Source organism: Ipomoea nil, unplaced genomic scaffold (genome assembly GCF_001879475.1).
Source record: "Ipomoea nil cultivar Tokyo-kokei standard unplaced genomic scaffold, Asagao_1.1 scaffold2752, whole genome shotgun sequence".
Lineage (NCBI taxonomy): Eukaryota > Viridiplantae > Streptophyta > Magnoliopsida > Solanales > Convolvulaceae > Ipomoea > Ipomoea nil.
The window spans coordinates 329,446-401,534 of record NW_017619180.1 but is presented as its reverse complement, the minus strand read 5'-3'; the positions used below and the strand labels follow the sequence as shown (position 1 = coordinate 401,534).

The following is a 72,089-nucleotide window of genomic DNA, read 5'->3' as shown; positions in this document are numbered from 1 at the left end:
CGCAACGACGTATGGAAACTTGTTCCAAGACCAACACACCAAAATGTAATTGGCACTAAATGGGTCTTTAGGAACAAAGCAAACGAAGACGGCGTCATTGTTAGGAATAAAGCAAGATTAGTCGCGAAGGGGTATTCACAAGAAGAAGGATTGATTTTGATGAGACATTCGCCCCCGTCGCACGACTCGAAGCAATTCGGATATTCCTAGCATACGCAGCGCACAAGAATTTTTTGTATATCAAATGGACGTAAAGAGCGCATTTCTTAATGGCTTACTTGAAGAAGAAGTTTACGTCGAACAACCACCCGGTTTTGAGGTAAAAGACGTTGGTGATCAAGTCTACAAATTAAAGAAGGCATTGTATGGGTTAAAACAAGCTCCGCGAGCTTGGTACGACACCTTGTCAATGTTCTTAATTAGTTGTGGATTCACCAAAGGTCTAGTCGATAAAACCCTCTTTAGAATTCAAGAAAATAATCACATTTTATTAGTACAAATTTATGTTGATGATATTATCTTTGGAAGTACTGATAAATCTTTATGTGAGAAATTTTCTAAGCTCATGCAGAATAGGTTCGAGATGAGTATGATGGGAGAATTAAATTACTTTTTGGGATTGCAAGTCAAGCAACTTGAAGAAGGAATTTTCATAAATCAAGCCAAGTACACAAGAGATCTTATCAAGAAATTTGGCATAGATGGAAAATCCTCAGTCAAAATTCCCATGAGCACATCTCAAAAATTGGATAAAGATGATGAAGGAAAAGATGTCGATCAAACGATGTATCGAGGGATGATTGGATCGTTACTATACTTAACCGCGAGCAGACCAGACATATCCTACTCGGTTGGCGTATGCGCAAGATTCCAATCAAAGCCCAAAGAAAGTCATCTGATTGCAACCAAGAAGATAATCCGATATCTCAAAGGAACAATCAATGTGGGATTATGGTATCCCAAAGAAGGAGATTTTACACTAACGGGTTATTCAGATGCAGATTTTGCAGGTTGTAAAATAGACCGAAAAAGTACCTCAGGGACATGCCAGTTCTTAGGGGGAAGATTGGTCTCTTGGTTCAGCAAAAAGCAAAACTCCATAGCTACGAGCACTGCGAAGCCGAATATATTGCAGCTGGGAGTTGTTGTGCACAAATCTTGTGGATGAAGCAACAATTATTGGACTATGGGATTAAGTGCGAAAATGTTAGCATTTTATGCGATAATACAAGTGCAATCGCTATAACCCAAAATCCGGTGCTTCATTCGCGAACCAAGCATATTGATGTTCGACACCATTTTATCCGCGACCACGTCGAAAAGAAGGATTTGAAGATCGATCATATTCCCACGGAGAATCAAATTGCCGATATTCTCACAAAGCCGTTGTGTGAATCTCGTTTTGCTACTCTAAGGCATGAAATGGGAATGATCGAAATGAGCTAAGCAATTTCTAATCTCTTAATTTTTTGTTAATTTTTGATACGTACTGTGCATGTGATTTATGTGTCTTATGTTTTTAATTTTAATTGGTATGTACGTATGATATGTGTTTAATTGTGTACATGTTTTCGTATAATTTATATGTGCCTAAATGTGTTATAATTTTATCTTACGAAGTCTACGTACCTAAATTTTGCGATTTATTTGTATGTTACGTACGTGTGTTTAATTTGTCATGTTTTTGAAATATTTAATTTGTGTAATTTATTTGCCCAATTTGCTTATTTGAAATTAGTATGCAATTTAGGGGGAATTTTCTTTTATTTGGGTTAATTATGCTAAGTATGTGATTAAGGGGAATTTATATGCTTAAATGGGTTATGTTGTTAAAAAAGGCTTATTCTGATGAAGTTAAATGCCCACAAAGCTTTGGATCTCAAAAGTCAAAATTGATGGCCCAATTTGCAAAGTCAACTAATTTGGGAACTTGAAATTTTTATTCTTTGCTGATATTAGGTATCTGTCAGATCAGTTAAATTTTTATCAGATAAACTTTTCAGAAAATCAGCTTTATTGAAATATGAAATTGAATTAATATTATTTATCTGGAGCATATTTATTGGACTAACAGATTATTTTCGAGATATTTTTTATCTGATTTGCTCCAGGTTGGCGTTATTTGAAGCACAATTTTTGGCGCCATGTACTCACAAATGAAGTATAAAAATCTGAGCTGGCAAATTTAAATCATGTGGAAGGTCGAATTTGTCCCCAAGGAGATCAAGACTCTCTCTCTACCCACTAGAGGGCAAAGGAGTAATTTTACACCCTTCACCCTCATTCCTAACGGGTAGAAAGAGAAAATCAAGAAGAACTCAAATCTTCTCCTTCTTCCTCTCGCCGGCCGGAATTCAAGCACAAGGAGAAGCCAAAATTTCACCATTGCTCAAATACCCACTCTAAATTCTCTACTCCAAAATCTTCTACACACAAAAACCCATCACCCAAACCCAAAATCCTACCAAATAACCTCTCTACACAAAAACCCATCCCTTCTTACCTTATTTTCGGACCTCACTGCCGAAATACCCTTGCCAAAAAAATTTCCTAAAAATTCTTTTCTACACAAATGGATGCTCATCAAGTGGAGATGGAGTCTTTTACAACCGGAGGATCAAGAAGGTCAAGCCGTGTGCTAAGCGGGATGATCTTGATGTCAATGACTTCAACAAGCATGTGGAGAACAATCTATTGGGGTAAAAATTATCAACTCTCTCGAATCTAGTGGGTTGTTAAATTTTTGCACTTTTAGATATGTTGGTTTCTATAAGGATGAAGTGACCGAATATATATGAATGCTAGAATTGAGAATGATTCTATTATTTCCATGATCAAAGGAGTTGATGTAGAAATTAATCTCGGTGATTTTCGGAGGATGTTTCACCTTGTTGAATCAAATTTGAAAGTTGAAAACCATGTGTATGATATTAATGCCATATGGGCCGAGGTACGCGATGCAAACGCACCGCTATCTCCGAAGGTAATGGAGTTAAAAGAGACTTGAAAAAGGATTATGGATTGTTGTTGGATATTATTCATAAATGTGTTGAATCACGTTATCATTGCCGTGATAGATTGTCTAAGGAGAAATTGATGATTATGGATATTATCTTGAACAATGTTTGTGTGGATTGGGGAGCTTTATGTTTGGGAGGTTGTGTGAATCTATAAGGAAGGCCAAACCTTTAGTTGATGGATGGTTCCAACAAGAGATTGGTTACGGGTTTGCCGTTGGTGAGATTTTGAGAACCAAAAATGTAACCCTTACAAAAGCCAAACACATTACCAACCATAGCTACTTGTTTCGGCCACCAACTCAAATGAGCCTAAAAATCCCTCCTTACCCTCAAGCCTACCTAAACCCACCCGAAGAGAAAAACACCCAACCCTTTCCTAAATCTAAGACAATTTATCCGTGACGAGTAATGAAGGTTCGAATTCTCCCGCCGTGAGATCCAATGAGGAACAACATAGCCACCCAAGCTCTACACCCTTACCCACCAAAACCCGAACCACCCGAACCACCCATTCTTGAAAGTCAAGTTTTGTTGAAGTTGAGGAGAATGTTGTTGTGGATGATGAGTTGTAGTTGGAAGTGATGATGAAGTTTCTACTCTGGGGCGGATTGTGTACTCTTGGAAGAGTTTAAAAGAGCACTAGATTGGAGATCATGGAGATTGGGAACCCATAGTATGTTGGCCGAAACAATAGGGCCAAATACTTTGGAAAATGAAGAATTTGTGTTGAGTTGGTTGGCACAAGAGATCTTGCAAAGGCTACCCGACTTTCGGTTATTAAGTCTTTTTTTCTACCAAGCTTGCCAAGAAGAGAAGAACCGAAAAAGGGTGTGATGATTGAAGCCACAACCGAAGAACCTTTAGGAGAATTTGATCGAATCATATTCGCCGTGCCACGCATGTCTTTGATTGATACACGAAGAGGACCCGGAGAAGGATCCTTGTGAGAAATGATGAAGAAAGGCCCTTAGGATTTGATCCATATCCTGCGAATTTTGGAGATGCAAATATGAATGAGATTTAAGCTTTGAGTCCTATTTTCCACATCCCGAAACGGAGGTTACGGGATCCATTCTTGAGGAAGGGAATGCACCAAGTCAAGGGATTCTTTGAACTTGGATGAAACAAGAAATTTGCCAACTTTGCCTCCTTCCTATGAGTTTTATGATCAAGCAAATCCAAGGATCAAACTACTTTATCTTTGCTACAACACCGAAGAGGCCGAACCAAATTTGTTGATGCAATGATCACCACCCAACAAGATGATTTTGCACACCCTTGCCAATTTCAACCACCCGTGCAACATGAACCCTTGATAAATGTTCAAGCCTTAAGAGAAGAAATTGTTGGAGATGTTAAGGCAATTGTACAAGAGTCTTCGGGTGGATTGAGAACAAAGATGGACACAATGGATACAAAGCTTGATGACTACCACAAGGAGATGGTGGATCGTGCAACACAATTATTTAATAGGCAAGCCTATTAAAACCGAAATTGACACGGCCAAGGAAGAGTTGAAGAGAGATGTGTTGAAGTTGTTCAATGAAATGGGAAAGCATGGGTCCGATACTACGTCGCGGCTCAAACTTTTGGAGCAACAAGTACAAGGTTTACTCACGCAATCGCGTATTCACATGGACCTTCTAGAGGGAGTGCGTGAAAGGCAAGATTCTTCCACAAAGAGCTTTCAACGTTTCATGGATGCTGCCGAAAAGGGGGAAGGATTGGCACGTCATTTTGTGCCACAAGCATATGCGCAACCCCGAGCTCCAAGAGGACCATTGGTTGAGCTAATTCGGCCAACAACACCAAGAGCTCCAAGCCGTGTGAGTATGATTGATTACCTCAAGGGAACTTGTCCAAGCCAAAGTTCTATCTTTAGGAGTGTTGCCACCGCCGATTGTCAATGCCAATGCCGAAGCCAATTGCAACAAGAGTTCAAAAATTGCAAGACTTCAAACGGAGTTCGGACACCGCAAGCAAATGTGTGATGGCCGAACATTTGATGAATGCATTTTCTGGCATGAAGGAGTACTAAAAGGAAACATTTATGGCAACTACATCACCGGGCAAGTGACCGCACCGTATCAACACAAAGGCTAGAAATGATTTCAAGAAAAAGAGTTCATCAATGACAAGAAAAGGAGGTAAAAATTCGAAACAAGTTTCAATTTTTGGTGTACAAAAATATTTTAGCTAGCACTTTTTGACATATTATATATTGCTAAGCTAAAATGGGTTTTAATTGCATGATGATATTATTCGTACCATACTAAGTGTGTCTTAGTTAATTTATTTATTTTGTGTTTATGTCACAAGATTTTAAAATTGGACTTAGGAATTACATGTGAGGCATATAATTGAGAAAATAAAATTGAAAGGGGGAAGAAAAATTAAAAGATAAAAATCAATACGCAACCCCGCGTTATAGTCTCAATATACGTTTAGGATTGTCCAAAATTAAAATCTCTAAGTCACAATTTTTGTTAAACCCGTCAATTGGCTAGTCGAAATAAAATTGATTAAAAGAAATTATTTTTCAAAATTGACAAAGCCAAAATGACATGGGTATAAGTTTCGGCATCATCAAAAAGGGGGAAATTGTTAGGAATATATTGTAAATTTTGATGAGCCGAATGTATTTTTGAAAAATCAAGTAGTCCCCAATTTTATTCTATTTGAGTCAGTTTGTCTACGGAGTATGGTGCACCTATATCATGCAACCCATGTACAAGTCTGGAAAATCATATTTTGATTTTCGATGTTAAGCGGGATTATAGCTTAACATAATTATGTTGCGGAGAAGTCACCAAGAACCATGCTAGAGGAGTTGGAAGAAAACGTTTGAGCTAAGCCAAGTGATCCTTAGTTCGAATCTCAAGTGAAGCAATTTTTAAGCTTGCTTTGGAGACTAGCTTGGACCGTATGAGAGACTGACCGTATGAGAGACTAACTTATGGGAGACTAGCTCAATGTATACGAAGACCGTATGGGAGACTAGCTTGGACCGTATCGTATGAGACTAGCGTATGAGAGACTAGCTCCAAGGTATAGAGACTAGCTTGAAAAGAGACTAGCTAGAATGGAGACTAGCTAGCTGACTAGCTGGAGACTAGCTAAGGCAAATGCACAAGTCTCACAGAAGCCATGCACCATATGGAGAAACATACCAAGTATGGTGGACTAAGCTTGAAATTCGAAACAGAGCATCTCACCATGAACAACAGTGGAGTTTTTACAGAGGTTCCAGTATATTATTTACAAGGATCATGAAGGAGAAAATATCTGATATATTTTCATCTGAACATCAAGTTTTTACGGTGGAACCGGAGACGCTCGAAGAAGGCTGATTTGCGGAGAAATAATTTTATACTCAAGCAAGAATCAGCAGTTAAATTATTTGATCAACTTGACATGTCAGAGCATTTATGAAGGAGAAGAAAATCAAGCACGCCGCGCCGAACTTATTCAAATTTTGGAGGCTACAAAATTCAAGACACGGCAACGGGCAATTTATTCAAATCATCTGACAAAAAGGAGAAATGACATCTACCTACAATTGCAGATCAAGTTGACAAAATTATCAGATCAACTACAATTCAAAATGGACGATCAAGATCGAAAGTTGATCAACGGGCAAATAGCTTTCTTTGGCTATAAAATGCCAAGCAGACTTGAAGACAAAGAGATTGAATGACTTGAATCACGAACAAGAGCAGTATACAAACTCAAGAATATCCAATCAATCATCAAGTCATGTATTGAGCTATACACGATAAAATTCAAGTCTGAGTGAGAGAGAAATTTTATTTCTTTGTAATATTCTCTACTGAGTGTAGAAAGAGGGCGGAGTAACTAGAGAGAGTGAAAAACCCTGGTTGAGTGTAGCTTTGTGCGTAGCACTCGTGGTGAAGGGCAGAGTAACAAGAGGAGCTTGTGAAAACCCTTGGAGGACGTAGCTTTGTGCGTAGTTCTCGTGGTGTAGGAGTACAGCTTGGTGCGAAGTACTCGGGAAGGCGGAGTAACAAGAGGAGCTTGCGAAAAACCTTGGAGGAGTGTAGCTTTGTGCGAAGCACTCGGAGAAGTGTCGTTGGACACTTATTCACTATTGTATCTGGGTGATCGAAGAATAGTGAATTTCCTCCTTGAAGTGAAAGGAGAAGAGTGGACTAGGAGGATTACACCACCTCTGAACCACTATAAATCTCTCTCTCTATTTACTTACTGCTCATATATTTTGTGCATGCTTATTCTAACTGCGAACTAACCCGATTACGATTTATCGCGTATCTTTATCTGTCTGGGTTTGATAGTTCCCACGTTTGCATGCGAGCCAAACTTTGCGTACATTATATTTGAACCATATTAAGTGTTTCTAACGTATTGCATGTTTAGAATCTCTCTTTGAGCACCCACTATTAAGCATAACACTATACCGTACTTATTCCGCTGCACACTCTAAGTTGTTTATCTTGATGATGCTTGTTACTTAGAGTTGATATAAAAAGTGTTATTTGCCTTGTGTGTTTTCGAAGAATTTGAAAAGTTAGAGAAGTCTATTCACCCCCCCTCTAGACTTCTCGCCACCCATTCGGGACCAACAAGTGGTATCAGAGCGGTTGTCTATTTGAGTCAATTTTGACTGCTAGATAGATCTCAAAATCTTCAAGATGAAGAGAGATATGGCTCTTGCTCAAAATTTGCTTTTCTCACTTGATAAATTTGATGATTGGAAAATACGTATGCAGGTGCACTTATCTGCTTAAATGATGAAATGTGGGAAGTCATCGCAAATGGTCCTATCCAAATTATGGAAGCCAATACTGCTACTCCACGAGATCCAGATGCTCCACGATATATTCCAAAGCCAAAAATGGAGTGGACAAAGGAAGATAGAGGGCGAAATAATTTGGACAACATTGCCAAAGATATTTTGTTCAAAGCGGTCGATGACACCATATTCCCAAAGATTCGAAAGTGCACCACAGCAAAAGAAAATATGGGATACGCTCATTAATCGGTGAAGGCGATGAACAAGAAAAAGACAACAAACTAACCATTGCCATGAAGAGGTTCGAAGATTTCAAAATGCTACCGAACGAAAGCATCACCGACATGGAAGCTCGATTAGTCAAAATTCTTGGAGAAATACGGATCTGGGAAAGACCATTACCCAGAAGAAATATCGCTCAAAGTGTTACGCGGACTACCTACAAATTGGGATATGAAGGTGACCGCAATGCGCGATCATAGAGATCTAAGGACATTATCTACGGATAAACTCTTTAGTGATCTTAAGGCGTATGAAGTTCGAAATGAGACACGAGTCGAGGAAGAACGTGAAGAACGAACATCCGCATTGATGGCCGAACACCTTCAACATCAAGGTCAGTCGGCAAATAATGATTTTTTATCTGACGAACAATTTTCTCTATTTGTTAGGAAATTCAAGAAGTTCATGCGAAAGAACAAAGGATCACCACAAGGAAATTTCTTTCGAGAAAATAGAAGATCAAGAGGGAACCGGTCGAAGACAACACAAACGTGTGTTACAATTGTAGAAAACCTGGACATTTTATGGCCGAATGTCCACACCCCAAGGCGGACAAAAATTTGAATACTTCTCCACAAGTGGAATACAAATCCAAAGAGAAGAAATTCAAAAAGGGCAAACGGAAGGCTCTAATAAGCGATCCGTTAGAAGCAAGTGAATCCGAAGATTCATCTAGTGATGAAAGCGATTCCTCACAAGAAGATACGGCGCTACTGTGCTTAGTTGGAAAATCATTCGAACATAAAGAATGTTTAATGGCGCGCGAAATCGACGAAGAGGTATCTTCTAGCTCTTTTAGTTCTTTTAGTTCAGTTGACACTTCTTTCGCAGACTCAAGAATCCATTTCAAAGTCTTATGAAAGATTGTCAAAAAGTCATGGCCACTCACACTCCAAAATCAAAGAGCGGCAATAATACGTTAATTCTTGAAAAGAAGAAATGTCACAAAAATTGCTAAATGCTCTAAATGAAATGAGTAACTTGAAAGCCGAAAATGATCGACTTCAAGAAGAGTGCAAAGCTAGAGAGGTTAGAGAACATAACCTTCGGGAAGTTATTGCATCATTTACGCATTCATCCAAAATAATGGATAAAATGGTAAACATGCAAAAACCCGCAGGAGATAAAGCCGGACTAGGCTACGATCCATCATGTTCTAAAACCCCTCAAAGTTGACTAATTCTACTACTACTTTAATCAATAAAGTTCCAGTGGTAAAATTTGTAAAAGTCAACATAGCACAATGAGACAAGGAGTTGGAAACAAAATTAATGCCCAGAAAGTTGTTTACTAGGCCGAAACAACACAGTGACATTTTGGCAAGACAACAAAATTTAAAAGGCAAAAATTTGTATCTCAAGGAGAACCAACGAGTCTAGTGCACAAAACCTCATAGGAATATGGGAAGAATTCCGAGAATTGGGGCTGGGAGATTATATCCCTCAGAAGAAGATTGGTCACTTGAACATAAACCATGGACCAAGTCCAGATTTAATTTGTTTCATAAAGTCAAGCAACTATCAGCTTCCCAACCCGCACCGAATCATTATTCGAAAGTGCGTTATGATTATAATGTTTATAATGGTTACAGATCACCTATTTTTGGATCAATGGGATCTAGGTGGATTTGGATGCCAAAAATTACTAACGCAAAAGGACCAAACAAGTGTGGGTACCTAAAAATAATTAATCTGTTTTGCAGGAAATTTGGTATTTCGATAGCGGATGCTCTCGACACATGACCGGCAATAAAGCTAGTCTAGTTGAGTTCAAAAGTATCGAAGGACCAAAAGTAGTGTTCGGTGGAAACGATCGATATGGAATGACAAAAGGAACCGGCGCAATTGTGAAAAATGGTCTACGAATTGATGACGTATCTTATGTCGAAGGATTAAAATTTAACTTGTTTAGTACAAGTCAATTTTGCGACAAAGGATATCTCGTAGAATTTTACAAAGGCAAATGTCAAGTCAAGGACGAATCCACGAATGAAGTCGTACTCGCCGGATCAAGAAAGAAAAATATGTATGTTGTAGATTGGAGCACAACAAAGGAATCTGTGTGCTTGATGGCAAATAATTCGAATGAAGCATGTTGGGAATGGCACAGATGGCCAAATCATTTGAATTTCAAAGCCATCAACAAGCTTGCAAGGAATAATCTAGTCGAAGGACTACCCAACATTGTGTTCAAGAAAAATCAAATTTGTGATGCATGCCAGAAAGGAAAACAAATCAAAGCATCATTCAAAGTCAAAGCTCAAGAGTCAACATCAAGACCACTAAGTCTACTGCACATGGATTTATTTGGTCCAGTAGACCCAGTAAGTATAAGTGGTAAGAAATATACTTTGGTTGTTGTTGATGATTTTTCCAGGTACACATGGACAATATTCATCAAGAAAAAGGATGAAGTCTTATCAAAGTTGCCAGAGCTATTGAAGCTACTGCAAGTCGAAAAAGACATGAAGATTGCAACAATACGAACTGATCGAGGAACAGAGTTCGTGAACAGAGTGATTCAATCTTATTGCAATTCACAAGGAATTTTACATCAATTATCTGCCGCACGAACGCCGCAACAAAATGGTGTAGCTGAAAGAAGAAATCGAACACTCAAGGAAGCCGCACGAGTCATGATAACGGCCGCCGGACTACCAAAAAGATTTTGGGCAGAAGCTATCAACACGGCGTGTTATACTCAAAATCGAAGTCTAATCCACAAGTCCTATAACAAAACACCATATGAATTATGGAAAGGGAGAAAACCTAATCTCACCTATTTTCATACATTTGGTTGCAAATGTTTTGTACTTGTTAATGGAAAGTCTCAATTAAAGACTTTTGACGAACGTGCGAACGAAGGAATATTTTTGGGATATTCATCCACCAGCAAAGCGTACAGAATATTCAACAAATCAACAATGGTGGTAGAAGAATCAATTCATGTTGTGTTCGACGAGAATCACGACAAAAATAGCAAAAATGGTGAAGGTAATTGTGATTTGAATAACTATAATGAGTTGTTCGAAGATGATGTGTTGCAGGAAGTAGAAGAATCAAGTGACATGGGTATACACCAATTTGAGGCAATGTGCAATGAGGAACCCGAAATGTCACGCATGCCTGTTGCACCCGAAATTGCACAAGAAGAAACTCCAGTAGTTGAATCCGAAGAAGCACCCGTCAACAATATACAACAAATGGTGTCACACCAAGTGGAATCACAACAAGAAGGAAACTCTGAGAATCCAACAAATTTCCAACCAAATCGAAAATGGCTAAGAAGTCACACACATGACTTAGTCATTGGAAATCCAAGTGACGGAGTGAAAACGCGATCATCTACTAGGAATCAACAACAAGATGCAATGTTCTCATGCTTTCTATCTCAACTGGAACCAAAAGAAATTGATGAAGCTTTAGCATATCCAAGTTGGATAGATGCCATGCAAGAGGAATTAGATCAATTCAAGCGCAACGACGTATGGAAACTTGTTCCAAGACCAACACACCAAAATGTAATTGGCACTAAATGGGTCTTTAGGAACAAAGCAAACGAAGACGGCGTCATTGTTAGGAATAAAGCAAGATTAGTTGCGAAGGGGTATTCACAAGAAGAAGGCATTGATTTTGATGAGACATTCGCCCCTGTCGCACGACTCGAAGCAATTCGGATATTCCTAGCATACGCATCGCACAAGAATTTCGTGGTATATCAAATGGACGTAAAGAGCGCATTTCTTAATGGCTTACTTGAAGAAGAAGTTTACGTCGAACAACCACCCGGTTTTGAGGTAAAAGACGTTGGTGATCAAGTCTACAAATTAAAGAAGGCATTGTATGGGTTAAAACAAGCTCCGCGAGCTTGGTACGACACCTTGTCAATGTTCTTAATTAGTTGTGGATTCACTAAAGGTCTAGTCGATAAAACCCTCTTTAGAATTCAAGAAAATAATCACATTTTATTAGTACAAATTTATGTTGATGATATTATTTTTGGAAGTACTGATAAATCTTTATGTGAGAAATTTTCTAAGCTCATGCAGAATAGGTTCGAGATGAGTATGATGGGAGAATTAAATTACTTTTTGGGATTGCAAGTCAAGCAACTTGAAGAAGGAATTTTCATAAATCAAGCCAAGTACACAAGAGATCTTATCAAGAAATTTGGCATAGATGGAAAATCCTCAGTCAAAATCCCCATGAGCACATCTCAAAAATTGAATAAAGATGATGAAGGAAAAGATGTCGAGCAAACGATGTATCGAGGGATGATTGGATCGTTATTATACTTAACCGCGAGCAGACCAGACATATCCTACTCGGTTGGCGTATGCGCAAGATTCCAATCAAAGCCCAAAGAAAGTCATCTGATTGCAACCAAGAAGATAATCCGATATCTCAAAGGAACAATCAATGTGGGATTATGGTATCCCAAAGAAGGAGATTTTACACTAACGGGTTATTCAGATGCAGATTTTGCAGGTTGTAAAATAGACCGAAAAAGTACCTCAGGGACATGCCAGTTCTTAGGGGGAAGATTGGTCTCTTGGTTCAGCAAAAAGCAAAACTCCATAGCTACGAGCACTGCCGAAGCCGAATATATTGCAGCTGGGAGTTGTTGTGCACAAATCTTGTGGATGAAGCAACAATTATTGGACTATGGGATTAAGTGCGAAAATGTTAGCATTTTATGCGATAATACAAGTGCAATCGCTATAACCCAAAATCCGGTGCTTCATTCGCGAACCAAGCATATTGATGTTCGACACCATTTTATCCGCGACCACGTCGAAAAGAAGGATTTGAAGATCGATCATATTCCCACGGAGAATCAAATTGCCGATATTCTCACAAAGCCGTTGTGTGAATCTCGTTTTGCTACTCTAAGGCATGAAATGGGAATGATCGAAATGAGCTAAGAAATTTCTAATCTCTTAATTTTTGTTAATTTTTGATACGTACTGTGCATGTGATTTATGTGTTTTAATTGGTATGTACGCATGATATATGTTTAATTGTGTACATGTTTTCGTATAATTTATATGTGCCTAAATGTGTTATAATTTTATCTTACAAAGTCTACGTACCTAAATTTTGCGATTTATTTGTATGTTACGTACGTGTGTTTAATTTGTCATGTTTTTGAAATATTTAATTTGTGTAATTTATTTGCCCAATTTGCTTATTTGAAATTAGTATGCAATTTAGGGGGAATTTTCTTTTATTTGGGTTAATTATGCTAAGTATGTGATTAAGGGGGAATTTATATGCTTAAATGGGTTATGTTGTTAAAAAAGGCTTATTCTGATGAAGTTAAATGCCCACAAAGCTTTGGATCTCAAAAGTCAAAATTGATGGCCCAATTTGCAAAGTCAACTAATTTGGGAACTTGAAATCTTTATTCTTTGCTGATATTAGGTATCTGTCAGATCAGTGGAATTTTTATCAGATAAACTTTTCAGAAAATCAGCTTTATTGAAATATGAAATTGAATTAATTTTATTTATCTAGAGCATATTTATTGGACTAATAGATTATTTCCGAGATATTTTTTATCTGATTTGCTCCAGGTTGGCGGTTATTTGAAGAACAATTTTTGGCGCCATGTACTCACAAATGGAGTATAAAAATCTGAGCTGGCAAATTTAAATCATGTAGAAGGTCGAATCTGTCCCCAAGGAGATCAAGACTCTCTCTCTACCCACTAGAGGGCAAAGGAGTAATTTTACACCCTTCACCCTCATTCCTAACGGGTAGAAAGAGAAAACCAAGAAGAACTCAAACTCTTCTCCATTCTTCCTCTCGCCGGCCGGAATTCAAGCTCAAGAAGAAGCCAAAATTTCACCTTTGCTCAAATACCCACTCTAATTTCTCTACTCTAAAATCTTCTACACACAAAAACCCATCACCCAAACCCAAAATCCTACCCAAATAACCTCTCTACACAAAAACCCATCCCTTCTTACCTTATTTTCGAACCTCACTGCCGAAATATTCACTTTTGCACCTAAAAATTTCCTAAAAATTTTTTCTACTCAAATGGATGCTCATCATGTGGAGATGGAGTCTTTCACAACCGGAGGATCAAGAAGGTCAAGCCGTGTGCTAAGCAGGATGATCCTAGATGTCAATGACTTCAACAAGCATGTGGAGAACAAGTCTATTGGGGTAAAAATTATCAACTCTCTCGAATCTAGTGGGTTGTTAAATTTTTGCACTTTTAGATATGTTGGTTTCTATAAGGATGAAGTGACCGAATTATATATGAATGCTAGAATTGAGAATGATTCTATTATTTCCATGATCAAAGGAGTTGATGTGGAAATTAATCTCGGTGATTTTCGGAGGATGTTTCACCTTGTTGAATCAAATTTGAAAGTTGAAAACCATGTGTATGATATTAATGCCGTATGGGCCGAGGTACGCGATGCAAACGCACCGCTATCTCCGAAGGTGAATGGAGTTAAAAGAGACTTGAAAAAGGATTATGGATTGTTGTTGGATATAATTCATAAGTGTGTTGAATCACGTTATCATTGCCGTGATAGATTGTCTAAGGAAAAATTGATGATTATGGATATTCTCTTGAACAATGTTTGTGTGGATTGGGGAGCTTTCATATTTGGGAGGTTGTGTGAGTCTATAAGGAAGGCCAAACCTTTAGTTGATGGATGGTTCCAACAAGAGATTGGTTACGGGTTTGCCGTTGGTGAGATTTTGAGAACCAAGAATGTAACCCTTACAAAAGCCAAACACATTACCAACCATAGCTACTTGTTTCGGCCACCCAACTCAAATGAGCCTAAAAATCCCTCCTTACCCTCAAGCCTACCTAAACCCACCCGAAAGAGAAAAACACCCAACCCTTTCCTAAATCTAAGATAATTTATCCGTGAGCCGAGTAATGAAGGTTCGAATTCTCCCGCCATGAGATCCAATGAGGAACAACATAGCCACCCAAGCTCTACACCCTTACCCACTCAAAACCCGAACCACCCGAACCACCCGAACCACCCGAACCGCCCCATTCTTGAAAGTCAAGGTTTTGAAAATAGAGTTGAGGAGAATGTTGTTGTGAATGATGTTGTTGAAGTTGGAAGTGATGATGAGACACCTACAATTGGAGCGGATTGTGTGCTCTTGGAAGAGTTTAAAAAAGCACTAGGTTGGAGATCATGGAGATTGGGAACCCATAGTATGTTGGCCGAAACAATAGGGCCAAATACTTTGGAAAATGAAGAATTTGTGTTAAGTTGGTTGGGCACAAGAGATCTGCAAAGGCTACCCGACTTTCGGTTATTAAGTCTTGTTTTTCTACCAAGCTTGCCAAGAAGAGAAGGACCGAAAAAGATGTGATGATTGAGGCTACTACCGAAGAACCATTAGGAGAATTTGATCCGAATCATATTCGCCGTGCCACCGCCATGTCTTTGATTGATACACGAAGAGGACCCGGAGAAGGATCCTTGATAAGAAATGATGAAGAAAGGCCCTTAGGATTTGATCCATATCCTGCGAATTTTGGAGATGCAAATATGAATGAAGATTTAAGCTTTGAGTCCTATTTTCCACATCCCGAAACGGAGGTTACGGGATCCATTCTTGAGGAAGGGAATGCACCAAGTCAAGGGATTTCTTTGAACTTGGATGAAACAAGGAATTTGCCAACTTTGCCTCTTTCCTATGAGTTTTATGATCAAGCAAATCCAAGACATCAACCTACTTTACTTCTTTGCTACAACACCGAAGAGGCCGAACCAAGCTTTGTTGATGCAATAATTACAACTCCACAAGATGATATTGCACATCCCTTGCCAAATTCAAGTTCACCCGTACAACATGAGCCATTGATAAATGTTCAAGCCTTAAGAGAAGAAATTGTTGGAGATGTTAAGGCAATTGTACAAGAGTCTTCGGGAGGATTGAGAACAAAGATGGACACAATGGATACAAAGCTTGATGACTTCCACAAGGAAATGGTGGATCGTGCAACACAATTATTTAATAGGCAAGCCCTATTAAAAACCGAAATTGACACGGCCAAGGAAGAGTTGAAGAGAGATGTGTTGAAGTTGTTCAATGAAATGGGAAAGCATGGGTCCGATACTACGTCGCGGCTCAAACTTTTGGAGAAACAAGTACAAGGTTTACTCACGCAATCGCGTATTCACATGGACCTTCTAGAAGGAGTGCGTGAAAGGCAAGATTCTTCCACAAAGAGCTTTCAACGTTTCATGGATGCTGCTGAAAAGGGGGAAGGATTGGCACGTCATTTTGTGCCACAAGCATATGCGCAACCCCGAGCTCCAAGAGGACCATTGGTTGAGCTAATTCGGCCAACAACACCAAGAGCTCCAAGCCGTGTAAGTATGTTGAACTACTTTAAAGAAACTCGTCCTAGCTCAAGTTCTACTTCTCTTGATGAATTGCCACCAAGGCCGATTGCTCCAATGCCACAAATGCCAAAGCCAATTGCAACAAGAATACAAAAATTGCAAGAGCTTCAAACGGAGTTCGGACATCGAAGTAACCAAATGAGTGATGGCCGAACACTTGACGAATGCATCTTTTGGCATGAAGCCGGAGTGTTGAAAGGAGATAATATAAGAGAAGCTTATGGCAACTACATCACCGGGCAAGTGACCGCACCGTATCAACACAAAGGGCTAGAGAATGATTTCAAGAAGCTAAGAGAGTTCATCAATGACAAGCTAAAGAGAAGGTAAAAATTCAAAAGACAAGTTTCATTTTTTGGTGTACAAAAATATTTTAGCTAGCACTTTTTGACATATTATATATTGCTAAGCTAAAATGGGCTTTTAATGCATGATGATATCTATTCGTACCATACTAAGTGTGTCTTAGTCATTTTATTTATTTTGTGTTTATGTCACAAGATTTTAAAATTGGACTTAGGAATTGCATGTGAGGCATATAATTGAGAAAATAAAATTGAAAGGGGGAAGAAAAATTAAAAGATAAAAATCAATACGCAACCCCGCGTTATAGTCTCAATATATGTTTAGGGTCGTCCAAAATTTAAAATCTCTAAGTCACAATTTTTGTTAAACCCGTCAATTGGCTAGTCGAAATAAAATCGATTAAAAAGAAATTTTTCAAAATTGACAAAGCCAAAATGACATGGGTATAAGTTTCGGCATCATCAAAAAGGGGGAAATTGTTAGGAATATATTGTAAATTTTGATGAGCCGAATGTATTTTTGAAAAATCAAGTAGTCCCCAATTTTATTCTATTTAAGTCAGTTTTAGTCTACGGAGTATGGTGCACCTATATCATGCAACCCATGTACAAGTCTGGAAAATCAATTTTTGATTTTCGATGTTAAGCGGGATTATAGCTTAACATAATTATGTTGCGGAGAAGTCACCAAGAACCATGCTAGAGGAGTTGGAAGAAATGCGTGTGAGCTAAGCCAAGTGATCCTTAGTTTGAATCTCAAGTGAAGCAATTTTTAAGCTTGCTTTGGAGACTAGCTTGGACCGTATGAGAGACTAACTCCACCGTATGAGAGACTAGCTTGGACCGTATAACCGTATGAGAGACTAGCTCAATGTATACGAAGACCGTATGGGAGACTAGCTTGGACCGTATAATCGTATGGGAGACTAGCTTGGAGAAGTATGAGAGACTAGCTCAATGTATACGAAGACCGTATGGGAGACTAGCTTGGACCGTATAATCGTATGGGAAACTAGCTTGGAGAAGTATGAGAGACTAGCTCAAAGTATACAAAACCGTATGGAGACTAGCTTGAAAAGGAGACTAGCCAAAATAGAGACTAGCTAGAATGGAGACTCTCTAAAATAGAGACTAGCTAGAATGGAGACTAGCTAGAATAGAGACTAGCTAAAATGGAGACTAGCCAAGGAGAGACTAGCTAAGGAAAATGCACAAGTCTCACAGAAGCCATGCACCATATGGAGAAACATACCAAGTATGGTGGACTAAGCTTGAAATTCGAAACAGAGCATCTCACCATGAACAACAGTGGAGTTTTTACAGAGGTTCCAGTATATTATTCTACAAGGATCATGAAGGAGAAAATATCTGATATATTTTCATCTGAACATCAAGTTTTTACGGTGGAACCGGAGACGCTCAAAGAAGGCTGATTTGCGGAGAAATAATTTTATACTCAAGCAAGAATCAGCAGTTAAATTATTTGATCAACTTGACATGTTAGAGCATTTATGAAGGAGAAGAAAATCAAGCACGCCGCGCCGAACTTATTCAAATTTTGGAGGCTACAAAATTCAAGACACGGCAACGGGCAATTTATTCAAATCATCTGACAAAAAGGAGAAATGACATCTACCTACAATTGCAGATCAAGTTGACAAAATTATCAGATCAACTACAATTCAAAATGGACGATCAAGATCGAAAGTTGATCAACGGGCAAATAGCTTTCTTTGGCTATAAATTGTCCAAGCAGACTTGAAGACAAGTAGAGATCGAATGACTTGAATCACGAACAAGAGCAGTATACAAACTCAAAGAATATCCAATCAATCATCAAGTCATGTATTGAGCTATACACGATAAAATTCAAGTCTGAGTGAGAGAGAAATTTTATTTCTTTGTAATATTCTCTACTGAGTGTAGAAAGAGGGCGGAGTAACTAGAGAGAGTGAAAAACCCTGGTTGAGTGTAGCTTTGTGCGTAGCACTCGTGGTGAAGGGCAGAGTAACAAGAGGAGCTTGTGAAAACCCTTGGAAGACGTAGCTTTGTGCGTAGTTCTCATGGTGTAGGAGTACAGCTTGGTGCGAAGTACTCGGGGAGGCGGAGTAACAAGAGGAGCTTGCGAAAAACCTTGGAGGAGTGTAGCTTTGTGCGAAGCACTCGAAGAAGTGTCGTTGGGCACTTATTCACTATTGTATCTGGGTGATCGAAGAATAGTGAATTTCCTCCTTGAAGTGAAAGGAGAAGAGTGGACTAGGAGGATTACACCACCTCTGAACCACTATAAATCTCTCTCTCTATTTACTTACTGCTCATATATTTTGTGCATGCTTATTCTAACTGCGAACTAACCCGATTACGATTTATCGCGTATCTTTATCTGTCTGGGTTTGATAGTTCCCACGTATGCATGCGAGCCAAACTTTACGTACATCATCCTTGAACCATATCAAGTGTTTCTAACGTGTTGCATGTTTAGAATATCTCTTTGAGCACCGCACTAATTAAGCATAACACTTTACCGTCACTTATTCCGCTTCACACTCTAAGTTGTTTATCTTGTTAATGCTTGTTACTTAGTGTTGAAATTACCAAAGTGTTATTTGCCTTGTGTGTTTTCGAAGAAAGTTTGAAAAGTTAGAGAAGTCTATTCACCCCCCCTCTAGACTTCTCGCCACCCTTTCGGGACCAACAAGTGGTATCAGAGCGGTTGTCTATTTGAGTCAATTTTGACTGCTAGATAGATCTCAAAATCTTCAAGATGAAGAGAGATATGGCTCTTGCTCAAAATTTGCTTTTCTCACTTGATAAATTTGATGATTGGAAAATACGTATGCAGGTGCACTTATCTGCTTTAAATGACGAAATGTGGGAAGTCATCGCAAATGGTCCTATCCAAATTATGGAAGCCAATACTGCTACTCCACGAGATCCAGATGCTCCACGATATATTCCAAAGCCAAAAATGGAGTGGACAAAGGAAGATAGAGGGCGAAATAATTTGGACAACATTGCCAAAGATATTTTGTTCAAAGCGGTCGATGACACCATATTCCCAAAGATTCGAAAGTGCACCACAGCAAAAGAAATATGGGATACTCTCATTAGTATCGGTGAAGGCGATGAACAAGAAAAAGACAACAAACTAACCATTGCCATGAAGAGGTTCGAAGATTTCAAAATGCTACCGAACGAAAGCATCACCGACATGGAAGCTCGATTAATCAAAATTCTTGGAGAAATCACGGATCTGGGAAAGACCATTACCCAGAAAGAAATATCGCTCAAAGTGTTACGCGGACTACCTACAAATTGGGATATGAAGGTGACCGCAATGCGCGATCATAGAGATCTAAGGACATTATCTACGGATAAACTCTTTAGTGATCTTAAGGCGTATGAGTTCGAAATGAAGACACGAGTTGAGGAAGGACGTGAAGAACGAACATCCGCATTGATGGCCGAACAACCTTCAACATCAAGGTCAGTCGCAAATAATGATTTTTTATCTGACGAACAATTTTCTCTATTTGTTAGGAAATTCAAGAAGTTCATGCGAAAGAACAAAGGATCACCACAAGGAAATTTCTTTCGAGAAAATAGAAGATCAAGAAGGGAACCGGTCGAAGACAACACAAACGTGTGAGCCTTAATCTTGTCCGTTTATTTTTATTTTTAACGGATCAGATGTGGTGCTCTTTGAAACCACATGCGATTTATTTGTATTAAGTTAGGGGGTATTTTTGTCTTTTGAAGCTATGTTCATTATGTAAAGTAATTATGCGGAGCTGGTTTTGGGGCGTGTGCAGAGATAAATTAGGACATTATTTTTCTCTCACATTGCCGCTTCTTCATATGGTCTTTGCCTGTCTTCTCGCTTGGACCATCCTCTCATCTTCCTCGACAAGCTTTATCTTTCTTCGCTTAAATTAGGGTTTGCAGGTTCCAAGGCCGATTTTGCTTTGTGTTGAATCGTCGTTCTTCATGGCTAGTTCAAGGTCGAGGCGATCTAAGCGACTCAGGGCGTGTTCGCTCAATCCCCTTCCAGGTTTTCCATTTTTTTGGCACTCTTTTGCTTTGCTCGCATGGTTTTATTTGTTTTTGCAGTTATCTTTTGTGTTTCCGATTGGGATAGCAAGTTCGTCCCTTTGTTGTGGGCTTGTCGTTTCGTGATTTTGTTTTTCTATGGGATTTTTTTAGGGGGGTTTTTCCGCCGGTAGGGGGGTTTGTGCTTTTGTGTTGTTTGGCGGTTGTTCCTGAGGGGGGATGTCGGCGGTGGGTATGGAATTACAGTGGGTTCAGAAGACCCATCCATAGACAACAGTCCTTTTTCTCGTGAGGTCTAAGGTATTTTGATCCATCTCTATCCTTGCATTAAGAGTAATCTTGGGACAATACTCCATCTTATTTAAACATTGGACAAGGTTCATATCAACTTGGTATCAGAGCCTAGGTTTATCTCATAATTAGTACAAATTTGGTTCCGGTCATATATCATAACCTTTGCAAATTTGTTTCCTTAAGTTATTAAATAATAATTATTATACAAAGTTTAGGATTGTCAGAATTATGGAGAGGGTTTAATAAGAATAATTAGTATTATTAAGGGTGAGTACTTATTTTGTTTATTATTATTATTATTATTATTGGTAAGTAATTATTATTATTAAATTATTATTAGACAATGTTCAGGATTGTCAGAATTATGGAGTACTTATTTTGTGTATTATTATTATTGGTAAGTATTATATAGTAGTGAGGAAATAATGTAAATAAGGTAATAGCATTATTATTATTATTATTATTATTATTATTATTATTATTATTATTATTATTATTATTATTATTATTATTTTTATTATTTTTATTTTTTTTATTATTATTTATTATTATTATTATTATTATTTATTATTATTATTATTATTATTATTATTTTTATTATTATTATTATTATTATTATTATTATTATTATTATTATTATTATTATTATTATTATTATTATTATTATTATTATTATTATTATTATTATTATTATTATTATTATTATTATTATTATTATTATTATTATTATTATTATTATTATTATTATTATTATTATTATTATTATTATTATTATTATTATTATTATTATTATTATTATTATTATTATTATTATTATTATTATTATTATTATTATTATATTATTATTATTATTATTATTATTATTATTATTATTATTATTATTATTATTATTATTATTATTATTATTATTATTATTATTATTATTATTATTATTATTATTATTATTATTATTATTATTATTATTATTATTATTATTATTATTATTATTATTATTATTATTATTATTATTATTATTATTATTATTATTATTATTATTATTATTATTATTATTATTATTATTATTATTATTATTATTATTATTATTATTATTATTATTATTATTATTATTATTATTATTATTATTATTATTATTTATTATTATTATTATTATTATTATTATTATTATTATTATTATTATTATTATTATTATTATTATTATTATTATTATTATTATTATTATTATTATTATTATTATTATTATTATTATTATTATTATTATTATTATTATTATTATTATTATTATTATTATTATTATTATTATTATTATTATTATTATTATTATTATTATTATTATTATTATTATTATTATTTTATTATTATTATTATTATTATTTATTATTATTATTATTATTATTATTATTATTATTTTTTATTATTATTATTATTATTATTATTATTATTATTATTATTATTATTTTTTATTATTATTATTATTATTATTATTTTATTATTATTATTATTATTATTATTATTATTATTATTATTATTATTATTTATTATTATTATTATTATTATTATTATTATTATTATTATTATTATTATTATTATTATTATAGAGGTAGAGGTAGAGGTAGAGGTAGAGGTAGAGATGTGTCAATGTTATCCAAAAGTTAAGAATTTGGATCATTTGATTGCATTAAACATGTGGGCTTCCACTTTGACTGCTTAAATGGTGAAATTAATTATATTCTTGGGCCAATGAAATATGTCAATCATTAATATGTAGACCATAGTTCAAATAATTTTGTGGAACATAAATAAAAAGTACATTATTTGAAAATACACTGTTTGAGTACGGAAAGTACATTATTTTGTATATTATCAAATAATGTACATAGAATACAAGAATAATGTACTTTTAGTATAGTAAAAATGTACATTGTATTCAGAGAAAATACATTATTTGAGTATTGAAAGTACATTATTTTGTATAATGTACACTCAGTACACAAATAATGTAATTTTAATATATTTAAAACGGAGTTTTTTTATGGTCCACAAAAAAATTACCTAATCTACTACACCATTAAAATAATTTCCTCGAAATTCGACTATTGTTTGTGTGACCCATATCCCGAAACCCTAAGTCTCTACCTATTTGGGTATCTCACTTTCGATTTTAAGCTATTTCCTAAATTACATACCTTGTCTGTCGCTCTCTCCTCAACGAGAACGTGCCATCAGCCCACCACCGGACGTCTATTTGCTCCACTCCATCGTCAAATCGACGCCTTCCATCACCGACTCATCACAAATTTCATTTTCAATCGGTGATACTCCGGCGCTTTGATTTTCCATCGGTGACTCTCCATCGCTCCGATTTTCCTTCTGCAACTCTTTGTCACTCCGATTTTCTATCGTCGAGTCTCTATTGTATTGATTTTTCATCGAAAACTAATTGTTGCTTTGATCATCCATCATCAGCTCTCCATTCCTTCGATCTTTCATCAGAGATTTTCTACTTCTTCAATCTTCCACCGACGGCTCTCTATTGCTTTGATCTTCCATTTCAACTTATCGTTGCTTTGATACACTATCGCTGACTCTCTACTGCTTCAATTTTCATCTCCGACTCTCTACTACTTTTGCAGCCCATTTCTACTACTTGTTTGAGCCTTTTACCCCTACATCGAGCTAATTTAAATCTTTTTGTAGTTTTTGTGTTTGTAATAATATAGAGAATAAATGTATTGAAAGTGTAGAATGAGTAAAACATAATTCAAATAGGCCTCTCAATTAATTAGTTGCTTATTACACTAATTGCCCTATATATTTTCTCAAATCTCATTTCTCTTGATCACTCACTCCTGGTGTAGGGTGTCTTCCAGCTCATTCCTTAATTTCTTTTACAAGTGTCCCAGCCCATTACGGGGATTTAGAAGGATTTTCCTTGCGGTCCCCAAGTAACCGTATTAAAAGCGGGGCATGATCCGATGCAACCCTTGGCAAGTGCTTCACCGCCGCATCCGGGAAATTGACTCGCCATTCAGTATTACACAAAGCTCGGTCTAGACGGGCTCCTTTGATTTGGTCACTCGAACCGTCTTTAACCCATGTCAGGTTAGGACCCGTATACCCCAGGTCAATCAGGCCCTCATCCTGGATCCAGGTGACGAAATCCGCGCTTCTTTGGGACGAGAAGGACCTGTAATTTGCCGTCTCATCCTTAGAGGTGACCGAATTGAAGTCACCAACCACGAGCCAGGGTCCTCGCGGGCCCCTTTATGATTGTGACAAATCTTGCCAAAGTCTGCGTCTAAGATTGTGAGCTGGGCTTCCATACACCGGAGCGAATACCCAGGGTAGTTGGCCGCTTTGAGTGACCTGCAAAAGAATGAATTGCGGGTGAGTAAAAAGAATCGAGATATGGACCGGGTCTTTCCATAAAACCCAGATGCCTCCACTGAAGCCCACAGCCTCCACTCGAACCCAATCCGAGAACCCGAACATAGAGCAGATTTTATTTGCCTGTGATCCCGAAACTTTTGGCTCGAATAATCCAAGAACGCTAGGCTTATAAACCTGCAAAAGGAATTTGAGGGCGCGATGGAATGGCTTTCCACTCGCCCCTTGACAGTTCCAGAGCATAAGATCCATAAAACAAAAAAGGGAAGAAGAGAAAAAAAAACCAGAAAGCCCACAGAAACACAATAACAATAAGACAAATCACAAAAAGTAAACAAAAAAAGAACCTCAAAGGCCAAGACTGGCCTCCTCTCCTCCACCCCTCGCGTCCTGAGTCGCCCTCTGCATCCACCCGTTCTGGAGGATCGGTGTGGTGTTCTTTAGTATGCTGCCAAACGGGTGACGGCAGGTCCCCAATCAACTCACCCGCAAAAACTCTTGACGAGTGAATGATCAGTCCACCTTGCTCACCCCTAACAATGGTGTGCTCATCTTCTTCTGCTGCCCGCCTGGTTCCAATTCGACCACCTCCCCGGGCCCTTGTGATTGCGTCCCTTCTGGCTACCTGTGCTCGACTCATCCCAGCTGTTTCATTTAGGATCTGCTTCTCAACTGCGACTACATTTGGCCTCCTAGTGCTACCACTCCCGTTCGACCCACTTCGGACACCCCGCTTGTCCTCCATCACAAAAGATGGTTGTCCGTTGAGATCTGCCTCGTCGACTCCTGCTGGCAACTCTGCCTCTTGCGGTTCCCTGTTCTCCTCCTCTTCCACAGCAAGCGGTCCAAATCTCGAGTGTTGTATCCCACCATTTTTTCCCGCGACCACATCCCGACGTCCCTCCTCTGGAACCCGCGGCGGTCGTGCTGTCTGTCTGGGTCCAGCTCTCGATCTCCTCCCAGGGGCAATCATCCACGCTCCGAAGGGCTCCGCGCCAATGATAATCCCACCCTTCGCTTCAGCGGCGTGGGTTCTGACCTCCTTTGGCTCTTCGTTGTTGTTCCCAGAATCTGGCCTGGCCCGGGCAAGCCTCAGGGCTGTGGCCATAAACTCCACAAGAAAAACATACCATATGGATTCCTTCATAAGATACTGATCTTACGCGGCCTTTGTATGTGAACTTCGATATCAAAGGCTTCGTGATATCAACTTCGATGCATATTCTAGCAAACATTCCCTTGGAGACCTGGCTCGTCGCTTGATCAACCCGAATCGTTCGTCCCACCTTGTTGCCTAACTTCCTGAGAAAAATCAAACTATAATACTCAGCAGGTAAACAAGGGATCCGAATCCATACCAGAACCTTCTCCGTGACATCCGAGAAGTGATCAAAATCAGACACCCATGGTTTCACGATTAGGTAGTGATCCATGATCATCCATGGACCTTCAAACATCGCATGCTCCAAGTCTTCCACAGCCCCAAATCTGACGATGAAATACCCATTGTCAATGGCAATCAAGTCCATCGTCCCGCGCGGCTTCCACATGGAGGTAAGGCGGCGTAGCAGATATGCATAGCCCACAGTCCTTCCCATCACCTTGATGATCAATGCCTTGCGCCATGGAGCTCTGATTTCCCATACCTCTGCCCGCGTTAAGTGGATGGTGGGGCAAAACGGATCATCGTGTTCCTCGTCGGATGAATCGTCGTCACTTTCCTCGTCCAACGTCTCCTCTTCTATGCATCTGGTCTGGTCCGCCTGTCCAGAGACCATCGCTGCGTATGTCCAAGGAGAAGGCTCCGGTACCTGCGTTAAAGAAACGGGCGTTACCGGGAGAACAGAGTCGCTTACGTGCGTTACCTGCATGGTTGGTTCGTCATTCTCCATCAACTCCTCCATCGGCGTTTCCGGGACCTCGCCAATCTCGCCCTGAGCCGGTTGTACCGACGATCCCGCATCCATATCGACGTTTTTCTTAGCCTTCTTCGTACTCTGTTCTAAGAGGTCTCGATCTTCCTCAGATCGGATATCGTTTCTCCGATCGGCTCCATCGTACCATAGTCCAGTGTTCTTTGTTTGCACAAATTAGCCACTAATGAATTACAATAGCCATTCACATTAAAACAATTTTCCTGACTAATTTTGCCAAAATCATCCACTACTTCATACATGGTTTATCAACTAATCTTAGGGTTGGGGTTTAGCCTTTTGGAAGAAAGGTTTATCAACTAATACAATAATTATAATCAGAAAAAAAAAAAAAAGCAATTGTAATGCGCCCGTTGGGCGCTATGTTGCCTTTCACGTGAGATTCCAGCTGCTATTCAATTTGGTGGGGCCCATGATCAAAACCCCTTCTTGCCGGAGGTCCTCAGTTGTTCGCTCTCTTCGATCACTTTCTCACCGCCACATCACTCAATTTTCTCACAGACCACACTAAAATCCACTAATGTGGACGGCTTAATGAGGAGAGGCCAATAGGAAATATGTAGTGCCAGCTTCAATCTCCTAACGCTCCAAACATAGCTTCACCAGCATGGCATCCCGTGCAATCATTGTAATTTCAACATCTATTTAACATGTTATGATAGATTTTTTAACCTTTTAGGTTGAATCGATATATACATGTTATAACATTGTTTAATAAATTGTTTTTAGTATAAGTTTATGGATTGTAACATGTTTATTGAACATGTAATGTTCATGTCAAAGAGATAAATTGCGATACATATGTCTCAACACAACATGAATGCATGTTAATTAGTATGACATGACGTACTTTAAATAAGTTAATTGGGATAACAGATTAAGGAACATTTGGTTTAAGTATTGTGTTCAAAATCTCATATTAGTCTTGTTTGGTTTGTAAAAGTGCGAGATCTTAAAAAGTAATGTGAGATTTTTAAGAATTAATGATTTTTTTATTAGTATTATATTAATTAATTTTCAAATTCTTTGATATCACATTCCGATCCTTTCCGATCCTTTCAATGACTACAAGTTCTTTGGTTGGTGAGAAATCAAGGAGTTGAACCCGATTAGGTCTTGTGTTAACTAGTGCCCGAATGCTAATCTTTCTGAGTTAGTCCATAGAGATTGTATAGAGTGTCGGTTTGCCCGTAGCGACTAATTTGGTTGTTTTGTTTTCTGAGGCTTCGCTCTTCCCTTTGTTAAAAAAAATGACTACAAGTTCTTTAATTCAAGTTTTTTATTATCTGGTGGAGCCTTTAATGTGTTTTACCTCCTTTAAAGTGCGTGTGTATATATTTCACAATTGTAAAATTATCTTGTGTAGGCCCGTTATGAATGGTCCGTATATATGGTCCTAGATACAAGAATTTTGGCTTACCAATTGATCCTTACCTCAGAGCCTTGGTATTAAATCCAAGTTTCTTAAGTGGTAATAATTTTGTTTGTATATTTTTAAATTACATCGATGTAGGGGGTAAAAGGCTCAAACAGGTAGTAAGAAGTAGAGAATCGACAATAATGAGACGGCCGCACGATCGTCACACGGGAGGAGTCTGCTGCACTGATTCTAGAAGATGAAAGGTAAACTTGTGTATTTAAAATTGAGAATGGATTTGCCTTGATTTCTTTAGCGTACTACACCAGCTATTGCAATATATTAACAAATTCCCTACAAATTAGCCACTAATGAATTACAATAGCCATACACATTAAAACAATTTTCCTAATCTACTAATTTTGCCCAAATCATCATCCGCTAGCTACTTCATACTCAGTTTATGTTAATACAATATATTCATGTTATAACATATATATGCATGTTATAACATATATAAAATTATTTAATAAATTGTTGTTGTATAAGTTTATGGATTGTAACATGTTTATTAAACATGTTATGTTCATGTCAAAGAGATATTTTGCGATACATATGCATGTCTCAACACAACATAAATGCATGTTAATTAATGACATGACCTACTTTAAACAAGTTAATTGGGATATAATAGATTTAGGAACATTTGGTTTAAGTTATGTGTTCAAAATCGATCTCATATTAGTATTGTTTAATTTGGTTTGTAAAAGTGCGAGATCCTAAAATGCAATGTGAGATTTTTAAGAATGATTTTGTTATTAGTATTATATTATTTTTCACATGCTTCGATATCACATTCCGATCCTTTCAATGACTACAAGTTCTTTAATTTAAGTTTTTTTTTAATTATCCGGTGGTGCCTTTAATGTGTTTGACCTCTTTTAAAGTGTGTCTGCGTGTGTGTATATATTTCACAATTGGAAAATCATCTTGTGTAAGCCTGTTATGAATGGTTTGTATGATCCTAGATACAAGAGTTAATACCTATTTTGGTCCCTCGACTATTAGATAATGCACAATTTAGTCTCATACTATTAAAAGTTTCCAATTTAGTCCTCTAACTTGTAAATCATACCGAATTTGGTCCTCCGTTACAATTGTCATCCATCCACCGTTATAAGAGGGGCAAAAACGTCCTTTTATCTAATAGGCGAGGGACCAAAATGGGTATTAACTCTTATTATCTAATAGTCCAGGGACCAAAATGGGTATTAACTATTATTATTATTATTATTATTATTATTATTATTATTATTATTATTATTATTATTATTATTATTATTATTATTATTATTCTTATTATTATTGTTATTATTATTGTTATTGTTATTATTATTGTTGTTATTGTTATTGTTATTCTTATTGTTATTATTATTATTATTATTATTATTATTATTATTATTATTATTATTATTATTATTATTATTATTATTATTATTATTATTATTATTATTATTAGTGGGACAATGTCTCCTGCCATCATATTCCTACTTATTATTTTAAAAATTAAAATGTACCACAAAAAATCATGCGCCCTTCCTCCATTTTTTTTTTCTCTCTTGGGACCTACAAAAAATCACTATCTCTCAGGAGTTCAAAATGCACACTCTCTCTCTCTCATTCTTCTCTATCCTCCAACTCATATTGGACCCCACAAAAAATCATAGAAGGGTTTGCTCCTTACCTTAGAGCAAGGATTTTGGCTTACCAATTGATCCTTACCTTAGAGCCTCAGTATTAAATCCAAGTTTCTTAAGTGGTAATAATTTTATTTGTATATTTTTAAATTACGTTGATGTAGGGGTAAAAGGCTCAAACAGGTAGTAGAAGTGGGATCGAAACACAAAAGTAGTAGAGATCAGAGTCCAGGATGAAAAAATTGAAGCAGTGGAGAGTTAGCGATGGTGGATCAAAGCAACGAAGAGTTGAAAAGGAAGATCAAAGCAGTAGAGAGCCAGCACTGGAAAATCGAAGAAGTGTGAATCTGTGATGAAAGATTGAAGAAGTAGAGAATCGACGAGGAGACGGCCGCACGGTCATCGCACAGAAGGGGTGTATCATGAGACGGCAGCACGACCGCAGTGGAGATTTAGCGATGGTGGATCAAAGCATCAAAGAGTTGAAAATGAAGATCTAATTGAAGCAATAGAGAGCTGGAAATGGAAGATCAAAGAAGCAGAGGATCTGTATGTGATAAAAGATCGAAGAAGTAGAAGAGCGACAAAGAGTTGTTTTTAGGAATATCGGAGCGACGGAGAGTCGCCGATGGAAAATCAAAGCACTGGAGTTTCGCCGATTGAAAATGAAAGTTGTAATGAGTCGGTGATGGAAGGCGTTGATTTGACGATGGAGTGAAGCAAATAGACGTCCAGTGGTGAGCTAACGGCACGTTCTCGTTGAGGATAGAGCGACATACAGTAAGGTATGAAATTTAGGAAATAGCTTAAAATAGAAAGTGAGATGCCCAAATATGTAGAGGCTTAGTGTTTCGGGGTATGGGTCACACAAACAATGCTCGAAATTAGATGAAATTCTTTTATTGGCCTGGTGCAGTATATTAGGCAATTTTTTTGTGGACCATAAAAAATTACATTTTTGTATGTGATAAAAGATCGAAGAAGTAGAGAATCGACAATGAGACGGCCGCACCGTCGTCGCACGGGAGGGGTGCATCATGAGACGACAGCACGATCCTCGCACAGGATGAGTCGGTTGGACTTGATCAAGATTCTATATCTATATATAAAAGAAATTCTAGAAGAGGAAAGAAAAACTTGTGTCTTTAAAATTCCCAACAAATTAAATTAGCCACTAATGAATTAGATACAACAGCCATACATTGAAGCAACACTACAGAAGAAGGGTTTTCACTTTTCACCAATCAGCACTCGCAACATTCTTGAAAACCTCTTGTACCCTCTCCCCGCCGCTGGGTGCCTGGATCTCCTCATCCAAATTCTTAATCACCACACTCACCTTTGACACCATGTACAGGAGATGTTTCATCTCAGCTTCAGCTATGGCTTTTTCTTTCTCTTTTCCGGCAACAATTTCGGCCGCCTCGCATAGCCTAATCAGCTCGCTTATCCTGCCGCGCAAGAACCCCTATTAGAGTTCTGTCCCATACTTCCAAAACATCACGGCCCGTTGCGAGCGTGGAAGCTTTGATGCCATCGGCGATTTTCACAGTTTCTGTTATTGCCCCGGCGATTAGCGTGTAGTTCAACCCAGGCTCTTCAAGCTCATGACGATACGCGTTGCGACTGCGGCACATCTCATAGTACTTGAGCCTTGTATCTTCGGAGATCTCAGAATCTATGTTTATGTTGTTGACAACAACCTTAAAATCCTCGAAGTTTTTCACTTGTGAAAACTCAACCACATTCTCTGCAGATAAGTGGTCTGAGGTAGAGACTTGTCTCTCCAGATTGTCACCTTCATGCTGTATTCTGGTTAACTGATCTGCAGCATCTTCAATTCTCAACACATTTTCCTCAATATCATCACCTTCCAGCAGTAAACCCTCTGGAATAACAGAAAAAGTTATGCATATATGCTTCAGTCCTAATGAATATTATATATGTTGGTTTGTGCAAGTTGGCATAGTTTGGTTGGATGGATGGATGAATAACTAGAAATTGTTAGTGAATGAGTGCCTAATATAAAGCCTATATTGATGAGATATAAAATATACTAATATATTCTTCAGAATAATACCAATATATCAGCCAATTAATGACCCGACTGTCTCAAATGGGAGGTCATGTGTGCTTTAGTCTTAGTGGGGGTGATATTGACTTTTTGTAATAGATTTAGAGAGTAGATATGATGAACAGAACGATACTACATTTTAACAGAGTCAGTAGCACTCAAATGCAGGTCTACCGTTGATGAGGCAATATAATGTAACACAACTGAGAGGACATCAATTAGGTTTTTTGTAGTCTTTATTCAAATAATGCAGAAGAAACAAGCTAAGGAAAACATACATACATACCAGTTGCAATTGGGTGTGCATAATGACTTAAATCCAAAAGGCTGATAGCACCGGCAATATTTGCCGAGTCATTTGCCCGAACAATGTACACCTAAAACAAGGAAAAGGAGTAAAAATGAGGTTAATTCTTTGAAGGCTGAAGATAAGTTGAAAAACTAGGACACTGATAGGCTATGGATGGGGTTACCTACCTTAAGCTTGAGAGGTTGGATTAGCTGAAAAACTACAACATCCCCGGGAACCAAGTTGTGTTGGAGGGAAAATCCTCTCCATCCACCACTCAGGCCATGCTTCTCAATAAGGTACTTGGTCTCTGTTTCTCTTCCATTTTCATCCACCAAAATAATAGCAGTATCATGGTTTGGCAGATGACAAGTCACAAGTGCAGAAATCTTTTGGCAGACCCTATCAGATCAGATCATTATATTATATTATATTATATTTGAGAATGATGGCACAGTGATAAGCATGCTTAGATTACTTGATTTAACCTAATTAACACTAAATTAAAGAGATATGATTAATTATGTGGGCAGGGCTTACCAACCAAAATTCACTAGTAGTATGAGAATGGAGCAAGAACTTAATTGACTACACTAGGAAATTGAGGTGAAAGATTTGCTTGAAGTTCTCGACCTCTCCTCATAGCTATGGAGTTTTCATCAACACACCCATACTCCCTCCTACAACCTTCACCTTTAGCCTGCTCAATCAAATAGTGCGGGCCAAGTAAGCATCAGGAAGTTGCAGAACCTCAAATGAATCAATTTGGCACAAGGAATAATACAACATCAACAGTCCTTATACTAGCCAAAACATATATACACTCTCAAAATATCTTATTTCGTCAAAGTAAGTTGTGTTATTAACTTAATTACAACCAACACTAATCCCATCATTCCTCAATAGTAAGCTAATAAGGTAGTAAGAGGAAGTGTATGTAGTGCAAGAAGGGTATTCAGTCTTATTATATGCATCAAACTTCAAAATTAAACAACAATGGCCTATGAGTATATATGTTTACCTGAACCTTCTTGGGAGTAGGAGACCTTCTCTTGATCACCTTCTTATTGGCAGCCAATGGATTCATCTTCTTAAACGATCATAAAAGACCTTTCGGTTGGTAATCATAAGATTACAAGTTAATCAGATAAGTATTTTGTTTTTTGAGATGCAAAGATAAGTATTATTTGCTTCATACAATAAATATTAAGAAAACATCCTAAAATAACATGTCAATATGTTGAGAGTTTGGATGGATATTTTAAGTTGAAGAGTAATATTATATTGGTGAACATCATTAAAATTTAAAATTTTTGATTAAAATTATTACAATATGCAAAGGTTTGATTTTTAAATTTTGTTCATTTTTTTTACAGTAATGTATGGGAAAAGTATATTATTAGTCTCTAGTTATAGTGATTAGTGGTTTCAATCCATAGTTGTTAGTATATAGTCCTTAATTTTTGTTAACCATGTTATGGTTTAAGCCTCCAAAGTTAAACAATTAAGGAATAAATCACTAACTTATACCAACAAATTGAGATTATTAACTATGATAACTTTTACATAAGAAGAAAGAAAGATCTTATATATACTTATATTAAACATTCTTAAAATTGAAGAAAAAAAACAAAATGTTGATATTTCCAGTTATGTTAACACAGCGCTTAAAACAATTCCAATTTAATTTGTAACAAGGAGAAATACTTGACTATATCCATCATACATATGAACGCACACAACACAAGCATAATTGTCATCAATTGTTGTACCAAAGAAGAGAGATTTTTGGAAGGTTCGAGAACACAATCAAGAAAGCAATTTTTATTTTTATTTTTTTTAAATTTTTTGATGTATAAGACATGAAAAAAAATAGTATGTAAGATAAGAATGATATGTTTTTTTATATTTAATAACCTAAGGAAACAAATTTGCAAAGGAAACAAATTTGTACGGATTATGAGATAAATTAAACCTAGGCTCTGATACCAAATTGATATGAACCTTGTCCAATGTTCAAATAAGATGGAGTATTGTCCCAAGATTACTCTCAATGCAAGGATAGAGATGGATCAAAATACCTTAGACCTTACGAGAAAAGGACTGTTGTCTATGGATGGGTCTTTTGAACCCACTGAAATTCCATACCCACCGCCGACATCCCCCCTCAAGAACAACCGCCACACAATACAAAAGCACAAACCCCCCCTACCGGATGAAAACCCCCCCAAAAGAAAAACCCCATAGAAAACCAAAATCACGAAATGAAAAGCCCACAACCAAAATCACGAAATCACGAAAACCAATTTTGGTCCCACGAGTATTAGAAAAATGACGATTTTCGTCCACATGTTTAATTTCCACCAATTTTCATCCACGACTATTGTTTTAGTACCAATTTTAATCCATGACTATTATTTTATTACCAAAATTTATCATGTCGGTCACTCATCTATTTAAAACAATAGGTATTTTAGTACGAAATACCTTGACCAGCTATGGAGAATCCGGTACTACAACCAATGACGTGAAGGGTTTGACGGTACTAGGAGAATTCGGCTGGACTGCGATTTTACCGAGAAGAACTGCGACTTTGGGATAAGAATACCAAACATGCACAGGGAAAGAAAGAGACTATACAGATTTCGAAACGGAAACAAATTAAATGCGCGTGCAAATTTACTCCCCTACCCCCAAGTATATCTCCCCTATACTTATATTTGGGAGTTGCTATTTGCCCTCAAAAATGGCACCACTTGCTTACCATTGATTTCAAATCTAATGGATGAAATTTTTTGATTTAATTTTTGATTTATTTTTTCATTTTAATTGCCCTCAATTTTTAAAGAAATAACAACTTTACCATTACTTTTTTGTCTTATTCCTTTTTGCCTTGATGTGATCTTTGTCTTTTTTTTTTCTCCATCATTCCAACACTCCATTCTTTTTTCTTTTTTCTTTTTTTTTTTCAACATTTTTTTTTTAGAAAACCACTACATTATTTTAGCTAACATCTCTATTCTCTCCCCCAAAACCAAATCTAATGTCCTCCCTTATGTTCCTAATTCAATTCTTCTATATCATGTTGGTATCTAAATAACTTATTTATGTATTCTTATTTATTTTGTCATAAAACAATTATTAAAATTATATATATTATTATTTAAAAATTAGAACATACTTGTTTTAAAAATAAAAAATAAAAAATTAGAACATATATAATAATTGATTGTTGGGCATGACGTTTCGCGCAAAGCGCGTGCCCTCGACTAGTTACAGAATACAGATCAGTCATTAATAAATAAAACAAACTAGAAATCTTAACCGTTAAAAAAAATGAATGCTCAGGATCGAATCTCATGATCGAATGCTCATGATCGAATCTCATGATCGGATGCTCAAGATCGAATCTCATGATCTCACCTGACTAGAGGGTTTCACTGGATTCAATATATATATATATATATATATATATATATATATATATATATATATATATATATATATATATATATATATATATATATAAAGGAAATTATAGAAGAGAAAATTATAAAGGAAATTATATAAAACTTGTGTATTTAAAATTCAGAATGGATTTGCCTTAATTTCTTTAGCATACTACACCAGCTATTGCAATAGATTAACAAATTCCATACAAATTAACCTCTAATTAATTACAATAGCCATACACATTAAAACAGTTTTCATAATCTACTAGTTTTGCCCAAATCATTCGCTAACTACTTCACACGTGATTTATAAACTAATACAATAATTATAACGGTAAGTGTAAATTAATTTACACAATATTGGCTATTTTATTTAGTAGTAGCTTTATTAGTTTTAATTAAGAACTTAATTATTGTTGTTAGAATTAATTCTATTTTGGAGCATGTGATATCTAAATGAGTGGATGGTATGCCTTGGAGAATAAAGTCTACATATAAAGTTTTCAAAGAAATAAAAAACGTGGCTGTGGTTTATTCGAACAAGGAAACGCAAGGAAAAGGGCTATATTTAAGGATCACAAAATGAAGCTCAACATCTGCTATAAAAGGGTGCTGTTCGAGAAAATGCTTTGCTGATTTTTGAGATTATAATACTGAGCACACATCTGATTTGCAAAGCTTCCTATTTTAATATGTTCTATGTTTAATTCTTAAGAATATTTAATCTGTACTACATGATCAGTACGTGGTACTGCTGAAGTATCTTGTGAAGATTGTTTAGGTATTCGTGTGCCAGACCTAGATAGGTGTTAGAAAGAGTGGTAGTGGTAAAGGCTGGAGGCATCTACATTTACCTCTTGTAATACTCTTTTTCGTGAACATCTATAGTGGATTGGGCAGACGTGGGTTGCCCCGTAGACGTAGGAGAAGGAGCTCCGAACTGCGTAACAATCTCTTTGTGTTTTTAAATTATTTTATGCTTTCTACAATTATTATTTATACTTGCTTAAACGAGTTTAATTAATGAACGCAATTGGTGCATAACTTAAATAACAAGTAAAAACACAGTGCTTTTGTTTTTCAAGTGTCACGGTGCAATTTCATTTGGTATCAGAGCCTGTAGACTTAATCTATTAGTCTATCGATCTGGCGAATCCGTGCATCTTGAACTTATTTCTTCAGCGGCTATTTTTATTTATCTGTTTATTGCTTATTTGTTTGATCTCACGGGGTGTTAAGTGTTACAAAATGGATCGTACTAAAGTCATTCCCCAGTTGACCGGCGACAACTACGCATATTGGAAGGCTCGCACCCGTACGCATCTAAAAGCTCAAGGTGAAGCCATGTGGCGGTCTGTGGTGGCAGGTTGGACACATCCCACCAAACCCAGTTCCAGCACTGACAGAACCGAAATAGCTAAGCCTGAGACTGAGTGGACTCAAACAGAAATAACCAACGCTGGAAACAATGATAAGGCTTTAGACACAATTTAATCTCTTATGCATGAAAGCTAGTTCTCAATTGTTGCAGGTATTCCTTCAGCTAAAGGTGCTTGGGAGGCTCTTGAGACTACTTACGAAGGAACGACATCGGTAAAACAGTCAAAACTGCAACTGGTCCAGTCAGAATTCGAAGAGCTTCGCATGAATGAGGATGAGACAATCATCGACTTTCACACACGCATACAGGATCTGGCGAATCTCGCAATGGTTCTTGGTGAACCATTCTCGCAAGCAAAGCTTGTTAAGAAAATACTGAGATCTCTACCTCCCAGGTTTCGAATGAAAGTCACAGCTATCCAAGAGCATGATGGCTGGGAGAATAAATCGGTCACTCAATTAATGGGAAATCTTAAAACATATGAAATGGAAATCTTAACTGATCATACGAAAAAAACAAAAAAATGTTGCGTTTGCCGTTGAAGAAAATTATGTTGTATCCGATTCAGATGAAACTAGTGATGATACAGTTGTATTCCTGACTAAACAGTTTTCCAAAATTTTGAAACAGGTATCCAAAAACACACGCAACAGAAATTCACAAAGGGGAGCAACGTCGTCCAAAACTGCGCCTAGGACAGGGGCGTCAAACTTCAAACAGTCTGTCTCACGTCCAGGACAGTCCAAAGAGAAACCCAACAATAAAGGAATCAAGTGTTATGAGTGCGAGGGCTTTGGACATGTAGACGCTGAGTGTGCTACCTATCTTCGACGCAAAAAATCTATGTCAGCCATTACCTGGAGTGATGACGAGCCTGACGTTGATACAACTGGATCGGATGTCGAAGAAATCTCGGGTAACTTTGTTGCATTTACAGCACGAGTCACTGGCTGTTCAGAACCCATTGAAGACTCAGAAGGTGGTGAATATGTCTCTGCAGAAGATGTGGAACTAAATACTTTATCTTTTGAAGCTGAGTTTAATAAGTTGTATCCCAAATGGGAAGCCTTACGAAAAATGAACTGCAAACTAGCTAGTGAGATAGAGATTGTAACCAATGCCAATAAAGTATATCAAACTCAAGTAGCTGATAGGAATGTCTTACTTAAAGAAGCAGCTGATCAAGAAGAAAAACTACAAAACAAAGTACAAACTAGCAATGTACTACTGAAGGAGGCAGCCGACCGAGAAGAAAAACTCCAGCAAGAAGTACAGACTTTGAAACAGGAGCTCAGCACCTACAAACGACAAATCCAAATGATGGATACCACTTCAATACTTGATAAGATTCTTGATTCCTGCAGGAAATCTTCTGCAAAATTCGGTTTGGGCTTCACTGGAAGTAACTCCAAAGATAAGACAGTATTTGTCAAAGCATCTGGACCTGATCTAGAAGACATCCCTGAATCCAGCACAATGAAAAACTCCTATGGTAAAGTAAGCGCAAATAAGATATATTATAAACTATATAATCCCGTTTGCCACTATTGCAGGTTACGCGATCATACCAGACCTGAATGCTACTATTTCTACAAGGATCAAAGAATCGAGAAATTCAGGCACAAGAACATACAACCATTCACAAAACAAATTTGGGTTAAAAAGACTGATTATGTTTCATTTGTTTCGTTTCACTCTAAAAGTGCAGGAAGAGAAGAGAAATGGTACTTTGACAGCGGATGTTCTCGTCACATGACAGGAAATGTCAAATTCCTTAACAACGTAAATACCAGTAAAGGTGAAGTTACCTTTGGTGACGGTGTCAAAGGTCAGGTGACTGGCGTATGCACTCTAAATGTAGCTGGTTTGCCAAAACTGGATAAAGTGTTGCTTGTCCGTGGTCTTCATGCTAATCTTATCAGCATAAGTCAATTATGCGACCAAAACTGGAACGTATGCTTCACTAAAAATAGCTGCAGTGTGATGGACAAAACAAATCAATGTGTCATGGAAGGTAAACGATCAACTTATAATTGCTATATTCTAACAAATAATATGCTATGTTGCAGGTCCAGGATGAACGAAGCAGAGCTATGGCATCAAAAATTGGGGCACCTAAGTTATAGACTTCTCGATAAACTTGTAAAAATAGAAGGTGTTCGTGGGTTACCAAAGATGAAAGTCGAGTCAACTATCTGTGGTGCTTGTCAAGCTGGGAAACAAATCAAGTCCTCTCATCCAGCTCAACACACCATAAACACAAGCCGGTGCCTAGAGTTGGTTCACATGGATCTCGTTGGTCCAACTCATACAGAATGTTTCGGAGGTAAGAAATATATACTGGTATGTGTTGATGACTTTTCTCATTTTTCTTGGGTTATGTTTCTCAGGGAAAAGTTCGAAGCGCTTTAGGAAAGAAATGAATCCATCCATAGAATCCGAAGCGATCACGGCAGAGAATTCGAAAATAAGCTGTTTGATGACTTTTGTAATCAATCAAGGATTACACATAAGTATTCAGCCCCAAAAACTCCACAACAAACTGGAGTTGTAGAACAGAAAAATTGGACCATTCAGGAAATGGGAAGAGTATTACTCAACGCCAAAGGGTTACCACAAAAGTTCTGGGCTGAAGCTGTAAACACCGCGTGTCACATCATCAACCGAGTCTACCTACGTCCAGGCACAACACAAACACCGTACAAACTGTGGAAAGGTAAGAATCCAAACATTACTTAATTTCATATTTTTGGCTCACGATGTTTTATTTTAAAGGATAGGAATCCTGTTTCAAAATTTGAGCCAAAAATCGGCGAAGGAATTTTTCTCGGTTGTTCCACCAACAGCAGAGCCTATCGAGTATATAATAAAGTGACCAAAACCATCATGGAGTCCATAAATGTCGTCATCGATGATCAACCCAGTGAGATTGCTGAAGTTATCCAACCTGACCCAGTGATAGAACCTGAAACTAACCGTCCTAAAAGCCCTGACGCTAGTACTCCAGAATCAGACCATGAGTCACCTACCACATCGCCCATATACAATCAACCCGAATCTGAACTTGAGTCAGAATCAGAAAATGATCCAGATGGTATGGATATTCCAACTCGTATCTAGAAAAATCATCCGATCCAAAACGTGATTGGAGATCCCAGTTCAGGTGTGAAAACGAGAGGTAAACCAAAACGCGACTATCTTGAACTAGCTGGATACTCTTGCTATACATCGCAGATTGAACCAAAGAATATCAAAGAAGCCTTAACCGATGAACACTGGATCAAGGCCATGCAAGAAGAATTGGGACAATTCGAAAGAAACAAGGTATGGACTCTAATCCCTAAACCAAATAATGTAAATGTTGTAGGTACCAAGTGGACTTTTCGAAACAAAACTGACGCAGCCGGCAACATCGCTCGAAATAAAGCAAGACTAGTAGCTCAAGGGTATTCCCAAATCGAGGGAATCGACTACGACGAAACATTTGCTCCTGTAGCTCGTCTAGAATCAATCCGACTGCTTCTCTCCATTGCCTGTGCTCTAAAAATCAAGCTCTTTCAGATGGATGTTAAAACAGCCTTTCTAAATGGCTATCTCACTGAGGATATATATGTTGCGCAACCGAAAGGGTTTGAAGACCCACAACATCCGGAATATGTATACAAGCTTCAAAAAGCTCTGTACGGGCTAAAACAAGCCCCAAGAGCCTGGTACGAAAGACTCGCCTTATATTTACTTCAAAATAATTACAAACGAGGGGGATCAGACAAAACCTTATTCATAAAACGATCAGGTAAACACATAACTATTGCACAAGTTTACGTTGACGATATTGTGTTTGGATCCACACAGACAGGTGAAATGGACCAACTGGTCAAAGTCATGCAACAAGAGTTTGAAATGAGCATGATCGGAGAGCTGACTTACTTTCTCGGATTACAAGTAAATCAATCAAAAGAAGGGATATTTATGTCTCAAACGAAATATGCGAAAAATCTCATATCAAAATTTGGTCTTGAATCGGCAATAGATGCCCGAACACCTGTCTCAACGACTGCAAAATTATCCAAAGACAACAAAGGAACTTCTGTTGACTCCACCTTATACAGAAGTATGATTGGCAGTCCACTATACTTAACTGCTAGTACACTAGACATCATGGTAAGTGTTGGAATGTGTGCACGTTACCAAGCAGATCCAAAAGAGTCACACTTGAAGGCAGTAAAGTAAAACACATTATAAAATACGTTAACGGTACACTCAATTTTGGTATTTGGTATTCCACTGACAGTAATCTCAGTCTTACAGGTTTTAGTGATGCTGGCTGGGCTGGTAACGCCGATGATAGAAAAAGCACGTCAGGAGGATGTTTTTTTATCGGGAAAAATCTAGTTGCCTAGCTGAGTAAAAAGCAGAATTCAATATCGCTCAGCACTGCAGAAGCTGAGTACATAGCTGCGGGTAGTTGTTGTACTCAACTGCTTTGGATGCGTCAAATGCTTCCTGACTACGGTTTTGATCAGAAAAATATGACCCTCTTCTGTGACAACACCAGTGCGATTAACATATCTAAAAACCCGGTCCAACATTCCCGTACGAAGCACATAGACATTCGTCTTCATTTCATTCGTGAGCTAGTCGAAGAAAAAGAAATTACGTTGGACTATATTTCTACTGACAAAAATCTTGCAGATTTATTCACAAAACCATTAGACAAATCCAGGTTTGAACTACTTCGCGCAGCTCTCGGAGTTTGCATGCTTACTGTCTAATTCCCTCAAGCAGGTATTTGTTATTTCTTTATTATTTATTTTAGATCTAACAGTTTTTTTTTGTGTGTATTACATACGTATTCTTTACAGGGACAAAGTGTTTTTGGTTTTTGGTGAATCCTTCGAACTTAATTGACCATTCTTGTCTTTCTTATAAGTTTTTTTTTTTCTCTATTAAATCGAGTGTCTCATGCTCTCCTAGAAGACCCATTCAAGTCAAACACCAAAACCTTTTCCAACTTACACTCAATTACCTACCTATTAATATTCACATCCATGTCTTGTAGCCATCACACCCACACGCCTTTTCAAGAGAAACATCACACCTCACATTTATTATTGTGTCTCCTCTTTGCCTCCACTAAACCGAAGTCATCCCTTCCAACTTATCATCTTCCACCATTGTTATTCAATCAAGCTCCTCACATGGAAAATCCTTTTCTCACCTTCGTTTCTCGATCTGAAAGGGTGACTCTCTTCCGCAAGATCATTGATGCCGAGTCTCACGTATCCCCTGAAGCTACTGATAGGGTTCTTGCCACAATCAAAGCGGATGTTTTTCTCCTTGAAGGGCTCACAGACAAAGAACATAGACAAATGCTTGCACTGGCTCGACATATCTCCGCTGATCCCTGGAAAATTCCACCTGTGACAACCACTGTTTCAGATTCATCTCTACCAAAACCTGTGTCTCTCGCCTCTTCTCACAAAGTGGTACTTCCCGTCTCTTCTTCTTTAAACACTGTGCCCTATCAATCTTCATCTAGAAAAATTGATTTTAATGTTTCCTTGCCTGATAAATTCGTGTCTCCCATATCTCATGATAATTTTGACATTCGAAATTTGCCTGTACCTAGTGACCCATATGATCCTTTAACTCACAATTTACCTAGAGACTCTAAAAATTTAGTATGTAATTTTGCATTTCCTCATTTTTAATCAAGTTAACTGGATTATCCAACTGATGAAATGGACTGACTGATTCAACGATGATGTCAGTCAGTAAGGCAGATTATTGAGATGTTTATAGAAAGAGATAACGATACAAAGCAACACACAAGATGTTTTACCCAGTTCGATACAGTGTGTATCTACATTTAGGGGACGATCACATAAGCATCCAATCAACTAAATCATAATCCAATGTACAAAGGTAGAGAAACAACAATCTCACCCAAGTGTCCCACACAAGGTACGTACCCAGTCTACACAGGTTTAGTGGATGGTTGAAGATGGAGAGCCTTGCATACAGAAGTCCAGTGAAATCCCTTCACATGGAGAGCCAACTCTTATGCAGTCCACTTCAATAACGATCTTCTCGGTTGTTCCCGCAACAGTGTGATCGTAGCGTCCTTTCGTTTAAGCAACAATAATTCTTCTCAAGTTCTTCACCATAATCACCATGAACATGTTGTATTGAGAAGAGGCATGATAAGCAAAGATCTGATATCATAAAACTATATTGGAGTGTTGTTTTTCTTCTTGAGAGCGTAACCCTAATTCTTGTCGAATAAGAGTACTTAAAGATCCATAGTACGAACACCCTCCATAGATATCTTTGATTGTAGATGGTAGGACAATATTTGAAGAATGTAATCTTAAAGATTCGGTCCATACCTTTCCAAAACAGATACGCTGATCTTCTTTCCAAATCTGTCTTCTTTAAACCGCGTACAGACTTTAAGGAAACAACTTCCTAATTCAGATATTCTGTGTCAGTCCCTCTGTTGTTGTATCTGATTGATCAGTCCTCTGTAAGACAAAACCGACACTAAGCTAATCCTATCTTAGTTTGCCATAATAATATTGCCAATTATAAGTTGGGGTTTTTTGAGCAATTAAAACACTAACAAACTCCCCCTTTGGATATTATTTGGCAAAAAAACTCGACTGCGTATAAAGACAAACACTGAAAGAACTAAGATAGGCTAGCGTAAAAACCAAACCAAATATCTGATTACAAAGCATAGCGGAAAGAAAGCACAGCATACAAGTCATGCTGGATCAAAACATCTGTCAAAAACATTCTTCAACCAAAAGAAGTGGTGCCATCACAATCAACGCCCAGCCAGGGCCAGAAGGTACACAAAAACACATAAAACTCACAAACACACATAAAACTCCCTCTGAGTTCATACTCCCCCTTTTTGCCAATGATAGCCATTACATGGTCAAGCATTGGAGGGAGTCTCACTGTCAGACTTCGCAGGTTCTGCAGCAGCAGATTCAGACAAGCTTAAACGAAGAAGAACGGTGGCCAATTCAGTACGAGCCCCTGTCAGTTGCCTCGCAATTATGCCGTGAACAGTCTCAAGCTCAGAGACCCTTGCCTTCAATTGAATAGAGAGTTGGAGATCCCTTGCATGCGGCGAATCATCAGCCACTGTATCAGCTTCAGAATTGGAGGGAGCAATCACCGGTGTAACATCACAAATATGGTCTCCAGTCAAAAGACGACGGTCAACAGTATAGAGTAGAGTCGGACTTATCACCTCACTTGGCATTGGCTCAAGGCCCTGAGTTGTTAGCACTCCAAAAATCAGATTAGGGAAGGGTAGCCTTACCTTCTGTTCACGTGGATGGATCAAGGTGAGGATATGATTATAAATCCAGGCCCTCAAATCAAACGCCATTTTTGTTCCAATTCGAAACAAGAGACCTGCCAATTGCTTGCTCATGGTATGGAAATGAGCTGATGGAAGCCAGTTGTGAAGCGCAAGACGATGCAATATGACATATTTTGAGGTGAGCTGAGAGCTGGGTAGATAATCCTTGTCACCAGAAGGCCGTGTATCAGTCTGTCCACCGGTTAGGGTCTTGGCCACTGAATCCCAGTCAGTGATTGCTTCTTCGTGCACCGCTGACAAGCCATAGTATTCATTGATCATGTCAGGACCAAAGACGTACCATTTACCTCGAATGAAGATTTGCATTGGTCGTGGCCCAGTCAAATTGTCTATCTCTTCATTGAGATTACAGTAGAATTCATACGTGAGGAACTTCGAATACGGACAAATAGATGAGACAGCCTTCAGCAAGCCCACTTCACTCAGCAGTAGCAGGATGTCGCAAACTGAATTCATCTGGTTTTCATCAACAGACCGTTGAACAATGAGATCTCTCCTGACCATGGTGGACCATTTACCTTGAGCAGTGGAGGTAACAAACTAAGACTTGTAAATAGATGTGTTAGTACTCTCAACAGGTTGAACCTCAGGAGTGATACTCAGACCTCTGGAACGAGTAGATGTTTCCCCTTTCGGGTAGAGGATGTGGGAACAACAGCTGGTTGAGCAGCAGCAGGACCTTTTTGCTTAATAGACGACCGTAGTGTCTTGAACACTTGTTGAATTGGAGGATTAGCTTCAGGTTCGATAGACTCAGTGGACTTCCTTCTCTTCTCAGGCTGATCTACAACAGCAGTGTCATCACCCGTCTCAACAACAACCTTCACAGGAACATTCTTTCGTTTTGATCTTCTCGTCTCCTTGGATTGGAAATGAACAGGAGAAATAGAGTGACTGGAATCAGGAACATGGGCAGAAGAACTGCCAAGAAGATTTGTGACTTCTCTAATTTTGAAGGTGGTGGAATCAGGATGAGCAGTAGCCTCAACAGTTGGGGGCTTAGGTGCAAGAGCTTGTGTGCCACAGACTTCAGCAAGGATCTTTTCATCTTCACTCAAGGACTCAGAAGGATGAATCACACGGTATGGTTCTGGAATGGAGGCAACAGGTAAACCAGCAAAATGCCGGACATGTTCAAGACTTTCAGCCAAAGATGAGGAGGTGTAGACTGGGACTCCATCTATTCTTTCAGATGCATGGGTGCTTGAGTGTTTAACAGACTCAACTTCAACAAGCAACCCAGAGGGATTATCAGAGGGACAGATTTCATGTGGGACATCAGCAATCGCAGAAGGAGGCAGAGCAACATTATCAGACAAGTAAACAACCAAACTTAGATTGTTGGTCTCCTCAGATGGTTTGTCTTTCTCATCAGACACAACACCAACAACTTCCTTCAAAGGCTCAGGCTTCATAGAGGGGATGCATGAGGGATCATCTGACACAGAGGATTTCACATATAATAACTCATTTACATTATCAGACACAGTAGGCACAACAGACGGAATATCAGCAGTTACAAAATCATTAGGCTTATCTGGAGAAATTTCAATAGGAGAATCAGAAGTATTTGACCTGTTACGAAGAATCTCCATTCGGTGTCTGGCTTCATTCTCGGCAGCATGTATGTATAGGGGTTGTGCAATTGCTCTACGACGGGAGATCTCTTCTTATTCAAGAGCCCTTTATGCAAAATATTGGAGAAACGCCCCAGCCCGATTTCCATCTGAGGGCTCTGGGATAAATGCTGGAGAAATCTCATCACTAGCTTCGGAGGCCAGCAACAGGAGCTCATTGGTGTCATCTTCAGACCAGTCGGCGTAGAACTATGGATAATCCGACATCACTGTGACCACAATCTCATCACGAAGAAGGGGATCAAGCTTGAACTTCTTCTTCATAGCTAACTGGAGCAGGGTTTTGACATGCTTGGTGGCTGTCTCTTGTGAATGAACCTTTCTCCCAAGCTTGATGATAATGTTACGAACAGCATCCGCCATTGATATGAAATTTTTGGAAAGCGGAGAAAGAAACCCTAGGTAGAAAAGCAGAGAGAAATCAATCGGTGGGCAGAGATATTTTGAACTTCTTCGTTCTTCCAAGCCTGACCCGATACTCAAATATAGACCCAAGGGTGAAGTACCCTAATAAATGCAGCACGTCAGATTACACACAGAGCCGATGTGATTGACGCAACGGTATTGTAACACCCCAGATTTTCAAGACATTTAAAACTTATAATAAAGGTAGAATCTTATTAAATCCCAAGATATAATTACAAGCGTTCGGGGTGCTATGCCACACCTGGGCTAGAGAACCCAAGTGCACAGGCTAACTAACTCATATCCTCAAAGCGTAAATACGTAAACGTGGCACGCAGGCCAAAAGGGAAACTATCTACTTCTAAGTTCTAGCGCACTCCAGTGACTTAATCTTCTGTGCCTGAAAGCCAAATATATCTGTTCAGCGAGAGATGCTGGTAACCCACTCCAACGCGTTGAAATACAATACATATAGAGATATATATAGGTATACGAAAACCATTTTGAGCATGAAGATATATCCTACGAACTCTAGCTTTAAAACCGGGAATGACTCGACAGATAAGGTCAGACACAAGCAACAGTTATAACGAGCATATGCAGTTCACAACAGATAAGGCAGATAAGGCAAAGCATAAACAATGATCATAACCCAACATGAACAATCCCCAATATAAATCCCATAGTCACATCCCAAGGCACACATAATCACAATCTCGCCCATATCACACACATAACGCACATTGTTGGCGCCACAGGACCGATCGCATGCCCATACATGAGGGTCAGCGCATATAGCTCTGACACAGCCCCGCAGCACCATGCCCCATATCGCAACACGGGGAGGTCGATCGCAACCGACCGATGAACCGCAGCTCATCATAATGTTTGATTGCAACCAAATAATGGACCGCAGCCCAAGAGAGTGTCATCTGACCGCAGCCAGGATAAAGGACGAACCGCAGCTCGTATAGAAACGTTTGATCGCAACCAAACGGTGGACCGCAGCCCAAGAGAATGTCATCTGACCGCAGCCAGGAATACCCATCTGACCGCAGCCAGCTTCTGAACCGCAGCTCAGGATAACCAATCCGATCGCAACCGAATTGGGGTAGCACCCACACATAACACATAGCAAGCACATGCAACCCACATTACACATTGGGAAGGGGGATAAAGCGTATAACAAACCTATGCGTGATCCATCACATACTAAGAATAGTCCTAAGGGGTTCATACTTCTTTCACCTAGGTCAACGGGATACCAATTCAACTAGCATGCGATACAACGGACTCATAACCCTACGAACGGTACCCGAAACATCAAACTAGACATAGGCACGACAAACGGGGTCCGTTGGGACACCACGGGGATCGGGGAAACATCAATCGGGGAAGCCGGGGTCTCGAGGTGGGAGAAATTCCAGCGGGTAGCCGGTGGGTGGGGGTCCACCCGCCGGCTGCCCGCCGGCTGACACTGTTCCGGGCAGCGGGTGCTCGGCGGGCAGCTGCCCGCCCGCCGGCTGCCCGCTGCCGGAGCTGCCCGAATTGCCGCGGGTAGGTGGTGGGTCCCCTACCCCCCACTGACTCTTTTCACCACTTTTCGTCCCGGGAACCATTGTGGAACCCAAAACCATGCTTAGACACTTTTCAACGTGATTAACGACAACACGTAGACAATTAACGGATTAAATACGATAGACGAACGGCACATAACCTAACATGCTTTTCTAATCATAATCAACACCCAAACATGCGATTTCCCACCCGATAATCCAAGAATAAGATCATACGATACAACCTAGGGTTCTAATCACTTTTATATCAACAAGAATACGGTTCGTCTTCTAATTGCAAGATGCGGTAGGAACAACACATAATCATCAAGGATACCAATTAATCATCAAGAACATCATAATCATCAAGAACAACACATAATCATCAAAATCCCAATTAATCATCAAGAACATCATAATTATCAAGAAACTCCCAATATCAAGATTATCAAGATTCCCCATTTAAATCAACATCAATAATAATCATAGTAATTCGCCATTTACAATCATATGGGGGAAACCCTAAGGGGAAATCATAGCTATGAAAATAGGTTTTGTTGAGACATGGGTTACCTCTTAGCCTTAATTAATTCCTTGGCTATGAAGGGTCTTTCTTTAAGCTTTCTTGCTTTCTTGATTTCTTCTAAGGGGATTCTTGGAGCACTTTGGGGTGGTGGAACGTTTATTGTGGTGGGGGGTTCTAGGTGCCTCTTAAGTTCCCTATTTATATATTTAGGAGTCCTGGTTAGGAACTAATATTATAGGCTTGCTAATTCTATTCCTTTTGGAACTAAGGATTGGGTTTAGGGATAAGGGTCCATGGTCCATAGTGGACCATATTAATTAATTAAAGGGAATCCTAATCGTAGTCTGAATAGCAAAAGGCCTACTTCCTTTATTCCTAATAGATAACTAGGTCTAGGATTCCTAATTAGAATCTGAATAGTAAAGGGTTTACTTTCTTTATTCCTAATAGGCTTAGGACTCTAATTTAGGCAAGGGTCCACGGTTCATGGTGGACCTTTATTAATTAATTAAAGGAAACCTAACCGAATTAAATCATATTTAATTATTATTAACGGGATTAATTTAATAATTAATCCGGGATTAAAGGCCGTAACACGGGGTGTTACACTCTCCCCCCCTTATGAGAAGCTTCGTCCCCGAAGCTTGGAAATCATTGCAGGGTTAACGAGTCAAGAGAAGAACCGTGGTCCTATAGAGAAGGTATTCCACGGGGAAATTGTATACTTGCACGCCTATGTGTGTTGGGTTTTTTGGAGCGATTAGGTTTTACAGGGTTAAGAGAGTGGGTTTCAAACTTGAGGACACGATGAATTCAGGAATTAGGATCAAGTTTTCGAGGTTGCAACTTAGGTTGTGAGGTTGCCACTTGTATGGAATCGTTAAAACATGGGGTTGAGAATGGGGTCTGAAGGGTAGAAAGGGTTTTGAAATAACGAAGGGGCCGATTTTCCGAGGGAGGGAAAGGAATTCGGCTAGGATGGGTTAAGGTTTCTCGATCCCAAGTGAATAATCTGGTTAGATGCTTTGATCACGATGCGCCGATGAGCTGATGATCCTCCTTCCTTGGTATTGGTGCTTGCTTGACTTTAAGATCCTTGTTAGACCTTGCTTCCCAGGCTAAGGTTTCATCATTCTCTTCTTTCTTGAGGGAATTTCCCGTGGTGATTCAACACTTGCGCCCAAGGTCTTGACCGAGTTGGGTCAACCAAGCCAATCTCTTAGGGCTCATTTCCCAAATTCTTCCCAAAGTCTCTTGGGAGTCGATGGATTTTGGGTTGAATTTCTCTTCTTATTGAATTTCATCTCCTCTTTAGTGGATGAAATTCTTAGTAAGACTTCATGTCTTACCCGAGGTTCGGCATTGTTGTGCCCTGTTTGTGTTATTTTTAATGATGAAGGTGTCCTTGCGTGCCCTTTTTCTTTTAAGGCGCAGTCGGTTACCAAATCTCGTTGTGGGATGACTCGGCGAATTTACGAGTCACCTCATCTCCTTGTAGGTCCTTAATGACCCTTGAAGTCTTGGCGCGAATGTGTTCTTCACCCTTTTGCTTAGCACCAGGGGCTACGTAGTCCTTGATTCCATACAACTTGTAAGGAGTCCTCTGATTTGCTCGAACGATGTCCATGGTTTGGAGGAGTCCCGGTCCCTCCTTAGCATTTTGACTTTTAAGGTTTTCGTGGGTTCTTAGTACGAGTTCCAAACTCGCCTCCTTGGTTTGCGCAATCCTTTATGCCAAACATCCCTAGTCGGTTGTATCGTAGGATCCGCCTTCAATTACTCGTGCAATGTAATTGATTGTGATTTCTCGATGATGTCTCGTGCGTCAAGGTCTTTTACGTAGGACACTATGTTTAGGTGGTCCATGGTTCCTTACCCAAGACTCCCATTCCTCAATCGAGGCACACAAGTGCGCCACAAATCAATAAAATGAGGGGTTAAGAAATCAGCACATTGTACCAGTGGGCGCGCGGTGGGCGGTTGTCTGCCTGCCAAGCTCCTGCCAAGGACCCGCCAAGGTCCCGTTGGGGACCCGCGGGAAAGTGACTAGGAATAGTCAATTCCTTCGGGAAAGACCCCAAAAATGCACAGATTCATGTCCTGACAAGTCCCATGCCCTTGTGCACAATAAAAGGGGCTTGGATACATAGGATGACCCATCGTACAATGTTCATTGATCCTTAAGCACGAGTTCTAGAGGTAGATATACATACATATATATATATCTATGTTTTCTTGGTCTGGGTTTAAAGGGGTGTAAGGAGTGTAACGGCTAGGTTTCAAAGTCGAGGGGCTGATAGGGTCGATGTCTCAAGGTCGTAATACAGGAAGGAAGGTTGCCACCTTGTACGGGTTCGTCTGTAATGAGGGATCAAGAGCGAGGTTTGGAGTGATAGGACGGATTCTTTAACGAAATGGTACTTGATTGGCAAGGGGAGGGAAAGGGGCTAAGGACTCTTGGCTTTGAGTGATTATGCCTGTTTGGGGCTTGGTTGTGGCGTGCAGTCGAACTGGTGATCCCTTTTCCTTGGCTTTGTTTGATTCTAAGATTTTCGTTTTGATCTTCTCTTCCCGTGTCGAAGTCCCCTTTGTTTCTATGGCTTCCAGGGGAATTCTCGTGATGGTTTCCGTGCACGTTCCCCTCAGATGTCCAGAAGTCTGGACCCAGTCGGTTTAGTGGGTCAAACCCCTAGGTCTTGACTCCTAATCCTTGCCGAGGGTTCTTAAGGGTAAGGGGGCTTCGGGTTAGTCTTTCTTGTTCTATTGGGCTTCATCCCTTCCTTGGTGGATGAAATTCTTAGCAAGGATTTATGTCCTCCTCGAGGTTCGGCCTGTTGCACTTATTTGACGATGTTTTCTGTAGCGAGGGCCCCTGACACATTGAACGTATTTGTTTGCCCGCTCTTGTCAACGCATGGCATTCTTCGGTGGCGTACGTACAGGCTATGGTTTCTCGTGAAGCCTTCACGGTTTTCGTGCAAGGGTGGGGTGATACGTATTCGTAACCTCCACCTACTTCGCCGATTCCTATCTAACAACTTGTTTTAATATTGAATCAATGAATGTCGGTTCTTCACGCCCCTGGGCAGGGTAAGGGCCTTATGCTGCTCTACGTTTTTAACAGGGTTTCCAAACGGAGTGGGGATATGAACTTAGAGTAAGGGCAATAACAATTTAGGGTTTCCGAGGGTTTGGGTTAAGCGCAACAAAGGGTGAGCAAGGTCATGACGGTTGCGAATTTTCTCTTAAGGTAATTAAGGATTCGGGGTGGGAGTTTTCAACAAATAGGGGTATCAAGATGCTGGGGTTTCAGGGCGGATGATATTTTAAATTGGGGTGGTGGGGTCGCAAGGTGTCGCGATGTACTTACCTTGCACTCAAGAATTCGACTAATGGTGTCGTTCCTTTGCTACTTTAATAGGTGTCCTAGTTCTCCTTCCTGTTTGTTGTAGCCGCAACTCGGGTTCGCCGAGATAAGGCAACTTGTCGGAATGTGCATGTCATTTGTCTGACTCGGGGGTTATCGTGGTTACCCTGGGTTGGTGCGTATTGCAGTCCATCCCTTTTAGCAGTCTTGACTGTAACGCCTCTTCTTAGTAGTCATCCAAATCTTCCTTTTCTTTGGTCAGGGTCCTTGTCAAGTCTTTTTGACGGGAGTTAGGACGAGGCGATTTTATTGGGTAAGTGTACGTTACCCAGTTGTGGAAGTAAACTTATCTATTCGCACCCTTACCTGGTGTGGTAAGTGTAGGGGGGAGGTTCCTTTAAGTTTAGAGAGGGATGAAGTGAGGGGAGGTTGTGTGTAGGTTTCACAATCTCACTGCGCATCCTAAGATTCCTGGATCCTATGTTCCTAAGTACCTAGAGTTCAAGCCTAGTGTCCTAAAGTCCGGTCTTAAGAGTCTTATCCTAGGGTCAAACTTAAGCTCTGATACCAACTGTAACACCCCAGATTTTCAAGACATTTAAAACTTATAATAAAGGTAGAATCTTATTAAATCCCAAGATATAATTACAAGCGTTCGGGGTGCTATGCCACACCTGGGCTAGAGAACCCAAGTGCACAGGCTAACTAACTCATATCCTCAAAGCGTAAATACGTAAACGTGGCACGCAGGCCAAAAGGGAAACTATCTACTTCTAAGTTCTAGCGCACTCCAGTGACTTAATCTTCTGTGCCTGAAAGCCAAATATATCTGTTCAGCGAGAGATGCTGGTAACCCACTCCAACGCGTTGAAATACAATACATATAGAGATATATATAGGTATACGAAAACCATTTTGAGCATGAAGATATATCCTACGAACTCTAGCTTTAAAACCGGGAATGACTCGACAGATAAGGTCAGACACAAGCAACAGTTATAACGAGCATATGCAGTTCACAACAGATAAGGCAGATAAGGCAAAGCATAAACAATGATCATAACCCAACATGAACAATCCCCAATATAAATCCCATAGTCATATCCCAAGGCACACATAATCACAATCTCGCCCATATCACACACATAACGCACATTGTTGGCGCCACAGGACCGATCGCATGCCCATACATGAGGGTCAGCGCATATAGCTCTGACACAGCCCCGCAGCACCATGCCCCGTATCGCAACACGGGGAGGTCGATTGCAACCGACCGATGAACCGCAGCTCATCATAATGTTTGATCGCAACCAAATAATGGACCGCAGCCCAAGAGAGTGTCATCTGACCGCAGCCAGGATAAAGGACGAACCGCAGCTCGTATAGAAACGTTTGATCGCAACCAAACGGTGGACCGCAGCCCAAGAGAATGTCATCTGACCGCAGCCAGGAATACCCATCTGACCGCAGCCAGCTTCTGAACCGCAGCTCAGGATAACCAATCCGATCGCAACCGAATTGGCGTAGCACCCACACATAACACATAGCAAGCACATGCAACCCACATTACACATTGGGAAGGGGGATAAAGCGTATAACAAACCTATGTGTGATCCATCACATACTAAGAATAGTCCTAAGGGGTTCATACTTCTTTCACCTAGGTCAACGGGATACCAATTCAACTAGCATGCGATACAACGGACTCATAACCCTACGAACGGTACCCGAAACATCAAACTAGACATAGGCACGACAAACGGGGTCCGTTGGGACACCACGGGGATCGGGGAAACATCAAACGGGGAAGCCGGGGTCCCGAGGTGGGAGAAATTCCAGCGGGTAGCCGGTGGGTGGGGGTCTACTCGCCGGCTGCCCGCCGGCTGACACTGTTCCGGGCAGCGGGTGCTCGGCGGGCAGCTGCCCGCCCGCCGGCTACCCGCTGCCGGAGCTGCCCGAATTGCCGCGGGTAGGTGGTGGGTCCCCTACCCCCCACTGACTCTTTTCACCACTTTTCATCCCGGGAACCGTTGTGGAACCCGAAACCATGCTTAGACACTTTTCAACGTGATTAACGACAACACGTAGACAATTAACGGATCAAATATGATAGACGAACGGCACATAACCTAACATGCTTTTCTAATCATAATCAACACCCAAACATGCGATTTCCCACCCGATAATCCAAGAATAAGATCATACGATACAACCTAGGGTTCTAATCACTTTTATATCAACAAGAATACGGTTCGTCTTCTAATTGCAAGATGCGGTAGGAACAACACATAATCACCAAGGATACCAATTAATCATCAAGAACATCATAATCATCAAGAACAACACATAATCATCAAAATCCCAATTAATCATCAAGAACATCATAATTATCAAGAAACTCCCAATATCAAGATTATCAAGATTCCCCATTTAAATCAACATCAATAATAATCATAGTAATTCGCCATTTACAATCATATGGGGGAAACCCTAAGGGGAAATCATAGCTATGAAAATAGGTTTTGTTGAGACATGGGTTACCTCTTAGCCTTAATTAATTCCTTGGCTATGAAGGGTCTTTCTTTAAGCTTTCTTGCTTTCTTGATTTCTTCTAAGGGGATTCTTGGAGCACTTTGGGGTGGTGGAACGTTTATTGTGGTGGGGGGTTCTAGGTGCCTCTTAAGTTCCCTATTTATATATTTAGGAGTCCTGGTTAGGAACTAATATTATAGGCTTGCTAATTCTATTCCTTTTGGAACTAAGGATTGGGTTTAGGGATAAGGGTCCATGGTCCATAGTGGACCATATTAATTAATTAAAGGGAATCCTAATCGTAGTCTGAATAGCAAAAGGCCTACTTCCTTTATTCCTAATAGATAACTAGGTCTAGGATTCCTAATTAGAATCTGAATAGTAAAGGGTTTACTTTCTTTATTCCTAATAGGCTTAGGACTCTAATTTAGGCAAGGGTCCACGGTTCATGGTGGACCTTTATTAATTAATTAAAGGAAACCTAACCGAATTAAATCATATTTAATTATTATTAACGAGATTACTTTAATAATTAATCCGGGATTAAAGGCCGTAACACGGGGTGTTACAGGTATGCCTCCTTTTTAGGCAGGAAACGGATGCGGAGAGGATTTGAAATTTGAAAAAGGCGAATTACTTTATGGTAAAATAGGTTAAGATATTCTCTTAACAAAATAGAAGAGAGTTTTAAAAGGAAGTCAAAGCTGGTTATTGACCGGGAAACTTAATTCCATATACTCTCCTTCTGTATTACTTACTGCCTTATTAATCAATCTTACAGATTCCCAGAGCAGACCTGAGAATCTCAAACCGATTTGCATCTAGGGGCTTAGTCAGAATATCAGCCAATTGCTTATCTGTTTGAATATACTCCAACTCAATCTCTTTTGATTCTACCAAGTCTCTGATGTAGTGATGTCTTTTATCAATATGCTTCGTTCTGGAGTGTTGAACTAGATTCTTTGAGATATTGATAGCACTGAAATTATCACAGTAGAGAGTCATAATTCCTTGAGTCAGATCATAATCTAAAGGCATCTGTTTCATCCATACCAACTGAGTACAACATCCACCAGCAGCTATGTATTCTGCCTCTGCAGTACTTAAGGAAATTGAATTTTGTTTCTTACTCAGCCACGATACAAAGTTTTTACCAAAAAAGAAGCATCATCCAGAAGTACTCTTTCAGTCATCAATATTTCCTGCCCAGTCAGCATCACAATAAGTAACCGGACTCAGTTCACTGTCCTCGGAGTACCACAGTCCATATTGAATTGTTCATTTTATATATTTCAGAATACGCTTAGTAGCTATCAGGTGGGATTCTTTTGGATCAGATTGATACCTTGCACATATACCAACACTGAACATTATGTCTCGTCGACTAGCTATTAAGTAAAGCAGACTACCTATCAGACTCCGGTAGACTGTGTTATCCACTGATACACTTGTGTCATCTTTAAATACTTTTGTGGAGGTAGAGATCTGTGTCCTGGATGGTTTGCATGATTCCAAGTTAAACTTCTTGACTAAATTCTTAGCATACTTTTCTTGTGAGATAAAGTACCCTTCAGGACTTTGCTTAACTTGCAGCCCTAGGAAATATGTCAGTTGACCAACCATGCACATCTCAAATTCTTCCTTCATGACCTTTATTACTAACTCATCAGTGTATTTTTGTAAAGTAGATCCAAACACAATGTCATCCACATAGATATGAGCAATGGTGACATGACCTCCAGTGGCTTTTACGAACAATGTTTTGTCGACACTTCCTCGTTTATAACCGTGTTGTAGCAGATACTGTGTTAGACGTTCGTACCATGCTCGTGGGGCTTGTTTAAGGCCATAGAGAGCTTTTCTGAGCTTGTAGACATGGGATGGATAGTCTGGATCTTCAATGCCTTTAGGTTGTGCCACACAGATATCTTCATGCAGATATCCATTCAAAAACGTTGTCTTAACATCCATCTGAAACAGTGTGAATCCCAGAATGCATGTGACTGCAAACAGAATTCTGATTGACTCTAATCTCGCCACAGGTGCAAACGTTTCATCATAGTCAATTCCTTCTATCTGAGTGTATCCCTGTGCCACTAACCGAGTTTTGTTCCTTGCAATATTCCCAGCTTCATCAGTTTTATTTCTGAAGATCCACTTTGTTCCAATTATGTTGACACGATCAGGTCTTGGTACTAGATCCCAAACATGATTTCGGTCAAATTGGTGTAGCTCCTCTTGCATTGCCTTGATCCACAGATCATCCTGTAAAGCTTCTTTTACATTTCATGGTTCTATCTTTGAGGTATAGCAAGCAAATCCGGATATTTCTATGAGGTTATTTCTTACTCTGCTCCTGGTCTTCATCCCATCTGTTGGATCACCAATGATGTTATCTGATGGGTGATTTTTCTGAGTTCTGGTGGGTTTGTCTTTACCCATATCCTCAATAAGAATGGTCTCCTGTTCAGAACTTTCTTGATCTTCATCTGAGGATTCTTGTGTTTTGGGCTGACTGATGTCATTGGCAGTATTCAGTTCACTGACAGGAAGATCTGTCTCTGGATCAGTCACCATTGTTTCAGCTGATTCGTCTGGATTGTCGTCTATAACAAAATTTACTGATTCCATTAGAGATTGAGTTCTCTTGTTATAGACTCTATAGGCTCGACTGTTTGGTGAATATCCAAGAAAGATGCTCTCATCGCTCTTAGGTTCAAACTTGCCTCTTTGTTCCCTATCAATCAGCACATAGCACTTTGTTCCAAACACATGAAAGTACTTCAAGTTTGGCTTCTTTCCCTTCCAGATCTCATATGGTGTTGTGGTCATTCTTGGTCTAAGATAGACTCTATTCACTGTATGACAGGCTGTGTGAATTGCTTCAGCCCAGAAGCGCTGTGGCAGATGAGAAGCATGTAGCATAACTCTAGCCATTTCCTGCAAGGTCCGACTCTTTCTTTCCACCACACCATACTGTTAGGCTGTTCTAGGAGCCGAGAATTCATGTGATATTCCATTCTCGGAGTAGAAATCTGAATATAGAGAGTTTTCAAATTCTTTTCCATGATCGCTTCTCAGTCTCTGAATTTTTATTATAGGCTCGTTCTTTTCCTTTTGAACCCTTATGCACAAGGTTTTAAAGGAATTAAAAGCTTCGAATTTTTCTCTTAGGAAGTATACCCAGCTGTACCGAGAGAAATCATCTACACACACAAATATGTATTTCTTTCCGCCAATGTTTTCAGTCTGAGTTGGCCCTATGAGGTCTATGTGAACAAGTTCTAGACATTTCTCAGTAGTGATAACTCTTACGGCTTTGTGAGGAGTCCTTATCTGTTTCCCAATGGCACATGCACCACAAACTCTCTCCTGTTCAATTCTGATCTTAGGTACTCCTCTCACAGCTTCTAGTTTGATCAGTTTATCCATATCTCTTAAGTTTATGTGACCCAGTCGTCTATGCTAGAGTTTTGATTCATCAGATTTAGATAGGTGACAAGCATTTTCGTTTGTCAAAACATAACAGTTGTCTGAGGATCGTGTTCCTTCCATGACTAATTGATCTGCTTTGTCACTGACTCTGCAACAGTTACGATCGAAGCACACATTCCAGTTTTGATCACACAACTGACTGATGTTAATCAAATTTTCTTTCAGACCACTGACTAACAAAACTTCTTCTAAGTGAGGTAAACCTGGTATATTCAGGGTCCATTTTCCAACTATTTTGCCTTTTTGCCCATCGTCATATGTAACAGATCCACTGCAAGATTGAACAGCCATAAGGCACTTTATATTTCCAGTCATATGCTTGGAACAGCCACTGTCAAAATACCATCTAGCTTCAGTCGTAGAAGCACTCAGAACTATAGTGGGATAGCATATAACTTCTGACTTTCTGACCCAAACTTGTCTCGTGAATGGTGTAATAGTCTTGTTCTGATATTTTTCATTTCTTTGATCCTTGTATAAGGAATAACATTCAGGTCGAGTGTGACCTTTTGTTTGACAATAGTGGAAAATGGGAATGTATTGTCTGACTCTAACAAAATTATTTTTGAACTTTAAGTACTGAGATTGAGGTTCTACTATGCCAAAGTCAGTATCTGCAGTTCGATCATATACCTTCCTTTTGTCATTTTTCTGAACTGACCGGGATGACTGTCCTCGTTCAAAAATGTGAACTGATGTAGCAGTAGACATACCTTCTTTGATGAACATAGGGACACTATTCGAAAATTCTACTCATTCAAATCCAATACCCTTTTTATCATTTGGATTTCTACCAGAGTCCAGAATTTTGTCTAACGTTGATGTGGTATCCATCATCTTGATATTCTTCTTCAGATCTTCCAATTCCTTTATCAGTTTTCCTTCTCAAGATCTTATCGGTGTGATAAGATCTTCTTTTATAACAAGATCTGTATTTAGTTTCTTCAGAAGATCATCAATTTGCTTCAGATCGTCATTCAGATTTTTATTGACTTTCACTAGTTGTTCCCAACTTGCAACAAGTTTGGAAAATTACATTTCAAGTTGAGTATGCCTCTCTTCAAAATCATCTGTTGATATATAGGATTCTCCATCGGATTCGTTTTTGTCTGACTGATTTTCTGTAGCTGTAAAGAAGGCTACAAAGTTTCCCACATTGTCATCTGACTGATCATTACAAGCTTCCTCCTCATCATCACTTAGCGTAGCCACAGACATAGCCTTCTTCCTCTTGAGATAAGTTGCACATTCAGCCTGTATGTGTCCAAAACCTTCACACTCTCTACACTGCACTGACCGGTTGAGGGATCTTCCTGTATCTGTGGAACTGTTTCTGTTTTGTCTTGTTTGGCCAGTTTAGGATTGATTGTTCTGTGGGAAAGGTGTGGTTTCTGCTTTATGATATGAGGAGTTGCTGCCTTTGTATTGAGTCCTGGTAGACTGTCCTTGACTCTTTTTATTGAATCCTTTCAATATTTTCTTAAAGTTCTTGGTTAGAAGGGCCAAGGTTTCATCATCTATGTCGTCTGTGTCAGATTCTCGATCAGCTTCAGCCACAAAAGCCACCGACTTGCCTTTTCTGTTGACAGCAAGGTCATCATCAGCCAGCACTTCAAGTTCATATGTGTGTAAAATTCCCATAAGTTCTCCTACAGTCTTCTTTTCCCAGCCCGTGTGTTCCTAAATAGCAGTTACTTTCATCCGGAAGCGTTTAGGCAAAGATCGAAGGATCTTCTTAACTACTCTCTCATCAGTGAAGGGTTCAACAAGAATTGAGGCTCTATGCCTCTATTCATCAGATTCTGAACCCAACTGTGAAAGACTGAGATAGTTTCCTCTTCGTTCATTCTAAGAGCTTCAAATTCTGATAGCACCATTTGAAGTTTTGACTGCTTGACATCACTGGTGCCCTCAAATCTGGTTTCAAGAATTTCCCATACCCTTTTTGCTTCTTTTACCCCCGTGACTAGGGTAAAGACAGATTCATGCAAGGACCCTACAATAGAGTTCAATGCTTTGTTGTTCAGATCAGCAGCATTCATTTCATCGTCTGTCCAAGTCTCCATGGGCTTTTCCCTAATGGTTCCATCAGCATTCTGAATAGTCGGGCGACTCCATCTGGATAGGATAGTTCGATAAACCCTGGTACCTTGTGCCTGGAGATAGATCTCCATACGAGCCTTCCAGAAAGAGTAGTTGTGACCATCTAGTTCTGGTGATTTCATACTTGCATCCATCCTGAACAAAAACAACCAGCCAACGAAGACACAGAGGCACTTCCAATAGAAAGAGAACAATGCAAAGCTCTGAAGTCACTATGTAGACTTAAAAGCTCTGATACCACATGTAATTTTGCATTTCCTCATTTTTAATCAATTTAACTGGATTATCCAACTGATGAAATGGACTGACTGATTCAACGATGATGTCAGTCAGTAAGGCAGATTATTGAGATGTTTATAGAAAGAGATAACGACACAAAGCAACTGATGTTTACCTAGTTCGATATAGTGAGTATCTACATCTAGGGGACGATCACATAAGCATCCAATCAACTAAATCATAATCCAATGTACAAAGGTAGAGAAACAACAATCTCACCCAAGTGTCCCACACAAGGTACGTACCCAGTCTACACAGGTTTAGTGGATGGTTGAAGATGGAGAGCCATGCATACAGAAGTCCAGTGAAATCCCTTCACATGGAGAGCCAACTCTTATGCAGTCCACTTCAATAACGATCTTCTCGGTTGTTCCCACAACAGTGTGATCGTAGCGTCCTTTCGTTTAAGCAACAATAATTCTTCTCAAGTTCTTCATCATAATCACCATGAACATGTTGTATTGAGAAGAGGCATGATAATCAAAGATCTGATCTCTTAAAACTGTATTGGAGTGTTTTTTTTCTTCTTGAAAGCGTAACCCTAATTCTTGTCGAATAAGAGTACTTATAGATCCATTGTACGAACACCCTCCATAGATATCTTTGATTGTAGATGGTAGGACAATATTTGAAGAATGTAATCTTAAAGATTCGGTCCATACCTTTCTAAAACAGATACGCTAATCTTCTTTCCAAATCTGTCTTCTTTAAACCGCGTACAGACTTTAAGGAAACAACTTCCTAATTGAGATCTTCAGTGTCAGTCCCTCTGTTGTTGTATCTGATTGATCAATCCTCTGTAAGACAAAACCGACACTATGTTAATCCTATCTTAGTTTGCCATAATAATATTGCCAATTATAATTTGGGGTTTTTTGAGCAATTAAAACAGTAACATAGTAGCTTTATCTGATTTGGTGAATTCCTTGCCATCTACTTTTGCTATTCGCAATATTGCCCAACATGTTTCTGTTCCACCCGTGTCTTGTTCGGCTTTTTCAATTCCCATTACTATTGCTGCTTCTAAAACTCAGTCTGAACTTGCGCCCATTACTGTTTCACCTACCCAAGACTCGGTTCCCATTATCTCTGTACCTCTATCTAAAACTGTAACACCCCCTAAAAACAAGCTATTTAAAAGCCTTAAACATGCAGATAACTGAACTAAACAACAAACACAACGGAAGACTGAAAGATAGATAGATAAACTTAAATCCAAAACACGGGGTGTTATGCCACGTTCACCAAAAAGGATGAAACGCTTCGGCAATATCTGCATTGTTTACAACTAATCCATAGTCTCAAAGGTCTACAACTAAATCGGCACACAGGCCATAAAACAAGCGGGAGAAGCTACACTAGCAAGCTAGACTGCGCACTCGCCTAGACATCACCTGAAAGAACTCAATAAAACATGGGACGATGCCTGGTCAGCGAATAATGCTGGTAACCCACCAATACATGTGAAATATCATACATAGATAAGATATAAGTTGTAAAGCCATTTTCGACACGGAATACATAAGTATATAAGTACAAAACCAAGAGAAATAGTCAACACAAGACTCAACACCCTCAACAAGGATACGGGAACACATCCCAAAACCACCAAGGATAACTACAACACAAAGGATAAAGCCAAGACCGATGGCAACACATGCCCTTGTGACTAAACACGTCACAAGAAAGAGAACTCATAACAACGGCTACACAAGCCCTCGTGACATCACCCATCACGAGTTGATATGCCTTCCTTATGCCCGGTTCCAACCTTATGGCTACCCCCAACCTTGTATCTTCTTCCAGCCATTACTTCCAGGACCCCTGTACTTCTTAGTCCAACCTTTTCCCTACTGGGATCGTCGTCCCCCACTAACAAACCACCAACAAGGCCACCAATTTCATAGTACACGAGGGTACCGTACACACACACTACAAAACATGCCACCCAAGAATCACGTGAACCTTACACAAAGGTCACAACTCCATAATCACGTCACGGCCGCCACGAGGACCACTGCAATACCTTGGTGACTAGTGTCCCATACCACTAATCGTGCAATCCAGGTAAAGCCACACACACGTCACACCACAACAGGAATCAATCAACGGATCACAACGAAGATATGAAACCATACTCAATCAAGGAATGGGTCACAGCCCAACAACAACAACGATGAATAACCCAAGTTATCATCAACCAATAGGAAGGTACAAACAACACACACGCTAGCATTTAAACACCGAACTAGCATGCTTATTAAACGGGTATGTAACACCCCGTGTTACGAGTCCTAAAACCAATTAATTAATTAATTAATAGCCCAAGAGAAAGAATAAATTATAATGATTAATTAGGGAAAAAAGCTCACCGTAGCCCATGAGCCCTCCTATATAAACCCAACCCCTAATCCCAATAGGATTAGACCCTAAATAAGATCCCTAGATCAATAAATAGGGAACTTAGGAAGCACCTAGAACTCCTCCCACAAGAATAATGCCCCACCACCCCAAAAGAGCTCCAAGAATCCCCTTAGGAGAAATCAAGAAAGCAAGGAAGCTTAAAGAAAGATCTTTCGTAGCCAAGGAATTAATTAAGGCTAAGAGGTAACCCATGTCTCAACAAAACCTATTTTCATAGTTATAATTCCCCCTTAGGGTTTCCCCATATTATTGTATATTGGCGAGTTATGATGATTATTATTGGTAATTGATGTGATGATCCCATGGGGGATCTTGATGATCTTGATATTGGGAGATTCTTGATAACTATGGTGTTCTTGATAATTATATGGAGTTCTTGATGGTTACATGTCATTCTTGATAATTGTGTGATGTTCTTGATGTTTATGTGCTATTCTTACCGAATCTTGCAATTAGAAGACGAACCGTATTCTTGTTGATATAAAAGTGATTAGAACCCTAGGCTGTATCGTATGATCTTTTTCTTGGATTATCGGGTGGGGAAATCGCATGTTTGGGTGTTGATTATATTTAGAAAAGCATGATAGGTCATGTGCCGTTCGTTTCTTGTATTTGATTCGTTAATTGTCTACGTATTGTCGTTAATTGCGTTGTAAAGTGTCTAAGCATGGTTTCGGGTTCCACAACGGTTCCCGGGGCGTAAAGTGTGTGAAAAGATTCAGTGGGAGGTAGGTGGGCCCGCCACCTACCCATGGCCGTGAAACACCGCCCGGCAGCGGGTGGCCGGCGGGCGGGCAGCTGCCCGCCGGCGACCCGTTGCCCGGAACATTATTCTCCGGCGGGCAGCCGGCGGGTGGCCCCCACCCACCGGCTTCCCGCTGGAAATTCATCCCACCCGGGATCCCGGCTTCCCCGTTCCCCGTGATGTCCCAACGGACTCCGTTTATCGTGCCTATGTCTAGTTTGATGTTTCGGGTACCGTTCGTAGGTTTATGAGTCTATTATATTGCATGCTAGTTGAATTGGTATCCCGTTGACCTAGGTGGAAGAAGTATGAACCCCTTAGGACTATTCTTAGTAAGTGATGGATGACGCATAGGTTTTGTTATACGTTTTCTCCCCTTTCCTAATGTGTAATGTGGGTTGCATGTGCTTGCTATGTGTTATGTGTGTGTTACCCCAATTCGGTTGCGATCGAATTGGTTATCCTGAGCTGCGGTTCAGAAGCTGGCTGCGGTCAGATTGATACTCTTGGGTTGCGGTCCACCGTTTGGTTGCGATCAAACGTTTCTATACGAGCTGCGGTTCGTCCTTTTTCCTGGCTGCGGTCAGATGACATTCTCTTGGGTTGCGGTCCACTGTTTGGTTGCGATCAAACACTATGATGAGCTGCGGTTCATCGGTCGATTGCGATCGACCCCTTCGTGTTGCGATACGGGGCAGGGTGCTGCGGGGCCGTGTCAGAGCTATATGCGCTGACCCTCATGTATGGGCATGCGATTGGTCCTGTGGCGCCAACAAAGTGTGTTATGTGTTGTGACCTGGACGAGTTGTGATTACGAGTGTCTTGGGGGATGTGACTATGGGATTTATATTGGGGATTGTTCATGTTGGGTTATGATCATTGTTTATGCTTTGCCTTATCTGCCTTATCTGTTGTGAACTGCATATGCTCGTTATAACTGTGCTTGTGTCTGGCCTTATCTGTCGAGTCATTCCCGGTTTTAAAGCTAGTGTTCGTAGGGTATATCTTCATGCTCAAAATGGTTTTCGTATATCTATATATATCTCTATATGTATTGTATTTCAACGCGTTGGAGTGGGTTACCAGCATCTCTCGCTGAACAGATATATTTGGCTTTCAGGCACAGAAGATTAAGTCACTGGAGTGCGCTAGAACTTAGAAGTAGATAGTTTCCCTTTTGGCCTGCGTGCCACGTTTACGTATTTACGCTTTGAGGATATTAGTTAGTTAGCCTGTGCACTTGGGTTCTCTAGCCCAGGTGTGGCATAGCACCCCGAGCGCTTGTATTTATATCTTGGGATTTAATAAGATTCTACCTTTATTATAAGTTTTAAATGTCTTGAAAATCTGGGGTGTTACAGTTGGTATCAGAGCCTAAGTTTGACCCTAGGGAAAGACTCGTAGGACCGGACTTTAGGACATTAGGCTTGAACTCTAGATGCTTAGGAACATAGGCCTCAGGAATCTTAGGACGCGCAGTGCGATTGAGAAACCTACACATCACCTCCCCTCACTTCACCCTCTCTAAATATTAAGAAACTCTTCTCCGCTTATTACATCAAGGTGAAAACACAAAATAATATCAACCTTTAACCACCAGGATGGCACCCAAGAAGAAACAGACAGGAACACCGAGACGCCCTACTCAGGAACTCCTGACTCAGAATCTACAACGCCTGGCCCAAATCGCCCAGGCACTAAGCACTGTCATTCCCCAACCCCTACCAACGAACGAGAGCTTGGAAATCCACCACCAAGTCTCGGCACACCAACCGCCCACCTTCTCGGGAGACGAAGACCCCACGACCCTCGAGGAATGGATTGAGACCTTCGACAGGGTATTCAGGGCAACCCAATGCCCCGAACACCGCCAAGTCGAGATAGCCTCCTTCTACTTCAGACACGAGGCCGACATCTGGTGGGTCCGTGAGGGGCCTACGTACGAACACGACCCCGGATTCGACTGGGAAGGCCTAAAAACACGGTTACGAGAACGGTTCTACCCCAACCACCTGAAAGCCGCCACACGCGAGGAATTCCTCCACCTAAGACAAGGGTCAGCCCCAGTCTCAGAATACTACCAACGGTTCTGCCAACTGGCTCGCCTCACCCCCGAGCTAGTATCCACCGAGGGGATCAAAGTCAGGAAATTCTTAGCAGGCCTTAACACCAAACACCAGAGGGCCTTGGCCGCCCAAGAACCAAAGACCCTCGGAGAGGCCTACGCCAAGGCGTGTCAACTACAACAGGTAACGAACCCGCCCCAAGGGACACAACTGGGGTATAAAAGGAAGCCCGAAAGAAGTCACCCAATTCCCACCAAAGAGCCTAAAAACCTCAAAACCACCCCACTGGGCCGGGCCATCACGCCGACTGCCCAGGGGAGGATCCTCAACCTAAGCAAGGCCAGGGTCGGAGATAGCAACATAGTCTCCGGAACTTTCCAAGTGCACGCCACCCCAGCCACCATACTATTTGACTCGGGGGCTACCAACTCATTTATAGCAACCGAATTCGCCGCCCAGCTCAACCTTAACGCCAGCACCAAGGTCCGGCTCCAAGTCAAGGTGGCCTCAGGCGAGATCATAAAATGTGATCGCATGTACGAACATGTGATAATCACCATTCAAGGGGTGGAATTTCCCAGCAACCTAATCCAGTTCCAACTGGATGGGATGCAAGTAATCTTGGGCATGGACTGGCTAGGGAAATTCCAAGCGCAAATCTTGTGCGGAGAGCAGAAAGTGGTCCTACGAGGACCAAACGGAAAGAGGGTGTCATACCGCAGTATCCGCCAAGATCCGGGGATCAAGCTTGTAAACATGATGAAAATTAAGAAGTATCTGGGCCAAGGAAACGAGGCCTTCTTATGCTCAGTCGAAGACCTCAACGCCAAAGTACTCGAACCACGAGACATGCCAGTGGTAAACGAGTTCACCGACGGCTTTCCGGACGAAATCCCCGGGGCACCCCCGGCCAGAGAGGTCGAGTTCACCATAGACCTCACACCGGGCGCCGCCCCGATCTCTAAACCACCCTACAGACTAGCACCAAAGGAAATGAAAGAACTGAAAACACAACTCCAGGAACTACTAGATAAGGGTTATATCCGACCCAGCACCTCCCCATGGGGAGCACCGGTACTATTCGTTAAGAAAAAGGATGGGAGCATGCGCCTATGCATCGACTACAGGGAACTCAACCAAGTTACAATAAAGAATAGGTACCCCCTTCCCCGGATAGATGACTTATTCGACCAACTTAAGGGGGCAAGGGTATTCTCGAAGATCGACCTAAGATCCGGATATCATCAAATCTAAGTGGCCAAACCGGACATCCAGAAAATGGCTTTCCGGACGCGTTACGGCCACTACGAGTTTACCGTAATGCCCTTCGGCCTCACTAACGCACCCGCCATATTCATGGACCTCATGAATCGAGTATTCCGACCTCACCTGGATGACTTCGTCATTGTGTTCATTGACGACATCCTAGTCTACTCCCGAAATAAAGAAGAGCATGAGAAGCACCTTCGTATATCACTACAAACCCTCAGAGAAAACCAACTTTACGCTAAATTCTCCAAGTGCGAATTCTGGCAAGACAGCGTAGCCTTCTTGGGCCACGTAATAACCAAAGAAGGGATCAGGGTGGACCCCGCTAAGATTCGCGCCGTTAAGGAATGGACCACGCCAAGCTCAGTCTCGGAGGTCCGAAGCTTCTTAGGCCTGGCCGGTTACTATAGGAGGTTTGTACCCGACTTCACCAAGATAGCCCAACCCCTCATTAAGCTCATGAAAAAGGAAACCCCCTTCCGATGGGACAACGACTGCATCTCAGCCTTCCAAAATTAAAGGACAAGCTAACCACGGCGCCCGTGTTAGCCATCCCCGCCGGAACGGAAGAATTCGAGGTCTACAGCGATGCATCCAAGAAAGGGTTGGGATGCGTGCTGATGCAAAAAGGGAAAGTAATAGCATACGCATCCAGGCAACTCAAAACCCACGAAGAAAACTACCCCACCCATGACCTCGAACTAGCCGCTATCATTTTCGCACTAAAAATCTGGAGGCACTACCTGTATGGGGTACAATGCAAAATCTACACCGACCATAAGAGCTTAAAGTACATCTTCACCCAAAAGGACCTAAACATGAGACAACGAAGGTGGCTAGAACTCATAAAAGACTACGACCTAGACATCCAATACCACGAGGGAAAAGCCAACGTCGTTGCAGACGCCCTAAGCCGAAAGACGAACCATTCCCTCAACACCACGTGGGTCCTACCGGACCAACTGTACAGGGACTTCCAAAAACTACACTTAGAAATAATAGAGCAAGGACAAACCCGCCCCAATGCCTACTTACTCAACACGAAAGCTATACCCGCCCTCTTCGAGGAGATCAAAAGCAGGGCAACACCAGGACCCGGAACTAGATAAGATCCGCCACGACCTAACCCAAGGGAAGGAAGGCCCCTTCGAAGCACGCCCGGACGGTATCCTCCATTACAAAGGAAGGTGGTGTGTACCCTCAACGCACCCTCACTTGAAACAACGGATCTTGGAGGAAGGACACAACTCCCCGTACTCGGTCCACCCAGGGGGTGACAAGTTATACCAAGACGTAAGGAGAACGTTTTGGTGGCCAAACATGAAGAAGGAAATCGTAGATTTCGTGGCCAGGTGCCTGAATTGCCAAAGAGTAAAGGCTGAACGATGCAAGCCCAAGGGGCTCGTACAACCCCTTGAAATACCACAAGGAAAATGGGATTCCATATCCATGGACTTCGTCGGAGGGTTACCCCCAACAAGAACCGGCAAGGACAAAATCTGGGTCATAGTGGATCGGCTGACCAAAACGGCACGATTCATTGCCATGAAGGAAACTTGGACAATGACGCAACTAGCCCAAGCCTACATAAACCGAGTGGTGAAATACCACGGAGTCCCCCGAAACATTGTGTCCGATAGAGATTCCAGATTCCTCTCACAATTCTGGAAATCACCACAATCAGCGTTGGGAACGCACCTAACACTAAGCACAGCCTTTCACCCCACCACAGACGGCCAAACCGAGAGAACCATCCAAACCCTCGAGGACATGCTAAGAGCCTGCACACTAGACTTCCGAGGGACGTGGGAAGAACACCTAGACCTCATCGAGTTCTCATACAACAACAGCTACCACGCGAGCATTCGCATGGCACCCTACGAAGCACTGTATGGCCAGAAGTGTAGAACCCCATTATGTTGGGAAGATATGGTAAACCCGGTAACCCTGGGCCCCCAATACCTACAAGACACCATAGCTAAGGTCAAACACATCCAGGAAAGGATGAAGGCCGCCCAAGACCGCCAGAAGTCTTACGCCGACCTAAAGAGGAAACAAGCCGAATTCAACCTCGGGGACAAGGTCTGGCTAAGGATCTCGCCCACACGAGGAGTAATGAGGTTCGGAAGAAAAGGAAAACTCAGCCCCCGGTTCATCGGTCCTTACAAAATCTTGGAGAAAATCGGGGACTTGGCCTACCGCCTCGCCTTACCAATCAAACTAGAACGAGTGCACAACGTGTTCCACGTATCTCAGCTAAAGAAATACATACACGACCCAAGCCATGTACTCCAACATGAGACCGTAGACCTCGATGAGTCACTAATATACGAAGAGAAACCCGTAAGAATCCTGGACACCAAGATAAGAAATACCCGGAACCGAGTCATAGAAATGGTGAAGGTCCTCTGGACCAACCACGGGACCGAGGAAGCAACATGGGAACTTAAGGACACGATGAAGGAGCGGTATCCCGAGCTGTTCACTCCAGGTAACTAAGAGAAAACCTTTTTTTTTCTTCACCAGGGGCCAAGCTTTGGGGACGAAGTTTCCTGTTAAGGGGGGGAGAGTGTAACACCCCGTGTTACGAGTCCTAAAACCAATTAATTAATTAATTAATAGCCCAAGAGAAAGAATAGATTATAATGATTAATTAGGGAAAAAGACTCACCGTAGCCCATTGGCCCTCCTATATAAACCCAACCCCTAATCCCAATAGGATTAGACCCTAAATAAGATCCTAGATCTATAAATAGGGAACTTAGGAAGCACCTAGAACTCCTCCCACAAGAATAACGCCCCACCACCCCAAAAGAGCTCCAAGAATCCCCTTAGGAGAAATCAAGAAAGCAAGGAAGCTTAAAGAAAGATCCTTCGTAGCCAAGGAATTAATTAAGGCTAAGAGGTAACCCATGTCTCAACAAAACCTATTTTCATAGTTATAATTCCCCCTTAGGGTTTCCCCATATTATTGTATATTGGCGAGTTATGATGATTATTATTGGTAATTGATGCGATGATCCCATGGGGGATCTTGATGATCTTGATATTGGGAGATTCTTGATAACTATGGTGTTCTTGATAATTATATGGAGTTCTTGATGGTTACGTGTCGTTCTTGATAATTGTGTGATGCTCTTGATGTTTATGTGTTATTCTTACCGAATCTTGCAATTAGAAGACGAACCGTATTCTTGTTGATATAAAAGTGATTAGAACCCTAGGTTGTATCGTATGATCTTTTTCTTGGATTATCGGGTGGGGAAATCGCATGTTTGGGTGTTGATTATATTTAGAAAAGCATGATAGGTCATGTGCCGTTCGTTTCTTGTATTTGATTCGTTAATTGTCTACGTATTGTCGTTAATTGCGTTGTAAAGTGTCTAAGCATGGTTTCGGGTTCCACAACGGTTCCCGGGGCATAAAGTGTGTGAAAAGAGTCAGTGTGGGGTAGGTGGGCCCGCCACCTACCCACGGCCGTGAAACACCGCCCGGCAGCCCGTTGCCCGGAACAGTATTCTCCGGCGGGCAGCCGGCGGGTGGCCCCCACCCACCGGCTACCCGCTGGAAATTCATCCCACCCGGGATCCCGGCTTCCCCGTTTGATGTTCCCCGTTCCCCGTGATGTCCCAACGGACTCCGTTTATCGTGCCTATGTCTAGTTTGATGTTTCGGGTACCGTTCGTAGGTTTATGAGTCTATTATATTGCATGCTAGTTGAATTGGTATCCCGTTGACCTAGGTGGAAGAAGTATGAACCCCTTAGGACTATTCTTAGTAAGTGATGGATCACACATAGGTTTTGTTATACGTTTTCTCCCCCTTCCTAATGTGTAATGTGGGTTGCATGTGCTTGCTATGTGTTATGTGTGTGTTACCCCAATTCGGTTGCGATCGAATTGGTTATCCTGAGCTGCGGTTCAGAAGCTGGCTGTGGTCAGATTGATACTCTTGGGCTGCGGTCCACCGTTTGGTTGCGATCAAACGTTTCTATACGAGCTGCGGTTCGTCCTTTTTCCTGGCTGCGGTCAGATGACATTCTCTTGGGCTGCGGTCCACTGTTTGGTTGCGATCAAACACTATGATGAGCTGCGGTTCATCGGCCGGTTGCGATCGACCCCTCCGTGTTGCGATACGGGGCAGGGTGCTGCGGGGCCGTGTCAGAGCTATATGCGTTGACCCTCATGTATGGGCATGCGATTGGTCCTGTGGCGCCAACAAAGTGTGTTATGTGTTGTGACCTGGACGAGTTGTGATTACGAGTGTCTTGGGGGATGTGACTATGGGATTTATATTGGGGATTGTTCATGTTGGGTTATGATCATTGTTTATGCTTTGCCTTATCTGCCTTATCTGTTGTGAACTGCATATGCTCGTTATAACTGTGCTTGTGTCTGGCCTTATCTGTCGAGTCATTCCCGGTTTTAAAGCTAGTGTTCGTAGGGTATATCTTCATGCTCAAAATGGTTTTCGTATATCTATATATATCTCTATATGTATTGTATTTCAACGCGTTGGAGTGGGTTACCAACATCTCTCGCTGAACAGATATATTTGGCTTTCAGGCACAGAAGATTAAGTCACTGGAGTGCGCTTGTATTTATATCTTGGGATTTAATAAGATTCTACCTTTATTATAAGTTTTAAATGTCTTGAAAATCTGGGGTGTTACAGGGTAAACCAAAGGCAGTTCCGATGAACACACAAGACTCATCACGGTTCAACGAAACACAATGTTGAACACTTAGCACGATTCAGGACACCAAAAACCTACATGGATACCTACCATATAGTTCTAGACATACGAAACATCAAGAAGACACTCAAATAGTTCCACAAAAGAACAACGGGAAGTCAAAAGACCAAATACCGAGTCAAAAGAATCACGGGGAACAAATCCCCAAACAAAACCAACTTGTGTACTTGCGGGTGGGCCCACGGGTAGGCCCCTACCCGTGGTCCTGCCCGCGGGTACAGGCTCTTTCACCAAGTGTACCCCGCGGGTGGGCCGTTCCGCCCGCGGGTACAACCCTGTACAACAAAACAGCTTTAACACCGCCCAAACATGACCTATATAAAAGGCCTTAACACCTGCAGATCATACAACAAAACTAGCACAGCGGAAGAAGATAAAACGAAAACTGGATAAAAGAAATCCAAACGGGGTGTTATGCCACATCTACCAAACACGGTAAACGCTACGGCGATCAATCTGCAAGTGTATACATCTATCCCAAAAGGTAAAAGTCTAACACTACCGGCACACAGGCCACAAAACAAAGGTAAAGATACTAGACTACCGGCCACAAACATCGCGCTCGTCTAGACACCACCTGAAAGATACAAAGATAAACATTGGGACGATGCCCGGTCAGCGATTAATGCTGGTAACCCACCAATACCTGTTAAGTATCATACATAGGTAAGGTATATACAAAAATCATTTCGAAACGTAATACATATATATAAGTGTAAAACCAAGAGTAAACACCAACTCAAGACTCAACACTCATCAACAAAGATACGGGAACACATCCCAAAACCACAAAGGATAACCACAACGCAAAGGATAAAGACAAAACCGATGGCAACACA

At 40.2% G+C, this 72,089-nt stretch overlaps 2 protein-coding genes across 2 annotated transcripts; both read right to left on the bottom strand.

Moving 5' to 3' along the window:
* Positions 1 to 30,928: 30,928 nt before the first annotated feature.
* On the bottom strand, positions 30,929 to 32,945 carry LOC109156668 (B3 domain-containing protein Os01g0234100-like). Its single transcript, XM_019304513.1, has 5 exons — positions 32,880 to 32,945; positions 32,451 to 32,558; positions 32,047 to 32,247; positions 31,856 to 31,946; positions 30,929 to 31,383 (listed from the first exon to the last, which is right to left on the bottom strand). Exons 1-5 carry the CDS (start codon positions 32,943 to 32,945, stop codon positions 30,929 to 30,931), a joined length of 921 nt encoding a protein of 306 aa, XP_019160058.1.
* An 8,923-nt stretch (positions 32,946 to 41,868) lies between these two features.
* On the bottom strand, positions 41,869 to 44,594 carry LOC109156667. Its single transcript, XM_019304512.1, has 2 exons — positions 43,696 to 44,594; positions 41,869 to 42,109 (listed from the first exon to the last, which is right to left on the bottom strand). The coding sequence occupies exons 1-2, from the start codon at positions 44,592 to 44,594 to the stop codon at positions 41,869 to 41,871; spliced, it is 1,140 nt and encodes a 379-aa protein (XP_019160057.1).
* Between the last annotated feature and the right edge of the window lie 27,495 nt (positions 44,595 to 72,089).

Excerpts from the sequence above, each read along its gene's own strand:
- LOC109156668 (XM_019304513.1), bottom strand. The coding sequence starts at position 32,945 with ATGAATCCATTGGCTGCCAATAAGAAGGTGATCAAGAGAAGGTCTCCT. Across the intron at positions 31,947-32,046 it reads TCCAACCTCTCAAGCTTAAG|GTGTACATTGTTCGGGCAAA; the intron begins GTAGGTAACCCC and ends TCCTTGTTTTAG. Across the intron at positions 31,384-31,855 it reads TGCACACCCAATTGCAACTG|AGGGTTTACTGCTGGAAGGT; the intron begins GTATGTATGTAT and ends CTGTTATTCCAG.
- LOC109156667 (XM_019304512.1), bottom strand. The coding sequence starts at position 44,594 with ATGGTCAGGAGAGATCTCATTGTTCAACGGTCTGTTGATGAAAACCAG. Across the intron at positions 42,110-43,695 it reads GTTCTTCTTCGTTTAAGCTT|GTGGAATTTTCCAGGGATCA; the intron begins GTCTGAATCTGC and ends TGGTTGTCACAG.